General features: G+C 38.2%; 3 protein-coding genes and 1 pseudogene across 5 annotated transcripts; 3 read left to right on the top strand and 1 right to left on the bottom strand.

Moving 5' to 3' along the window:
- The first annotated feature begins 8431 nt into the window (after positions 1–8431).
- LOC142543047 (uncharacterized) lies at positions 8432–9314 on the top strand (annotated as a pseudogene).
- A 10718-nt stretch (positions 9315–20032) lies between these two features.
- Positions 20033–23971, top strand: LOC142543045 (la protein 1-like). Of its 3 annotated transcripts, XM_075650028.1 has the most exons (10): positions 20033–20213; positions 20359–20437; positions 20947–21096; positions 21188–21330; positions 21478–21626; positions 22414–22521; positions 22603–22999; positions 23076–23223; positions 23523–23604; positions 23699–23971. In XM_075650028.1, exons 1-10 carry the CDS (start codon positions 20160–20162, stop codon positions 23799–23801), a joined length of 1413 nt encoding a protein of 470 aa, XP_075506143.1. In that variant the 5' UTR covers positions 20033–20159; the 3' UTR covers positions 23802–23971. The 3 variants fall into 3 exon arrangements, with proteins under 3 accessions (XP_075506143.1, XP_075506145.1, XP_075506144.1); XM_075650030.1 differs by lacking the exons at positions 20033–20213; positions 20359–20437 and adding an exon at positions 20479–20855 and having other exon boundaries at positions 20943–21096; XM_075650029.1 differs by lacking the exons at positions 20033–20213; positions 20359–20437 and adding an exon at positions 20479–20855 and having other exon boundaries at positions 20940–21096.
- Positions 23972–49868: 25897 nt separating this feature from the next.
- LOC142543044 (V-type proton ATPase subunit E) lies at positions 49869–53411 on the bottom strand. Its single transcript, XM_075650027.1, has 6 exons — positions 53165–53411; positions 52960–53060; positions 52170–52326; positions 51216–51409; positions 50918–51017; positions 49869–50151 (listed from the first exon to the last, which is right to left on the bottom strand). The coding sequence occupies exons 1-6, from the start codon at positions 53264–53266 to the stop codon at positions 50116–50118; spliced, it is 690 nt and encodes a 229-aa protein (XP_075506142.1). The 5' UTR covers positions 53267–53411; the 3' UTR covers positions 49869–50115.
- A 1671-nt stretch (positions 53412–55082) lies between these two features.
- LOC142541807 (uncharacterized) lies at positions 55083–59203 on the top strand. Its single transcript, XM_075648267.1, has 4 exons — positions 55083–55253; positions 55958–57829; positions 58108–58626; positions 58790–59203. Exons 1-4 carry the CDS (start codon positions 55083–55085, stop codon positions 59201–59203), a joined length of 2976 nt encoding a protein of 991 aa, XP_075504382.1.
- The last annotated feature ends 12886 nt before the right edge of the window (positions 59204–72089 follow it).

Genomic DNA, 72089 nt, shown 5'->3' with positions numbered 1-72089 from the left:
ACGGGAAACTATGGTGAATTTTTGTTCTCAACAAAGTTTTATGCTCAATTTTTCAGCATTTCTGTGTGCAAAAACGGATTTTTTCGCAGGTTAGTACTTTTTTTTACCAAAACATAAAACCTACTCAAGTCGTTGTACTGGGGTTTATGTTCGTCTTTGAGCTTGAATTTACCCGGCAATTTGTTTCTGTCATTATGCAGTTCAGTTTTGCTTAGATTACTCTGAATATATGTACGTTTTAATTTTTTTTTTTTTATGGAGTAGCGCTATATTTTTGTTGATGGCTTGTACGGTGGAGTGATAATTTCGTGGAACGTAAAGGTACTTTTGATTTAGCAATTAAATTCATTTTTGAAGGATTTCTGCGTCAAATTCAATTGTGTTCAAAAGGGTTTTCTTCTAGAAAAGTTTTTAAGCATTAGAGACCTTGAGAGGGGCTCTTCCCTGAATGGATTTCCCATGTTCATTACTGTGTTCTTCCCTGTTTATAACAATAAATATGGTAATTTGAGAGTGCAGAATTAGTTAAACGAGCAGGTAAACTTGTTTAGGATGATATGACAACATTCGGAATTCGGGCCGTGGAGAGGCTCTAACTTTGTTTTGACTTGTTTTAGCATCGTCCTAAATATTGTTTGCTGTTGGCATTCTCCATTAGCATGACTAAAGGTTTGATCTTGCAACATTTTCCATAGCTTTTGTCTGTTTTGTCCCATTGGTGTGTTGATTTGGTGACAATCGCGTGGTTAAGTGTAGATTGGCTTGCATCTTATGGTGTAATGGGATACTGGTTATGTCTCGTATGTAAGAATCGGATTTTTTTTTAGCATGCAATTAATAACTATAAGGAAACTTGTAAAATTTGGTTTTTGTATTAAATAAGATATACACGTGGGAAAATGATTAATTGATGGAATCTTTGTTATCAAGTCAAAAAATATCTACAATAAGGCATGCATTTGTATTAAATAAGATATACACGTGGGAAAATGATTAATTGATGGAATCTTTGTTATCAAGTCAAAAAATATCTACAATAAGGCATGCATATTTTCGAAAATATGCAAGGGGATATACAAGATTTGGGAAGGACCATCCAAGGCTAGAATAATCAAGGCATGGACTTGGCAATTTTTTTTCGAAAATCCACTTATTATTGTGCATAAAGATTGTGGTGCCTAAAGATACAATCACATGCAAGAATTAACCAAAGGAAATTGGAAGAAAATCCCATAATTTAGCCATCATATTTTCGAGAATGACAAGGTGTATTAGAATCAAAATTGGTGAGATTGGGCATGATTTTTGGTAAGATTTGAATACCAAGTTTAGCTACATTCTCCTCCCCTATAAATAGTGCATCAACCCTAGTCATTCCCCCACACCTAATTCTCGAAAATCCTTGCTGAAACTCTCGAAAATCCAGCAGCCACCCTAGCCGAAATACTTCTCGAAAATCGTCCCAAGGTCGTCCAAGAATTAAGCCGAAGTGTCGCCCGATCGAAGGACAAGAACTGATCCAATTCTAGCATCGTGCACTCCACGTTTTTAGCAATTACAAATACTGTAAGTGGGCTTGTTTTTAAACTTTAAAATTTCGGATTTGTGTATGCATGTTTTCGGTTTTTACAAGAAAAATAAATAGTCGAGTACAATCTTCCTTCTACTCTTTTCTTGTATTGTCATACGATTTTAAAAGCACTGTGAGGAGTCGACTGTATACGGGTGGGAATCCCAACCACGACGTACTCTTACGCGGTGGGGGACATAACCGCTATACGGCCTCGCCCCCTTAGAGGAGTAAAAATTAGGGACTGACGTCAGTAAACCGTAGAAAGTAGATGAGTCGCAGTGCCGGGTCAATATTATGCATGTTTATGAAGTATGTATGCAAGTCATGAAAATCTCGAAATTTATGCATGTTGTTTATTGTGCTCGATATTTCCCCCACTTGCTGAGTATTCCCAAATACTCACCCCCCTTACAACCCTTCCCAGATAAGCCCGAAGAAGAACTCGAGGATGAGGAGTCCGAACAGTTCTGGGGATGGTGAACGCTAAAGGAATTTAGTTTAAGTTATTTTATTTCAGTTTTACGTTTCCGCATTGTAAACTCTGTCGTTTAGTGATTTGGAGTTGTAAAAACAATTTTATTTCATTGAGGTTATGATTTATAAACTGGATTCGGTTTATACTGTGCTGCAAAGGCTTGTTGTTTTCGGTCGTGTGATTGTTAAACAACGCCGGTGTCAACTCCGAGTTTCGGGGCGTGACATTTAAGTGGTATCAGAGCCGCCAGGTTCATAATCCAGTTGGAAAAAAAAATCGGTCAGATTATGGCAAAAGGCTGATGCAGTCCCATTCAGGAACATCCAAGAGTAATAATCACAACTTGTTGTGAGATATGGTCTGAAAACACGAAATTCCTTTATTTAGATATCCGAAATCCCGTTTTTGATGTTTTAGGAAAATCTCGTAAAACTCATAACTTTTAGTAGAAAACTCAGAATTTAATTCTGTCAACTGTTCTAGAATCCTCTCGACGTATTCTTTCTATCCATGGGTCAATGTCCAAACTTTCTACTTTTGGAAACTTTCTCAAAAAATCTCGTTCGACGTGTTTCTTGAACTACTTGTCGAAATTTTATGGAATAGTATTATGAGGACAATTAGTATTTGTCTATATTTTTGGGAATATACCTATAAGAGATAAGTTGACTTAAGTTTCTGATTTAAGATTAAATATTTGATTCGTGGATGATAATTTATTTATGAAAACTAATATGAGAAAAGTTGATATAAGAATTATATCATAAGTTTTGGGTATTCTACTATAGAAGTTGATTTTGTGTCAACAGTTGTGGGCATTAAGTTTGGGTTTTTAAGAATGTTAAGCGCTAACTATAAATATGTAGGACCTTGGAATATCTTGTGAGACAATATCCTCAGGTTAAGGAATTTATATTATTTTGGGATGACAAGTAGGCTACGACCTTACATAAATAAAATAAGTTACAAGATATTGATGTGTATCAAGGAAAGTATAGTACAATAAGTTTTGAATTTTATGGTACTAAGAATGATTCAAAGAGAATGACATCCAATGAACTCATTTGTGTTAGAGTATGATAGGCTCATGGTTTTGATGAAAGTAAAATTTAGTAAAAGAATAATTATTTGAGATAACGACTAGGTTATAATTTTTGGGATTTAAGGTATAGATCGATATTGAGCTAAGTTTCAATATTCTATATGAGTTTTAAATTTTTGAAATAATAATCAGGATAATTTCAAGATAGAATAAAATCAGTATCAGTTTGTATATATTTAGTGCTGACTTGATTCAATCATTTCGGTATATTTCGAAGCCACCCTATGGATGAATTGATTATCTAAGAGCCATTCAATTGGAGATTACTGAAATAAGAATATCAAACTCTGAACTCCGACCCAAGAAGAAATCATGAACCATGGCAATGCCAAGAAATAGAAATACATTCTTTTCGTTTCCCAGACTTGGAAAGCCAGAAAATTAGGCGAATAAATTTACCAAGCAATGGTAAACAAAGTGCATGATGGAGTTGAGCTGAAGTTGGAAGATATTCCAATAATACGAGAATTTTCGGAAATTTTTCATAAGGGCTTCTTTGAATAGTCCCAAACTGTGAAATAGAGTTCGGAATAAATTTGTAGCTGGTGATGCACCAATCTCCAATGCACCGTACCGAATGGATCCAGCTGAACTCAAGGAGCTAAAAGAACAACTCTAAAAGTTGTAAGATAAAAAGCATATTAGGACAAGTGCGTCCTCTTGGGGAGCTCCAGTCCTATTTGTAAGGAAGAAAGATAGAAGTATGAGATTGTGTATAGATTATAGAAAACTCAATAAGATCACAATCAAGAATAAGTATCTTCTTCCAATATTGACGGTCTTTTTGATCAACTTAAAGGAGCTACAGTCTTCTCCAAGCTTGACTTGAGGACATGCTATCATCAGTTAAAGGTCAGAGCAGAAGACGTCCCAATGTCAGCATACAGGATAAGGTCATGTAAGCTCGAAATCAAGAATGTCAGTGGATCCAAGGAAAATAGAGATAATTACAGAGTGGCCGAGACCTAAGAACGCCACCGACATCATAAGCTTTCTTGAATTGGCAGGTTACTACCGGAAGTTTGTCGAAGGATTCTCCTCGATAGCCGTACCACTGACAAAGCTTACACAGAAAAATTCTAAGTTCATCTGGGATGAAAATTGTGAAGAGTTTCCAGACATTGAAAGAGAAACTCGCATCTACACCAGTTTTGATCTTGCTCACATAGAATAAGGATTTCACCATCTACAGTGACACATCTAAGGAAGGTCTAGGATGCGTGCTCATGCAGGAAGGAAGAGTGATCGCTTACGCATCAAGGCAGTTGAAACCGCATGAGCAAAACTACCCTGCTCACGATCAGGAACTAGCAGCGGTTGTCTTCGCCTTAAAGATTTGGAGGCACTACCTCTATGGTGCTAAATGTGAAATCTTCACAGACCATCAGAGCCTCAAGTACTTGTTCCCCCAGAAGGAGCAAACAAAGTGGCTGGTGCGCTAAGTCGGAAGGGCCCAGGCAAAGTGACTCTAGCTTCCCTCTCGGCCCAGCCATGTCTGCAGGAAACCGTCAAGTTAAACCAAGATCGAGACCCGGTACTGATCAAGCTAAAGGATCAAGTCAGAGAAGGGAAGTCTCAAGATCATCAGATTGATGGCAAAGGGATCTTATGGATGAAAGGGAGACTGTGTGTGCACGACAGTGATAACCTTCGCCAAGAGATAATGTCGGAGGCGCACAGGTCAAAATTTTCAGCACATCCAGGCAGTACGAAAATGTACAGAGACCTCAAGAATAACTTCTGGTGGAATGGCATGAAAAGAGATGTAGCTGAATTCGTCTCCAGGTGTCAGGTATGTCAGCAGGTCAAAGCAGAACACCAGCGGCCTGGAGGATTATTGCAACCTCTGGAAATTCCCGAATTAAAGTGGGAGCATATTTCCATGGACTTTGTGGTAGGATTGCCAAAGTCTAGGCAAAGCCATGACGGTATATGGGTTATCGTGGACAGACTGACGAAGACGGCGCATTTCCTACCCGTCCGCATGAATTACAATCTCGATAAGTTGGCTTCACTGTACATGGATAATATTGTGAGACTGCATGGAGTGCCAGTGAGCATCTTATCTGATAGAGATCCGAGATTCGTCTCGCGCTTTTGGAAGAGCTTTCAGGAGGCCATGGGAACGAAAATGACCCTAAGTACGGCCTATCATCCTCAAACCGATGGGCAAACGGAGAGAACCGTACAAACTTTAGAAGATATGCTGCGAGTTTGCGCTATTGAATTCAGTAGCAATTGGAGCACTCATCTACCTTTAATTGAGTTTGCTTACAATAACAGCTATCACAGCAGCATCGGAATGGCTCCATACGAAGCTCTTTATGGCAGGAAATGTCGATCGCCACTTTATTGGGACGAAGTGGGAGAGAAAGCCTTGGTGGGACCCGAACTAGTACAGATGACAGTGGACAAGGTTAAGATCATTCGGGAAAAGCTCAAGGCAGCTCAAGACCGACAAAAGAGTTGGGCAGATCTGAAAAAAAGGCCGGTAGAGTTCAACGTGGGCGAGAAGGCGTTTGTGAAAGTCTCGCCTATGAGAGGCGTTGTCCGATTCAGTAAGGCAGGGAAACTGAACCCTCGATATGTTGGACCTTTTGAAATATTGGAAAGAGTCGGTACGTTAGCATACAGATTGGCGCTACCACCAAACGTGTCAAGAATCCACAACGTGTTCCACGTATCCCAATTGAGAAAGTACATTCCAGACCCAAGTCACGTGTTGGAAGTAGAACCACTCTTAATGGAAGGAAACTTGGGAGATGAACTCAAATACGAAGAAGTCCCTATTAGAATCGTGGACACCAAGGAACAAGTGCTTAGACGACGTATAATTCCCTACGTCAAGGTACAGTGGTCCAACCACACAGAGCGAGAAGCAACTTGGAAAGTTGGAGAAAAGATGCGAGAGGAATATCCCTACCTATTAGGAGACCGAGCCAACTCCAGTTTCGAGGACGAAACTTCTCATAAGGAGGGAGGGATGTAAGAACCGGATTTTTGTTTAGCATGCAATTAATAACTATAAGGAAACTTGTAAGATTTGGTTTTTGTATTAAATAAGATATACATGTGGGAAAATGATTAATTGATGGAATCTTTGTTATCAAGTCAAAAAATACCTACAATAAGGCATGCATATTTTCGAAAATATGCAAGGGGATATACAAGATTTGGGAAGGACCATCCAAGACTAGAATAATCAAGGCATGGACTTGGCAATTTTTTTCGAAAATCCACTTATTATTGTGCATAAAGATTGTGGTGCCTAAAGATACAATCACATGCAAGAATTAACCAAAGGAAATTGGAAGAAAATCCCATAATTTAGCCATCATATTTTCGAGAATGACAAGGTGTATTAGAATCAAAATTGGTGAGATTGGGCATGATTTTTGGTAAGATTTGAATACCAAGTTTAGCTCCCTTCTCCTCCCCTATAAATAGTGCATCAACCCTAGTCATTCCCCCACACCTAATTCTCGAAAATCCTTGCTGAAACTCTCGAAAATCTAGCAGCCACCCTAGCCGAAATACTTCTCGAAAATCGTCCCAAGGTCGTCCAAGAATTAAGCCGAAGTGCCGCCCGATCGAAGGACAAGAAGTGATCCAATTCTAACATCGTGCACTCCACGTTTTTAGCAATTACAAATACTGTAAGTGGGCTTGTTTTTAAACTTTAAAATTTCGGATTTGTGTATGCATGTTTTCGGTTTTTACAAGAAAAATAAATAGTCGAGTACAATCTTCCTTCTACTCTTTTCTTGTATTGTCATACGATTTTAAAAGCACTGTGAGGAGTCGACTGTATACGGGTGGGAATCCCAACCACGACGTACCCTTACGCGGTGGGGGACATAACCGCTATACGGCCTCGCCCCCTTAGAGGAGTAAAAATTAGGGACTGACGTCAGTAAACCGTAGAAAGTAGATGAGTCGCAGTGCCGGGTCAATATTATGCATGTTTATGAAGTATGTATGCAAGTCATGAAAATCTCGAAATTTATGCATGTTGTTTTATTGTGCTCGATATTTCACCCACTTGCTGAGTATTCCCAAATACTCACCCCCTTTACAACCCTTCCCAGATAAGCCCGAAGAAGAACTCGAGGATGAGGAGTCCGAACAGTTCTGGGGATGGTGAACGCTAAAGGAATTTAGTTTAAGTTATTTTATTTCAGTTTTACGTTTCCGCATTGTAAACTCTATCGTTTAGTGATTTGGAGTTGTAAAGACAATTTTATTTCATTGAGGTTATGATTTATAAACTGTATTCGGTTTATACTGTGCTGCAAAGGTTTGTTGTTTTCGGTCGTGTGATTGTTAAACAACGCCGGTGTTAACTCCGAGTTTCGGGGCGTGACATCGTAGTCAAGTTATTATGGATGGTGTTCAATTAATAGCACTTGTCAAGTTGCACTGACCTTTTTTACTCAGTTTCCATATGCTGGGATAATCTCGTTTGTGTTTTTGGATGCCAACCATTTGGAAACCGGGAGAACGTCCAAGATGGATAAAGTTTCTAAAACATAGCACTATTGGTACTACCATATATGGATGTAACCTCAGTATCTAATTTGGTTCCTTCATGCCTGAATCATATCATCAAGGTTGGTTTTAATCGATTTTTGTCTCTCTAGATAAGATTTGAACCTTGAAGTTTCACTCCATCCAGTGACCAGTCATACCTTAATAATCTCCACAGCTTAATCCTTGTATTTCAAATTGATCCGAATTTATATGGCATGGAAAAACCTCGAAGAGAAAGTCTACTATCTAAGTAAACACATTAAAGCTTGCAAGATTATACGGCAAGGTTCTTCGTGAAACTCAAGACATGCTGAGAGTAGGAGGCGGAGATAAGAAAATGTATAAAATCAATTAAAAACAATGGCAAACTAATTATCTGAGTGGTGGAGCCATTGGTTTCCTAGAATAAGGTTCAAGATTCGAGCCACATCTGTGCTTACCCTTTGGAGGACTTAACAAGTGTCATGAGAGTCTTGTACCTTCGGACCTTATTTTTAGAAATTTATTCATAGTTTTGCGATCAAGGAATTAAAAGAAATGCCAACTATTTCATCTTATCCATTCTTTCTTGTTGCCGTAAATCCTTCCCATTGCACCCGGGTAGCCGTAATTTGTACCAAATGCTTTGACTTGTTTGATCTGCTACTGAAATTTTCACTGGCTATATGTCTTATAGTCTCAAATCTTTCAGTATGAAAACTGAAAACTGAAAACTGATGTATCTATGATATTTGTGTTTTGAGGTTTATCAATGGGAAACAGACCTGCAAAGCAAGAGAAGGAAGAGCTACTTTTGAAGATCGTGCATACGCACGTTGGCTTAACCGGGATCTTGAGAGAATCCATGGCTTCACTCCACGAAATCCTCGGGCCATAAAGCCCCCGTTTCACTACATTGAACAAATGCATTTGTGTGGATGGCTAGACCTGGACCTAGACGGTCCCGATCTCGCGCATCTGTTCAAGTAAATAATATTCCCAATCTGTTGAATTTATGATAATGTATCAATAACTCTTGTTTCGAGTGACTTAAATACAATGCAAGCACCATGCATTTAATGGGTTTTGGAAAATCCCAAGAACGCAGAATCAATATTTGGATGCTGGGTTTTTAAAATAATCAAGAAGGGGGAGGAGGCTGACAGAAGGTGCAATGTCTGTCCTTGCAATTGAGGTGAGTCTTAACTCTTGGTCTGTTGCAATTGAGGTGAGTCTTTTAACTCTTGGTCTATTTGTATAAGATGATCGGCCAAAAGAAAAAAACCGAAAGATCTACTCCCGATACTCACCCCTGCGAAGCACGCACACGTGTGTGTGGGCCCACGCTGTCAGCCACTTTTAAATTTTAATTTAATTATTATTTTTTAGAATGAGACTTAAAAGTGTGTTTTTTGTTGTGTTTCTATTGAGAATCTAAACAAGTGACTTTTTTTTAATGCTTATTGATTAATGTCGTAACCCTTTTTTTTGAGTTAATGAATTCTCAATAATATTTTCATCAAATTATTTGTTACACAAAAGCATTAATTTTAAATAAATAAAAGTTATTCATGTTTAACTGTTATTTTTAAAAAATTTAAAAAAATCTCCACAATAAGTTACAAAATTCAGAAAGTTTTATAATTTATAAATGTCAATAGAAGTCTTACAAATTAAATCTATAAGATTATGTGAACATTTTTAGAAATTGAGATTCTACAAAGTCAGTAGAAATCTATCCATTCTGTTTAGCCCAAATATTGAAAATCCACCAACTATAAAGCTTGCAGAATATGAGAAGGTCCACTGAACAAGCCCATAAGTTATCGGTTGAAGGTCATAACGGAAGAGGTGATCCACGACGCATCATGGGTAGACGTGGGAAATGGCCAAACCGCTCAGGGAAGTTGGACAAAAAGGGAACGAAAGAATCAGAAAAGGCCCCCAACAAATCAATACAAAAAACTCTACAGCAACGCTCTTGCAAAATTTCTCTCATTTGCTCTGTTGTTTATTTCTATTTCCAGCAATCTTCTTCTATAGATTTTAGTATGTCCATTCAAATTTCACATCGAATTTATAACAGCATAATAAATGTTGATGTTGTTTATGAATTTCTCCTTTAATTCAATTATATTCCTCATTCCGTGTTCTTATTTTTGGATTCATTTCGAGGGAATTAGAACGAACGATCGAATCGAGAATCGCAACGCTTGATAAAGAAGTCAGATTATTTCACAAATTGGCACGAACACGTGCCTGGCACGCTCGTAATTTTCGTGATAAACAAGTTGGCACGCCCGGTGGGACCCAATGTCTCCAAACCAGAGAATGACAGACTTCAAGAAACTGATGTTAAATTGTTGAAAGATCAAGGCCAAGGATCAGGAGTTTCTCAAGCAGGTGAAAGTCGCCGCTTGGGGGAGGCACTGATTCATGAATCTGCCAAGGAAGGAAGATATACTCCTCCGCACAAAAGGGATGAGGAGTTGGGGTTGAAATTCCAGAATTGCAATAACAGTAAACAAATGGCTGCTAATATGTTCTCTGTGACATCTCCTAACTTACATCCAAGGATGTATGGTGATGGGGGAATGCGTGGATTTTCAGCGCCAGGTTCGGGGAATAACACTCGGGGGGCAATCTATCATCCTCACCAGTTACGACAAACTCCAGCGTTGGATTTTGAGATGGTACGTGATGTTGTTCAAGAGTTGTATGGCCCAGGAGTGAGGCCAATCGACCGACCAGAATTCCATAAACCCTATCCTGATATTGTGGATCGTGATAACCCTTATCCAAGAGGATACCGCATTCCAGACTTCACGTTATACTCCGGAAAAAAGATCAATCCAGCGTGAAACATGTAGCCAGGTTTATAATTCAGTGTGGGGAGTTGGCAAATTTGGAGAACTATTCTAATTACAAGTTACGTTTGTTCCCCAATTCTCTGATCAGTACTGCTTTCACATGGTATGCAACACTACCTCGAAACTCTATTATGACTTGGCATGATATGGAACGTCAATTCTAAAACCCAAAAATCAACATCGTCAAATTCCACCACGAAGCCAACATGCGTTAAAATAAAATAATTTTTTCATTTCATATCGTATCACGTATAAAAATTCTAAAGCATGTAAGTCATACATTATCATGAAGCTATTAAACATGTGACGTGAACATATAATTCATGTACTTATGCAGGTAACATCATAAAATCATATAAAGCATGTAAACTTACAAGTTTGAGGCTTGACGACTGATCTTTCCGGCGCTGATGGTGGCACAACCCTTTACAGGACCTTTGCTCTGATACCAACTGAAACGTCTGCTGTTCGTTTTCTTAAAAAGTACTAGAAATTTTTTTTTTAAACACTCAATTTTCGGCCATGTACCTTTCTCACATGAAAATATTTTTATAAAATATTTTACCCTTTAAAATTAAACATTAACCAACTAGCATTTTAAAAACCAAGTGCAATAGTGATAAAATGAAATCGTCGCATATTTTACCAAACCTAAAAAGCAATAATTTGAAAAGTATAGCCCATACTATAACCTCTCAAAAATATCTCATAACATAAATAAAAGTCATAAAAATATCTTTAATATAACTTAAAATCATAAATCATAACTAGTGCGAAAAACTAGCGTCGGTACTCGGGTTATGTGCACCTCCAGTCCAGTCAAATCAACCATCAAGACCTCCATTAACATATTATCATAATCACCTGCATCATACACACCTAGTGAGTCTAAAGACTCAACACGTCATATTCTTGATAACGAGTAATACGTAATACAGTTAACATATAACGGTGAAAAATATTTGTACTTAAAATATCGTTTTCATGAAGATGCATAAACCTAAACATTTTCGTAAACATTTTCATGATGCATAAAACTTTAAACATAAACATTTTCATAAAATACTTTTTCATGACATACAATCATAAACCTTAACTTTTTCTTTTTTCCTCAACATGACATGACATAAAACCTTTAACATGATCATGAACATTTTCCTTTTCTTTTTCTCTTTTCTTTTGTTGAATTTAGATCGTTAATTGTGACTTTCCTGATCATGCTCATGAGGGTCGATGGATCCATCTACATAAAATCACAGTACTGGGCGGCGGGGGACACCAGCAACACTCTCACCGGTCAACTGGGCCCTGGCCTATCATGATTCGAATAGAAATACGATCGTCGGGGCTCCCTCTGGGGCCTTTTCCCATAAATGGGCTCCCTCTGGGGCCTTTTCCCCTCACGATATTCCCATTCTTCCGTTACCACAAAACCGTTACCACATATCTGTTACCACATATCCGTTACCACATATTCGCAATGATGGAAACACGATTGTCGGGCTCCCACTGGGACCATAACCCTCACGACATCGCCAACATTAACGAATTAGTCACAATTATTTCATATCCTTCAACATTTTTCATTCACATCACTTTAGAAAAATCATGAATATCATTACGTTTTTCATTTTTGAAACCAAGCATGCAACATGTATTTTAAATGTCTTCTTAAATCATAAAAATCATTTAGACATTCAAAAATCATATTTTAATCATGAACAATTCATAAACATTTAAAAAATAATCGTAATTTCATAAAAACAGCATTTAGGGCACTGCCATGACGTTTACTAATTTCTAGGTGTAAAATGACCGTTTTACCCCTGGACGTATAATTTCCCGTTTTTGACTTTTTCTTAACTTTTTTGACTCTAACATGTCCCAAATAATTATTTAAGCCTACATGAATTTTTTCATATTTTTATTTAGCTTAAATCGAGGACTTTTAATTTAATCTTTAAATAAGACGTATTAACACGTTTTAATCTCGAATTAAACCAAACCTTAATATAAAATTTCGAAATTAAAAACTTAGACTTCTAATAATTATTCAAGCTTAAACCTAATTTTTCATAATTTTATAAAGCATAAAACGAGGCGTTTCAATTAATTCGTTAATTAACGTTTCGTGCGGCGATTAAATCCCGATTAAATCCAAAACTCGTTATTTTGATCCCAAATTTTTAACATAGCCTTTTTATTATTTATTCTACCCTTCCATGTCATGAGCCACCCCCGTGGACCCATGAAATCAATTTTGGCTTAATTAATCTCGTTTTTGACCCTTCGACGAACACACAGAGCCATCTTCTAATTTACCCGAGCCACGCCCGAGCCACCTTGAGCCAAAACCTAGCCAACCCATCTAGGGACCCTACTGTGCAAGCCCAGCCCAAAAACATGACCCTAACCCGCTCAAAAAGCCTGCTGAACTACATACCAGAATGCATGTGTGCGTGAGTTAGTACCCTTGTGTATTAGGCTCCCTTGTCAACTAGGACACCTCCAGGCCCTAACCCCTCGACCCCTCATGACTCTAACCTTCCCTAGACCACGCCTAGACCTAGCCCAGACCAACCCAAGCCCTGGATCCACCTGCAGCGAGCCACTGAACAAGACAGCAGCTGCGCACAATTTGCTGCCATTGCACCTTCCTCACGTTTTCTGATGCTAGGCCTCTACCCATCGAGCCACCCCTTGAACCAGCCCATCAAGCACCCTCCTAGGACCCTAAGGACCTAACCTAGCCTAGCCCAAATCCCCCAGGCCGAGCCCCTTATTCCCTAACCCAGCTGTCAACCTGCGCTACTTCCCTGCATCGCACGGGTTGGAGTCCTAGCTTGCTAGGACTCCTTCCCAACCTCTTGTCTCGAGTCCTAGCGTGGCTAGGACTCTTCCCTTGACCCATAACAGACCCTAGCCATGCCCTGGTCCAAGTCCCGTGACCCCATGCATTGAAACCGAACTCTTTGAATTTAGAACAAACGCACATGTCCCACGGCTTACCCTTGTCCCCCTCGGTTGTTCCAGCTTTAATTCTATCATGTTGTGCAGTTTGTGGGTTGTGTTTCTAGGACTCTAACTCATGTAAAAACACGCTTGTTCAATCCCTAACTCATGGCAGTCCCTTTTCAAACATACAAACATTATTTTGAAACAATACCCAAGCTTTAAAAATCCATGTTCTTGTAAAACAAAAATAAATAAGAAATCACTTGTTTTTCATGCAAAATTCAATTAAATAAAATACTATGGTGTGAATGATGAGTAAAAGGAGAATATGGAGTGTCTTTGCGTATTTAACGCACGAATATCCGTTGACGAAGCGAAGAACGGCGACAAGAAACCTAGGCTGAATCCTCCTTGAACTTTCGAACTTTTCTCTTCAAAATATTCTATGTGTGTATCGTGTATTATGATTGGGGAGAATTGGTGTGCTGAATTATGAAAGTGGCGTGTGACAATGAGGGTGGGGAAGGGTTTTTGTACTTTAAATACTCTTAATTAATCACTAATAAGGCTTAGGCCCATTAAATAGGTAATTAGGCCCATTAGTGCTTAATTAAGGTTTTAAAATAATTTTGTTTAGGAAAGTTTGTGAATTTATTAGCCGGGTTCCTGATATGTTCATATTTTTGTTGAAAATCCAACACCGATAAAATTTACATCCCGGCGTATAAAATCACCTCAAAACCCCCTTATTTTCAAAAATAAGAAAAAAACATCACCCATATTTAAAATAATTAAAAACAATTATTTAATAAAAACATTTTCTATTTTTCAGCCCTCGGTCTCCGTTCCTCGATCGCAACTCGAATAACCTTTAAAAATATATTTTAATGCAATCATGAAGAAAAATATATTTTAAACATGCAAATATGAACAACATAATTAATTCATGCAATTAAAATATTTAATTAAAATACATGAGAATTTAATAATTCAAATGCATGTGGTTCGCATGGGCCTTTAAATTTTCGGGGCGTTACACGAGCGCCTGAGGTAGAATAAGTGGAATTAGGCAAAATGGAAAGCTAGATGATGCGATCCGGGCGAAATGGACGAGCCGGGTCCGAGCTCTACCGGGTCAGCTATCGAGATGTTGAAGGAAATGAGAGCCGAACGTCTGGATGAAAAGCTTGTTTTCTTGACTAAGTGAAAGGATCTGCAAACAAGAAGATAACCACGTGAATGTGCGTCGGAGGGGTGTCCGGCGTGACCACTCCGTTGCTTAAGTTAGCAGAGAACTCGAGCTAAAAACCAATGTAACCAAGAGATGGCTGTGAGATTGGTGTGCAATAAATGTGTGCATTCAATGAGAAAATTATTAGAGAGTAAATGTGAGTAAAGAACCTGGTATTTATAGTAGAAGATGTAATCATGACCTCGTTCTTTGTGCTGATCATTAATTATAGTAGGGCGGCTGATTATACCCTATTATTCTAACACATCAAATCATACATTAGTCAAGTCCAGCCCACCTGATTTTGTCAACCATTTATGTTATTGTCAGAGATAGGTCGGTCATGCACATCCTACTACGGCACAATTAAATGCGGCACTTATATCGAGATGACCTGGGTGGAATGCTTCCCGGGAGGTAAAACAAGAACTCGGATATCCCATGGCCTATCGCACGGACGTCCCGGGCACTCGTCTACTCGGCTCCTGATGAATCCTCCCTGACGACCTGTCTGTCCAACATCCCGAGCATTTAATGGCCCGACCTTCACTGGATTCCTTCGTAGAACTAACAATCCATTTATCCCAAATCCCGAGTTGTCCGTATGACCTGAGAATAATCTACGCCCCTGATCCGGGCACCTTTCCATTCCCCTGTCCCGGGCACTTTCCATAGCTCGGGACATCATGGGACATCACCACTCCCTCCTTAAATAGTCGGGCTAGAGTCATACTCGCTATCCCGATTAGTCATGCGTGCCCGGTCAGGCAAAGTAATTTGTCGTTTACTCTTCCGAGACGATAAGAATGACGTCACAATCACCGATGCTAACGTAAGCCCTAAAATTCAAACTTACCTGAAACGTTTCGTATTCCGAGAATAATCATCATGATACCTCGATATCTTCCCACATCCTTTCATATGCCCGGTACAACTTCCGAGGTGCATGTGGGCCGTCCACGTGTCCTTCAATCGACGATCCAAATCATTTCCCACTGCTTATATATAGTAGCTTAAGGATTTTTAGAAAATCACTTTCATTTCACAACGTTGGCCAAACTCTGCCGAATTTTCCTCTCAAGCTTTTCCGACGCGTAACCTCCCTTCTCCGACGATTTCCACACTTACCAGTCATCCTCTTTCTCCGTAAGTTCCTTCTTCATCTCTTTTACTTTTGACCATGTCAAATTCTACTTCTTCTACCTCTGGGAAAAATGTTAGGGGCCGGTCGGAGGATGCATATCGGGTTCCTTCTGAACACTCTGTTCATATCCCAGAGGGTATTCCCCTTGTCCGCTCTCGTCCTCTCCCAAAACCCAAGGTCTCCTCTTCCCGACCTGCTGGTGCCCAGGATAAGGGGAAGGACAAGGTAGCGGGACCCTTGTGGTTTTCTACTATGACCTCCACCCTTCGCCCGGGTAGTGTAGATGAAATTAGGTCTTTAGGTTCAATCCCTTCCTCCTATAAAATCCAAATTTCCGGGTCATCTGACCACCCTGATACCCCACCTCCCGGTTTTCAAACCTTCTTTCTGGAACAACTCAAGAGTGTGCTGAGATTCCCAGTCCACCACTTCTTTGAAGGGGTTGCCCGGTTCTTTGGGCTCTCTATAAATCACATTCACCTCAATGCCTTTAGGATTATGGCAGCCACTTTCATTTTGTTTCGTATGAAAACCCTCCCTATCAACTCCTCCATTTTTCATTATTTTTACTCCTGTCGGTTCAATGATGGGGTCTTTTCTTTCATGGCTCGGATGCATTAACGGTTCCTATCTGAGAAGGGATGTAAAACAAAATTTTTCTTTCTGCAAATCCCGACCTCTCTCACCTGTTCTATGGGCTTTTTATCTTCCATGCCCCCACAACCTGAACTTAGAGTAGATGTCCTGTAAGCCAACTGTTGGGTAGGGAATTTATTGACTCAAGTGAAATAAACAATCTTTATTTTAATATAATTTAACTTTTAATGGTTTCGTTATACTTTATCTGTATACCCATGCAAGCAGCATAGATAAAGTTCTTGATTATGCTTTAATACAAATGAATCGTAATTCGATGTTGAAACTCATTTGTAAACACTGCATATTCTAAATTCGTTCCTAGTCGATTCAGCCGCCTAAAACATGGATAAAGGTCGCTTGAGCTCGAGACTAGCATCTGTGATGTTGTGTACTGTGTTTCTTGGTAAGGGCATAGAGATGTCCAAACATACAGATGGATAGTCATATGATGATTATACCGAACAACCATCCCTCGGACTTTCCAAGTGGTTATCACTCATCGAGAGGATAAGTCCGTGGTTATGAATGTACACCATTAGTCCTTACGACCCGGGACAACTCTGAGGCTCTATATGCTAGGGCTGTGCTTTGACTCGTTTACCGGCTCCAGGAGAGTCATCAGGTGGCGAGGTTGGGTACAGTCGCGACACATATAGGAGCCAGTGCATTGTAGTCAGGGATTCACCGCTCACCTACGTGTGTGGATATTCTATGTGATCTGATGTAATAATAGTGCATGGAATCTCTGGCCAGAGTATGAGATGTACGTTGGAGAAGGAGTTCTCTAATAGTACACGCGATGCCACTATTATATGTAACACATAGTTATCGAATTAATAATATGCAACCCTCGATGAACCAATGGTTGCAGATTCGATCGAGATATTTGAGATGAAGGGACCGTACTGTACGTTAATCATAATCGACTGGTTCTTGCAGGCACTATCAGTGATACCTAGGGGATCATGGGGCGATGCTGCTAGACGCTCTTACCATGATCCGATGGGTACAATCAGAAATGAGTTCTGACATTCTTGATCAAAGTGTTGATGAAAAGAATGGGGCTAACTAGGGTAAGCCCGAATAAGAATAAATGTTATTTGAATCACAAAGAGTTGTGAACCCACGGCTAGCTGTATCCCTGAACCATTGAGGGTCACACAAGTACTGGATTGTTTGTTCCCGTTGAGAGAATAAATTCAAGAAGTTGAATTTATATTATATAGTAAATTCAAGGAGTTGAATTTATGATAATTAAATTTTGAGAGAATAAATTCAAGGAGTTGAATTTATAAAATTTGAGAATTTAATTTATTAAACTCAAATGTTGGGTTTATTAAATATTAAATTTTGGAGGTGGTAAAAATTCAAGGAGTTGAATTTATAATTTAAATAATAAATTCAAATGTTGAATTTACAATGTATTTAATTTATTAAGCTCAAAAGTTGAGTTGATTAATTAATAAATTAAATATGGTGGATAATATGTTTAATGGGCTTGTAGGGGTACAAGTCCAACATATTAAATAATTAAAGTATAATGGACTTTGATTAAATTAATTAAACTAGTTGGACTAGCTCAATTAGTTAAATCAAGCTCATTAATGTTAATTGTGTAATTAGGCTTTGACTTAATTATAAATAATGTTAATAAGTCAAAAACCTAGCCTAATATAACCACCACAAAACTCACGAGAATTCTCTTCCAAAAGAAAAAGAAAAAATCGGCAACTTTGAGCTTCTCTCAATTATTTTCTCTCCTACGCAAAATATCTTCCACATTTTCTAGTGCAAATTGGAAGAGGAACATACTATCTAGTCGTGGACTTAATAGGATGATTTCGTCGAAGAAAGTTCGTAGGGAATCAACAAGAGCTAATCCGTTTATACCGGATTAGTTGGAGTTCAGTGATTTAATTCACAAAAGTATAATTTTCTAAACATCCTATGCATATTTAATTAAAAACCATACGAGCGTCCAAATCAAATATATTTTGATTGTCAAAATAAAATAAAAACAAATCAATTTTGAATTATTGGATTTAACTTCTAAGATTAAAACATTATACTAGTGAATTGTGATTTAGGCATGGACGCCAGTCGGATTTTGTCGGGTTCAAGTGTTATAATTGTGTTTCCGGCATATAGGGTGGGAAAAAAAAATACCTGAATAATATCGGGTACCCGATTAATGTAAGATACCTAACATACGGTACCTGTTAAACTCATTATTTTAAAAAAATATTTTAACGTCATAATTTATAAAAGAAAATTATAAATAGATATATATTCAAAATCACAAAAACTTTTGTGAGATGATCTTGCGAGTCAATTTTATGAGATATATCTCCTATTTGGGTTAACCATAATAAAAATATTATTTTTATGCCAAAAATATTATTTATTATTATAAATATTTATAGTGTTGACATGTCTCACATATAATCGTCTCACAAGAGAACTATTAATTAAAAATATATTATATATATTATCTATTACTTACATTTGTTTAAATAATTAGTAGAAAAATAACGTAATATTAAAAAGCACGATTATATTTAAATTTGAGACCCAAATTTGAAGTCGTGGAAAAATTAAAATTGTTGGTAAAACTTGACAAATGATATATTAAAAAGGTATGGTCTATGTGTTGTTTAAATGTTAGAATTTGGAAATTTAGATAATTTAATTGTCTATAATTTATTATATTGTTACAATACTAGTTTGATTATTTTTAATATAGTATTATGATTGAAAGGAGAGTTTATTAAATTAATCATAAAAACTCTTGCAAAGCAGTTTCACAAGTCAATTTTATGAGACAAATATTCTATTTGATTCATCTATGAAAAATATTATTTTTTATGAATTTTTTTTTAACTTTTTATTGTAAATATAGACATGATGACCCATATCACGAATAAAGATCTGTGATACCGTCTCACAAGAAACGTACATACTCTTAATTAATTTATAATTATCATACAATAATATATTTAAAAGTAATTTTGAAAAATAAATTTAATGTGAGTATCCAATCGGGTATCGAACACGAAAAATCCTACACGACCTCAACCGATATTAACTGAATTTGTTTATATATATACTAGTGCACCGACACGTGTACAATATTTTTTTATAATTCATTTGGTTTATATTTAAATGAAGATTAAAATATAATTATAAGATATAGTGAGAGATTATACTGTAATTTTGATATATAAATTAAAAATAAATAGAAAAAAAAGTAAAATAGAAATTAAACATACAACTTGAAGTTTAGGAAACAAAGGTCCTATCCTCTAAGCTACATATGATTTGCATTAAAATTTTAACATTTTATTAATATATATAATTATTAAAACAGACCATGATACCAAAAATTAATTACTCTAAATGTCTCATATTTAATAATACAATGTCTATATATATATATATTAACTCGATACGGTCGGGTCAAATATCGAGGACCGTACCCGAATGCCCGCCCCCTAATGGTTATAGCATACCGAGATCAGCCTATTGGTCAGTGTGCGCTTGTGGCCCATTCCATCAACAAACAAGAAAATAATTGTAATAAATCCCAAGCCGCAATAGCTCTAAATTCTTCGAAATTTCTACAACCCTAATTTCCAGTCTCTCCGCGATTACTTCGGCATCAATGGAGCCGACGACGTCGTTGGACGAAGAAACAGCAAAGAAAGTAATTCGCCAGGTTGAAATCATCGCTGTACCTTTGTTTTCTTGCTTGATGTAGCTATTGATTTAGTTTTTGGGTTTTGGATTATAAAAGGAAGCTTTTTTTTTTGTTTTTTTACGTGCTATCAGTAAATTTTATATTTATTTCTGTTGCCTTGCAGGTAGAGTTCTATTTCAGTGACAGTAATCTTCCGAGAGATGCTTTTATGAAGAAAACCATCTCTGAAAGTGAAGATGGGAGTATCCTTTTCCTTGTTAATGAAGTTAGTTCTTGTGTTACTATGGTGCATGTGGTTGCTCACAGCTTGATATGCTATGATATTTTTGTTTTCTGTACAGTAGTTAGAATAAAACTATAAATTTGATAGTTTATTAGTTCGTATGCTTATGAATAGTATAGTAAATTTATAACATATTTAGATATATGGATAGATTGCGCTAACCGTCTGGGTGGCAACATGACTGCTCAATAAAATAAAGGAGATAGGAGAATATTTTTAGTGGTTTACTAAATAAGCTTTTCATGTTCGTTTCCTCGTGATAAGCTGCTTAAATTATCAATAAACCAGAAATTTCTCACACGGTTGTAATGTAGATATTTTTTGGCCAAAATGATTACGGGCTTTGCTGAAACTTAGTTTGGGCTGGAGAGGACAAGGTACATGATTTTTAGTTTAGTAAAATATATACAATGGTGCTGTTATTGATTTGATGGTATCCACAAATTCGTTTTCTTAACTAGAAGCCAGTGGTAAGTTTGTCATTGATTATCTCATTTTCACGAATGAGAGGTCATTTGGGCCTGGGTGAGGTGAAACCAGAAGATGTAGCTGATGACACCATTATGGCTGTTGTGGAAACTTTGAGGACCTCTACATTCCTCAAAGTTTCAGAAGATGGTTAGTTTTTTCAAGCTTGTCAGGATGTTATATGCTTGGATGAAATGCTTTCATGTCTTACGTTTTTTTTCTCTCCTCCTTCTTCTTAAAGGGAAGAAGGTTGGTAGAATTACCGAGCTTGCAAAGGCGGAGGAGGTCATGAAGCAAGCAGATGTTAGAACAATTGCTGCCTCACCACTGGAGTATGATGTGAAGCTTGAGGATGTTGAGTCTTTCTTTGGCCAATATGCTAAGGTATTTCTCACCACAGCTAAATTTCCAGTGTTAACTTTGAAGATTGCAATCATTTACTTCAAGCCTCTATTGTGCGGTTTCTGAAGTGTGATTCGAACCTATAAGATCGGGTAAAACCTGTAACTTCTGGTGACTGATCTATGCCAGGTTAATAGTGTGAGGTTACCTCGTCATGTTGCTGACAATAGGTTGTTTTGCGGAACAGCACTGATTGAGTTTTCAAATGATGAAGATGCTGCAAATATTTTGAACCAAACCTTGAATTATTCAGGGGCGGAGTTAGAGTTGAAACCGAAGTAAGTACGAAACAGTTAAGGGCATACGTTTCTTATTTGATCTTAGTTGTATTTTGAAGTCTCGCTGTGTTGAGTACAAAAATTGTTATATTCATGTTCCAATTCTGTTAAGGTTAGAAGATATGTTCTCTCCAACTAGGAGTTTTCCCACTTGTAGACAGTGGTCGGGGGTTGGTGGTGTATAGCACATGCTTGTTTTCTCTACTGTACTCCAACTTCATTATTCTTCTTGTAGAATGTGGTTTGTCACTTTCTCAAACAACATTCTTTGACAGCCTTGAAAGCATGGCATACCATTGTATTTTTCATGGTTGATTGCATTTGGTAGTATCCAAATTTTATACTGGCACTGACATGAATATAATGAAAGGTATATTTTTTGTGTATTGGATTGGTTTAACCTTACTTTTGTACATCTGCATGCGAACCAATTGCAATCTTATGGACTCTTTGATGTAAAATGTGCATCACATCTCAGGTATGAATGGCATGAATCAAGTCGTTGGATAGATGCTTGCGTTATCTTATTTCACTTCTTTTTTACCCTTTTCCATTTGCTATGGTTGTTGACCTCATTGCTCAGCCATAGAGAAGGCTTCCTTGTGTTTGATTCCAAATGTGAGCCATATCTTCCTGATTCCCACTTCCCCTTAAAAATAGTTATTTTCTTTGTATTTTCTAAATTTTAACCTCATTTATCTTGAAGCTCGAAAGGATGGTTTTACATTGCTCCATCCCCATTTAATTAGACTCATTTTGTTGTTGTTCTCCTTACCTGATGACACAGGAAGGACTTCGATGAAATGCGAGCTAAGCAAGGGATAGAAGTGGCAAAGACTCGGCCCCAAAAAGATGCAAATAATAAGGACAATGCCAATGCTGATTCTGAACCGGAGTGAGTATTCTGCGAAAAAAATTGTGGCAGAGGTCCTTATGTTTCTTCTACTGTTCTTATCTGAAGCTATCATTGTGACAGTTATCCCCAAGGGTTAATTGTTGCATTTAGATTGAAAAGAATCATCGCTGGAGATGACTTGGAACAAAATGGTAATCAAAAGTCCATGAGTGATAATGTTGATGCACCTGAAAAAGATGGTGAACAAGCTTTGCCACTAAATACGTCTGGAGATACCTCATTAGATATCGTGGTAGATGTTAAAGATATGGAGAATGATGAAGAAAATGCAGAGGGTGAAGAGGAGGTGGATAAGACTGGTTTCCAAAAATCTGAAAAATCTTCAGACATAACAGATAATAAGAAAGACCAAGGATCCCGTGAAGAAAGAATAAACATTGAAGCTTACAAGGATGACCAAGATGATGTTTTAAGAGAGGACCTAAAACATATTTTTAATAAGTTTGGTAATGTTAAGGTATTGTTTTCTAAATATTTTTATTTTCTTTTCGTATTCATTGGCATGCATATAACTTCCCCTTTCTCCTATACAGTTTGTTGATTTCAAGTTTAAAAGTGATTCGGGATATATAAGGTTTGAAGATGCTGAAGCTGTTCAGAAAGCACGTACTGCTGCTGCCATTTCTGAGAAGGGTGGTCTAGTTGTGAAAAATTTCATTACCATTCTTGACCCTTTAACTGGTTTGTGTCGACCCCTTTCATTATTATTCTAATTTTTTCATTTAGTTGCCCGAAGAAGATAATGTCTTGTGAGTTACCATGTGACAGTTAATCTTGTACTTGTTTCTGTCATCATCACTCACCACTAATCAATAGCTTAATCTTCATCTTCCATCCCACGATGCAAGAATTTTTTAACTTTTTCTTTAAAAAAAAAACACAGCCTTATGTAACAAACTACCACCGGGTTGCGAACTTGGATCTCTGGTAGCATTATTTTTGCAATTTTCAATCTCTTTGTGATTATTCTGTCACGATAGGTGATGCCGAGAAAGAATACTGGAGTTTGCTTCGGGAGAAGCAGGGGAGGCACCATGACAATCACCAGAGCAACCACAGGAGGTATGCTTGTCATTCATAAATTGGTTGCACGTATAAATTTTAGTCCACCAGGTCGATACTGTATCCAGCTCGTTATCTTCTTGATGTTTAACAGGGGAGGAAAGCACAAGAGAGGCGGCAGGAATTTTGGTGGAAAGCATTCTCGTTCGAGAGAGAACGACTCGACGAATCGTCCCAATAAGTTTCAAAAAGTTTGACGAACCATTTAATCGTGGTTCATGATCGACAATTTTGTGACACCGGTTTTTATTGCCGCTGTTCTTAACCTGTGAATGTATGATCTACGAACTCGTCCGTTGATGCTATTTTGTAATAAATAAATGAACCTATAATCTATTTATTATGACGCACCGTTGGTATTCGTTTTCGTCAAATTCCACAATATTTATCAATGATTATCATCCCATTCTAACATTTTATTATATTCTAGTCATAAAGTATCATATTTTTTTTAAAAAAATTATAATATCTCAAATGCTACCAAGTACTAAAAATCAGTATATATGGATGCAATGCTATCAAAATATTGTTTAATGTTACACCAATACTAGAGGTATTTTATTTCAGAAAGTAAAACCAACAACGCTGCACGATTTATTTATCATGTATACACACTTTCTTAAAATAGTACATAAATGTAGCCATACATGATAACATGACAAAAATCCTGTAAGGGAATTCCCATCAATAAATTAATTCCAATATAACAATATCACATTCAATCCAAAATCCCTTCACATTCAATCCAACATCCCTTCACCAAGTAATCTTAGATTCACAAGAAGTTTATGGAAAATAAAACTTTTATGTAGCACTCTGTAATTATTTTGTGTTCAATCCCAACATCTCGTTCGAAATGATTATGATTTCATGTACGTTTTCGCTACAACTTATCGTTTAATTCTTGATTATATAACATAATGGATTCTAGAAATTACATTAGTCTCCGTGCATTAAAGACTCACAGCCTATCAGATGCATTAAAGCGAGAAGCATCGTGAAATAGTGAGTATAAGATCTATGAGTAGTTGGTTATAGGACAAATGAGAGATTGTTAGAGTAAGTGTTCAGCGATCCAAATTGTGGTTTGAGCTTTATGACAATAAACAATATTTATTTTAATAATATTTTACGGTTTTATCAAATTATGACATTTACTTTATCTGTATACTCATGCAAGCTGCATATATAAATTTTTTGAATATATAATAAGTACTAAGAGGTCCGTCTCTTAAAGTAAAATCATGAAACTCATTAAGAAATGTACCATATATTCTAAAACTGACAACTATTAAAAATGGATCAGTGAAAATTTTTATCTTAAAAATTTTTCAATTTTCATTATATAAACAAGATTTGTATCATTGATACATCGAAACTGTCAGATCGTCGATCAGAGTTATAACGAGTTCACAATTATTTGTTTAGTGAATTTGAAATTTACTAATTAAATAATAGTAATAGTAATAGTGATATGTACAATATTCTCATAAAATATTATATAGGAGTCTATAATTAACTAACTAATAAGTTAGTCAAGGAAATTAAATAATGACTAAGAATCCTAGTAACATAAGATAATGACTAGGAATCCTAGTAACATAAGACTTGTGTATTTTTTATAAATATGTTATTACAAGTTGATAAAACAATACACACAACACAAAACATAAAAATACACAACAAAATTCTTCCTCTCCTCCATCTCAATATCTCGGCCATCACGAAAATTTTGAAGAAAATTTTTTGGCCGAGACAACCTCTATCATCGTTGCCCATCGTTGTTGCACCAACTCTGGATTTCTGAAATTCGGGCATCCTCGTCTCAACGCATAAATTGTTTAAGATCTCTAGTATGATCTAAACAAGGAACAAAGTCTCTGACCAGTGAACTTAATTTGATGGTCAGGAGAGAGATCCGTTCGAAGGAATATATAAGAAGGATTATCTCAGCTTAAAATCCGAAATAGTTTGGAGCAAGCATTATATACGCAAATATAACAATTCTAAACATCATATGAATGTTTAAATTCATACGACACTCAAGGAACGTTTTGAATGTCGAAACAAAATTTTTAAACTTATTCTGTTTATTGGGTGCGAAAAAACGGTACTCCAACATTTTTAACTATGCAAGCCTTGTTAAGAAATATGTAGACATTCAAAATAAAGCTCAGCAAGTATTTGATCCAGTTTTAGTTGAATTTGAAGTTTCATGCGTAACTATTCCAAAAGTTCAAGTTTCGCTCTTAGATTTCATTGTGTACCCCGTCAAAAAAAATTCCCAAATCCAATTGGCGACAAACACAAAAGAAGGAACAAAAGGATAAATTTCATCAATCTGAATTCAGATGTGGAGCATGGATTCAACATTACCTGGACCTGGCTCCGTCCCGTACTGTATTTAACAAAATAAATAATTAACTAAAAAATTTAAAATAAAAAATATGTAAACATTGACTTATGAAAACATAGAACAAGAGTATTTAATATTTAATACCTTCAAAAACATGGAGCTAAAATACTATTGAAGTTGTGCTCTTCGATTCTTCTTAGAATAAACTAATTAATTATTAAATCGTTATCAATTTTTTCAACCAAATCTCGTTAGATGTAGATTATCATAGAATCTCCGAAAACTATGCTTCCATCTTGTTACGAAGAGCAGTTTTAACAAGTTTCATTACTGAAAATGCTCGTTCCGTTGTTGCTGTAGAAACGAGGAGAATTAAAGCAGACGAATCAACCTGTCAATTAAATAAACATATCAGATTCAATAAATAAGTAAACAACTGTAGATAAAAAATGTATAAATCACCTGTCAATCAAATCGTAGGTTCCTGAATTATTTGTCTCAATTAATCTTTGACATAATTCAGAAATAGGTGATAAATTCTGAAATCTTTCATGGCCAGCAACATCAAGTTTATAGTGATCCTATTGCATTCTCAAGTGATGCAAATCTTGTGAATCGAAATCAAGATAATAGAATTTCTCAGTAAGTCGATAGATAAGATCAACATTAAGAAGCTTACATTTTTCTTTAGGTTTCAAAGCACAACTAAGTTTAAGAAGTTTAACTGCATCATCATTGAATCTATTATTAAGCTCTTCAACTTGAAATCCTATTGCAGCTGTAAATACATCAAATCAATAGTGGTGCTCAACTGTGATTGAATCATTTTGTTGACAAGAACGACCTTGTACCAGATTTATAAAGAGCTTCCATGTGAGGTATCTCAATGTCATACTCGACACAAACTTCTTTCACATGACTAAGTAAGAGATCAAATCCTTCTTCTCTTAAAGTAAGAAACAAATGTTTAGTCGTTGAAACATAATCCTATTGCACTTAAAATATCTAGAGATTTCTCTTGCAATGCTCGACAAAGCAGATTTGTTAACCCCATTATCTTATGCATCAAGTTTAATATGAATATGAAATCAAAAGACTTCATCGTAATCAATGCAACACTAGCTTTACCACGAATGGAATTAGCAGCTCCATACCACGAATGGAATTAGAAGCTCCATCATTCAACATATTTTCTAACACGGTAATCACAGAGCTATAAATATCAATCATGCTACAAAGTGAGTCGGAATTAGAACTCCAATGAGTCTTTCCAGGTCGTAATAAATTTCCAATTTGATTACATCCTCTACCTGTATCACGTTGCACCATTATCTACCATATGCGCAACTTCAATTCTTTGAGCAGAATGTAACTCACCGTGTCGTTTAGGAGATACATTGATGATATTACAAATGAAATTCAATTTTGAAAAGAATAACCAAATGGATATCTCTTTTTCAGAAGCTGCAGTTAATGCTAGTTGAAGTCGTTGAGCAAAACCGTGTACATAATATGCAACGAGCAATATTTCAAAAAAAAAAAAAATCCTGCAATCCATTCCAAGAAACGCGCATATTGCTAGCACCATCATATCCCTATCCACGCATGTTTTGGATATGCAAGTCATAACGACGAAGTGCATCCAATATTTCTTTCAAGTGTTGCAGCAGTTGTATCTGTCACGTGCACAATGGCAAAGAACCTCTCTCGTAAAAAGCCGTCAATATCCACAAATCTTAATACAATACCCATCTGCTCCTTGTTAGATGCATCTCTCGCTTCATCAACTAAAATGCAGAATTTTGCATCCCCAGTTTCTTTACGAATCTCGGCTCTCACTTAGTTGGAAATGATATTCAAGACATCTTTTAAAATATCAGGTGAAGTATACTTTGCATTCTTTGGAGCTTTCTCTAAGACTGATATTTCCAATACTCTTATTCATTTTTCCTATAAAATTTATCATCTCGATAAAATTTCCACGATTATTAGAAGATGGAGTTCATCATGCCCTTTAAATGCACATGCTTGCAAAGTGAGCCATCAAATGATTTCAATAGTTGATGTAAGCCACAATCTATTCTTCTGTTTTTCTTTTGAAGATTGTGCATTTATCACTTTGTGCAATATGACGAGATATATTCATCAAATTATCAAGATATCCCATATCATTGTTATGTGGTGAAGTATTGTATCCTATATGCATAAAAAATGTGCATCTATCGCCATCATTAACTCGCTTCCAATATTTAAATCTATCCATTGTAAATGCAGGATTACGAGGATTCTTATGTTCAAACAAGAAGAACGAAAAACAAAATGCAGCATCTTTCGAAGGAGAGTACTCAAACCAAGTAAATTTTTTTAAACCAGTGACTTTGGAATCGTCTATTTTGACTTCCAAATTTGGTCGGTGGATACTCATTCTTAATTGGTTGTTATGGTCCCATCTTGATATAAGCTCATCTAATTTCATCAATTTGATTAACATGATATTTCCATATCGAAGTACGTAATGCCAGATCAGGTTCAAGAGAACTCACATCAACATCAATTCTAGAAGATTTGTTAAGCTGTAGATCACTGGGATTTGAGACGTCAATATTAGATGGAGAATGCTTCTGACTTGCCGATGTCTGCTCTTTTTGTTTAAAAAATGAGTCGATGTTTTTTCTTTGTTTCATTCTTGAGTTCTTTTCTCCTTGGTGCCGTCTACCCCATAAAATGTCATTTTAGTTTAACTTATTATGGTTAATTGAATCAAATCAACATTACCGACACTATATAATTGTTACTTTAATCCAATAAACCTCGAAAACTTATAATTATTTCAAAACAATTCTCGATGTTAACATTTGCCAATCTTAAGACATCATACATTTTAATATAAAATTTTTACAGCCTTATAAGTTCGAAAATTCCATTTGAATAATTTAGAATTTTTCGAAAATTCCTATAAAATTTCATAAATTCGCACTTATATTTTCTATAACATCTAAACATCCTAATAATAAAAAATCAATACTAAAAATCGAAAATCCCCAATATAAAATCTGAAAATTTGAAATAATACCCAAATAAATTCTGAAAAATTATCCATACCTCATATCAGCTCAAATATAATACTTACAATCAACAATTTAACATATATCAATTATCGGAATTTAACAGAACCAAAATAACCAAATTTCGAAACACTAAAATCTGAAATTACCTTTAAAATTCGAAATCTAACTTAGAACAACAAGAATGAGCGTTAGTAAGTCTAACATTAAGATTTCCTCACGATTTTCGTTGAAAACGGCGACCAATGGGCAACGGCCGATTTCAAGACGACAAAGAAACTTCGAAAATTTGGTATTAAAAGAAAGCTTATGTCGTGGGCTTTCCGAATTTACAATCGATTTTAAAAATCGGCGACCGACGGTGAAGTTACGGCCATTTCAAGTAACAAAAATTATGATGGCTTGAGAGAGAAGGCTGGAGCTGGAGCTGGCGAGTGAACAGGAGAGAGAAAACTGATTGGGGCTAGTCAACAAAATTTTTAAAATAAAACATGCTTATTATTATTATTATTTTAAAATTAGATGGGGTTGGAGCTGAACCCAGTCCTAGTGTAGTTCCGCCCCTGTTTGAATCTCACACACTTGAGCTTTTGGCTGGGAGGAATATGAGACGAGCCGTTCTTGTGACATTGGTTTTATCGGACATTTTGAAATACCGGTTTCTGCAAGAGGCTACGATGACCTTAACCAAATCGGTTAATAAGGTTGTTTTACTATTTGGTTAGATGTACCACAATGAAGTCGAGAAGAACGAGAAAATGGCAAGCAACATCAGCAAGACGGGGACCGCAAAACCAACTCTCCATCCCATGTTGTCCTGAATGTAAACGACACGTGTAGGCAATGAGGATGGAGAAAATTGAGGAATCACACACTACAATAAAAGTTGATTTAGCGACGGTTTTCAAAACATCATCGCTAAATTTAGCGACGGTATAAAAAACCGTCTCTAAATTGAATTTGCCTACGGTTTTTTATTGAATTCTAGCGAAGGTTTTATTCGAATTTCTTCGCTAATTTAGCGGCAGTTTTTTTAAAACCGTCATTAAATTGAATTTGTCCACGATTTTAAGAAAAGAATGGGCGAATTACCATGGTTTTTAAAAACATAATAAAATTCGCGACAATTTTATTGAAACAGTCGCTAGATTAACGACAGTTTGAATTTTAGCGACGGTTTTGATATTCCGTCGCAATATTAGCGATAAAATATTAAAATTGTCGCATTAATTACATAGCGACGATTTTTTAAATAATTCTATCGCTAATTGCGATGAAGTTTTTTAAGTTCAATTCCGTAGCAATTTTTAATTTTGAAAATTAGATTCAGATTAGTGACGATTTTAAAAAAAAAAAAAATTAACAACGGTTTTGAGAAATTCGTCGCTAATCTTTCTAAAAACTGTCAGATAATCATCTATAAATACCCCCTCTTCCCCTTCATTTTTTAGCGATTTTCGTCTTTTCTCTCTAGTACAGACGAATTCTTACCCTTTCCCCCCCAAATTTCATGCTTTTTAATTACTAAAACTTGTGTTTTTGTTTAATTTTATTGATCTGGTTCTCAACTTGAACTTTCTAAGTCCACGCTTCAAACATATTTTTCACACACACACACACATATATATATATTTGTGTGTGTGTGTGTGTATGTTTTGGAAATATGTAGATAGATACATGTGTTAGATGTATATCTATATAAAATATTTTTTATTGTTAAGATGTATGTCAAATAATATTACTTTATGTTAGATTATTTAATTTATGTATTATTTAATTGTATGTTAGATCTAACTACAAGTATATATAGATAGATGCATGTGTTGTAGTGTATTTCTTTATATATATATGTTAATTTGATAATAAATATATAAATTTTACATTTACTGTATATGAAGCTATATATATAATTATTTGTATCATTTCAAATACATTATTCAGGAACTTGAATATTTGTTCAAATATAATTTAAAATATTATAATATTTTTATTAACATTACTATTTTTACAATTTTTAATTTAATTATACATATACTAAATCTGAATGTTGTTTATAAATATTTTTAATTTTTAATTTAATAAAAAAATTAATTTTAAATCAAATATTATTATATTTATTATTTAAACTACTAATAATATGAAATATTTAATTTAACATTTACTTTTAATTATTAATTCAATATTATGCTTAATTTTTAATATTTTATACAATTATACATATACTAAATCTGAATGTTGTTTATAAATAGATAGCAACGATAGAACTTGGATGTATCGTATGTTGAAGAATGAGTTTTTAACCCGGGAGTATTGTACTGGCATAGAGTCATATGTTGTGTTTGTCTTGAGTCATCCAGATTACTTATTAAATGGCAAAATACGTTGCCTGTACAAACGCAAAAAATGTCAGAACAAAACTTATTTAGATGATACAATTAAAGTAAAATTAGAACAATATATTTGTGCCTGATTATTATTGTTGGTATTATCATGGGAATTAGTAAGTTCTCCCATCATATCAAAATATTAAATTATTAATCTTGATGCTACGTCTTCTTCGTGTCGTGTTTTGAATGTAGTGGGGGAACCACAAATGATTGCACCTGATGATTTTGTTGTGCACGATAATAATTTTAAAGAAAATTTTAATTTCGAAGAAAATTTTGAAAATGAAAATGACAACTTCGATGAATAAAACCCACCATAAAACCTGTTTACTGAGGCTCTAGAAAGTCATAACATCTATGTAAATTCATTGTATGAGTTGATCAAATCAACAGAGAAAGAGATCTTGGATGGAATCCTACGCGATCACTCTTTGTTGTCTGTTTTGCGAGGTTATTAAAGATGAAGCATGATCATAATATGTCTGAAAGAAATTTCAATGACATGTGTCAATTACTGTCAGAGTTATGTCCCATTGATAGCAATGTTCCTGAGACTTTTTACGCTACAAAGAACTTATTAAAGAACTCGAACTGCCCGTCGAGAAGATTGATGCTTGTAACAATAAATGCATGATCTATTGGGGTGTAGACAATTCTTTGAATGAGTGTAAGATATGTAGATATCGACGATATAAACCTAGTAGACGTAGATCTCAGAATGCAAAGAAGCAAATTCCATACAAGAATATGTATTACTTTCCATTCACCCCTCGTCTATAAAGGTTATATGCTTCAACTGCTACAAACACACATATGCGGTGGCACCACGACCACCACTATGATGGTAAAACAATGACACACCCATCCGATTCACTATGGTGGCGTCATTTTGACGCCATACACCCATCTTTTTTATCCGATATTTGAAATGTTAGTTTAGGACTATCGGCTGATAGATTCCAATCTTTTGGTCAAAGTGGTCAACAATATTCATCGTGTGATTCTAACGCCATATAACCTTGCACCTTGGATGTGCATTAAAGAAAAGTATATGTTCCTTACTATGATTGCACCTGACCCGAGTAACCCAAAAGATAAACTTGATGTTTTCCTTCTCTCACTTATTGTAGAACTTCAATGACTTTGATCTAATGGTTATGCATTAGACATTCACAATGAAAATTTTATTTTAAATTTGATTATTTGACTATTGAAATATTAAAAATGGGAAACTGTATTCTTGATCATATATATTTTACCTCTTTCCAATTTCGGTTATCAATATTATCAAATTTAAGTGTTAACATTTTACTAGTATCAGAAAAAATATTATCTATTGTCATCTGGTTGTCTTCGTTTTCTAATCAATGAACCTTATTGTTCCTTCCTTTGTTCTGATCAGCTTTGATACTGCTGCTGAGAACTAGAGTACTATAGCCAGTCATCTTCAAAATTTCCACCTCCTCTACTGTCTCATCTGGGAAACTAGTACTTCCTGAAGATTGAAAAGATTTCTAAATTTTTCTAGTAGCCTATGGTTGAGGTTTAATTGATCTACTCTGCATTTGTTGCTGATGGTTGATGCTCGACATTTGCTGCTGCTAGTTCCTGGTTTCCCCCTTATTGGATTCATCATATAAATGGGTAACCAGTTCGCACATATGAGTATCCACTTTACATATAGTGTTGGATTGGATGTCTTTTCTCTCTAAAACCATTTCCATCTGCTGAGTGCAAGCTAAATCTCCATGCATTATATATGATCTAGTGGCGTCTGTCAGCACGAATATGTCAGAAAACCTCTACTGGTCCAATTTGTGAAATGCATCAATGTTGATCTGAAGAGTCTTACTTTGTCATTGAAGAGATGTCCTTTTAGTGCTGACAAGATCAGTAGAGTTTGGAACGCATCGTCTAACTGAGTCTTGGAGACAAGTTTGTCAAGAGAATCTTACAGCATAGGCTTAGTCGGTATGTAGTTCTGAACATTTTGTAGCATAAATCTATTTTCTTCAATGCCTTCGAGAATAGCTGTAAAAATTGGATCAAAAGGATTTGGGAAGCTGAATCTATTCTATCACTGGGAACGTGAAGCTAAGTTGTTTATCTATTTGCTCTGGTTCCGGCATCTATGTATCTATTTATTTGACTGCTTCATTTTGCAGTATGCAACAGTTATTTCTATGTGTTCTGTAAGTATATGTTGTAAATCAGTGTCTATGAGTGTTTGTACAATCTGTTGTGTAGATTTCTCTGTATGTACAGTGTGGGAATCACTTGTCACCTCGGATTTCTCCCGATCTTCAACAATTTCCTTGGAAATTCCTTGCAATTCGTCTAATTCTGGATGACTCTCTAAAAGTGATGTCTTCAACCAAAGTGATAAAGGACTATTATGTATAGAAATTCAACCACTTGAGAGCGCTCATATATGCTTTATGCACCAACATAAAAGAAACATTACTATTGTCAGACAAGACATGAGAAGTGTTGGACTCCAAAATGCTCCATCAAATCACTTCCCATTGAGCCATCTTCTATAATTTTCTTTTCATTGAATTGAGAGGTTGATTACGAAATCCACGAAGCTATATGATCCTTTTTCATCAAATTGAACATCTTTTCAGCTATATATCTCTCAATTTTAGTCTTTTGTTTTTAATCATAAGATGTGTTGGCTATCATGGTCTGATCAAATTGTTCTGCAGTTCTTGGTTTTGGAGCGTCAGCCATCTCGTGATCTTGATGAACTTGCTTCTATGGTTGAATGATTAGATCTGGTTGTACATGAATGTTTGAGTATTGTTCTGTTGTGGTATGCTCTACAAGTTTAGAGATTGGTTGGGCTTGTGTAAGTATAGGGTTTGTACTAGTTGATGAGGTTGTGTGAGCTGATATGTGTTACTCAGCTGTGAATGATGTTTGAATTGGGGTTGCTTGTTGTGAAGAGGTTGTAGGCTGGATTGGTTGATTATGAACAAGTTTTGAAGTTAGAAGAGTGTATTCCTCTTCCGCTGCTCCCACGGCTGAGTCCTTGGAGATTCCAAATTTAGAAACAGATTCCATATCTGATGAAGCTGTAAAATGGAGTTGATATGTTGACTTCTGCTGCTTTGAGCCACATTCTCTACTTTACTGACTTGAACCTCGGCTTGGTTGGACTAGCCTGAACTGAATCATTCTTTTTTTTACGTTTTCTTCTTTGGAGACGCTCTCCTACTGTGCTGCTCAATGCTTTCCACTTTTCGATTTGTGTAATCATCGGAGACTCTAGATCACTGGATGCACTTGTTGAGGCCTTCTTGGCCTTGTGCTTATCTTCTATCTTCATAGCAGATATATCAATCACTTTCATATAGCTCATATCCGAACCACTTCCCAAATTGTTAAGGCCATAGGCTTAAAATAGTCTGTTCAAGGCTAAACCAAAACCTATCGCTCTTTTTCTCATTTGAAAATATAAATCAACTTTTTGTTGGATTAAATGTATTGGGTTGTGAGATTTATGGGCTTTTCATGTGAGTAAATGTAAATTTGAAAAGGTTGGTTTCTCCCACATCGAAAAAATAAAGTGTCATAGATAAGTGTATATTGTGTTACACTTCATAAAAGTGTAACAATAATTGGTCAAGAGGCTCTATCTCGCGCACGCCGGCGCAGGAGGTGCAAATCATGGGCTCGATTTGAACTGAAAAAGGCTTGACTTGTATGCAAGTGTACGAGCGCGACCTGTGTGCGTCGAATGTCGAACCGATCAAGGCAAAAATCGCCTAGCTAGTCTATGCCATCTTTTTTTTCGGTTGAGACTTTCACATGCCTTTGAGACCTTTTGCATGGCCTGGCTGTTGGTGCTTCGTCTGCCATCTTTATGGCAACATTTGACCTTTTGTCTGGCCGGTATTGGCATGTATAAATAGGGGATGTGCTAAGGCAATAAAACCACACCGAAATCCACTTTCTCCTACGTCTCTGCATTCTGCTACTGCCTCTTTGCTGTGCTTCTTCTCCTACTTCGTCCACTGATAAATTTCAGGTACTATTTTGTTCGCTAGCATAGTGATTTGTGCGACATCACTGCTGGTCTGTCCGTTGTATCTTGGGAAACAGACGTCCGCTTAAACCTCGAAGCACATACCGGAGGGGGCGAATCTGTTTTAAGAAAACTGTACAAGCTACAGACCTCGGTTTGGTTTTGATTTCCTTTGCATGATAATCATACTGTAAACAACACACTTGTTTCGGTTTCTGATTTATCTTTACGAGTTCATTTCTACGCTACTGTTATTAGCATTTTATCTAACAAACTTAAAACAGACTTAATCATTATGTGGTTTGTTTCTGATATGGCTACTGAAACCAGCGTGCAAAGAGAAACTGATCAGGCCGCCTCAAGTTGTCTCTCATGTTACCCTACGTGCTTCTGCGGTTTCTGTCCCAGCCAGTCACGGTGAAAAACCTGAAAAGTGCAATGGTGTGGACTTCAAAAGGTGGCAGTAGAAGATGCTGTTCTACTTGATGATGCTGAACCTGGCCAGATTCATGTCTGAGGATGCTCCTAAACTCAAAGAGGGTGAGGGAGATGTTGAATCTGTTAGTGCGGTGGAGGCATGGAATCATTCTGATTTCTTATGCAGAAACTATGTACTAAACGGATTGGCCGATTTGCTCTACAACGTGTTTTGCGAAAAGAAAACGGCTAGAGAGCTATGGGAATCCCTTGACATAAAGTACAAAACCGAGGATGTCGGGGCCAAAAAGTTTCATGTTGGCCGCTTTCTAGACTTTAAAATGGTGGATTCAAAGTCGGTTATCAACCTAGTTCAAGAACTCCAAGTGATTCTTCACGGGATTCATGATGAGGGGATGAATTTGAGCGAACCATTCCAAGTGGCTGCTATTGTTGAGAAGCTACCACCAGCTTGGAAGAATTTGAAAAATTATTTGAAGCACAAGCACAAGGAGATGAATGTTGAAGAGCTCATTGTTCGACTTCGCATCGAGGAAGACAACGAGAGTTCGAAAAGACGACTGTTTTCTCCTATTGTTGCTAAGGCAAATGTTGTCGAGCATGGTCAAAGCTCCTCCTCCAACAAAAGGTTGAACCTGGGACCCAAAAGAGGCATTTCGAAGAAAAATTTATCTGAAAAATGCTACAAATGTGATGGTATGGGCCACAAGGCCTCTGAATGTAAGAAACCGAAGAGAAACTGAGAGGCGAATGTGGTAGAGAACATTTCTCATGAGGTTTCGAACATGAATCTCTGTGTTGTAATATCAGAAGTTAATCTGGTGGGTTCGAACCCAAGGGAGTGGTGGATCGACACTGGTGCCACTCGCCATGTTTGCTACTCTTGAGGAATATGAAAATGGGGAAAAGCTATTCATGAGAAATTCCGCTACTTCTGAAATCAAAGGTCAAGGAAAAGTTGTTCTAAAGATGACATCTGGAAAAGAAATAACTCTGAACAATGTGATGTATGTACCTGACATCCGCAAGAACTTGGTGTTCAGGTCGCTTCTTAAAAAGCATGGTTTCCACATTGTCTTTGAATCAGATAAGGTTGTTTTGTCAAAAAAGTGGAATGTTTGTTGGCAAAGGTTATGTTTGTAATGGTTTATTCAAACTCAATGTAATGACTACTAAGCCCATGATTAATAAAATTAATACTTTTACTTGCTTGCGTCTTCTTGTTTATGGCATGGTAGACTTGGACACGTTAATTATGATACAATTTGTAGACTAATTACTATAAAAAGCATTCCTGCATTCCAAATTGATAAACAATACAAATGCGAAACTTGTGTTAAGGCAAAACTAACAAGATCATCTTTTCGAACAATTGAAAGAAATAGTGAACCACTTGATCTAATTCACAGTGATATATGTGATCTAAAAAGTGTGCAAACTCGTGGTGAAAATAAATACTTCAATACTTTTGTTGACGATATCACAAAATTTTGTTATGTGTATCTCCTTAAAAGTAAGGATGAAGCAATTGAAAAATTTGTCCAATATAAGAATGAAGTTGAAAATCAACTTAGCAAGAAAATTAAGGTGCTAAGAAGTGATCGTGAAGGTGAATATGAATCACCATTTGCTGATTTTTGTGCTCAACACAGTATCAAACATGAAAGAACTGCACCTTATTGATAGAGGGGGATTTTACGTGTTTTTCATATCGTGTTATGTTGCATTGTGTTGCACTTATAATTTAACTTTCATGCATTTTGTGTCATTTTAGAATAATTTATATTTGTGTGTTGCTCATGTGTTTAGTGGTGAAAATGAAGGAGACTTGTGAAGAAAATGAAAAAATAAAGAGAAGAAATTCGAGAGACCTCCGCCCGGGCGCACATTTGCATCCGCCCGGGCGCGTTCAAGCCTTGATAGAGAAACTTTTATTCGAGAGTCATCCGCCCGGGTGGAAATTCATGTCCGCCCGGGCGTTTCAAGGAAGAAGAAAAAGATAAAACATGCGAAGACCATCCGCCCGGGCGGAAACTTATGTCCGCCCGGGCGCGATTCCTTGCCTTATTTTCTGGATATGAAGGATATGGAAGGGTTGAGGCACGATTTTTTTGGAGAGGATTTTGCGCTTGGATTGAAGATTCGACAAATTCCGGGCACCATTCTTCGCAGATTTCGTCTCGTCTCGTATTTCTAGTTTATTTTCCTTTGTTTAATTATTGTTTTGTTGCTTTCAATTATGAGTTCTAGTAGCTAAACTTAATTATTTGTTGGGATTTAAGGAGATCCTACCCCAAACTTTGATCTAATTAATTCAAATCTTGATTTTTGATTTATTCTTGATTATACTATTGTTTTAATTGTGTTGTTAGAGCGTAGCTAACTTTAACGACGTTTTTATATCACGAGTGAGTTCGAGAGAATAACTGATGATAGGATCGAGTAGTATAATCCGCGGATCTACAATTTTCATAGACATATGAAATTGGATACGTGCCGATAGTTATAGTCCTAAGGGTCGAAAACTAGGGGATTTCATAAATCGAAATGCGATTCGCTCTTGATAAATAATTAAAGAAATTTAATTACTTCACTGAGTAGAATTAGTTTGGCATAGCTCGAGAGAGTGTGTTCAATTGAATAGGAAATCTTGTCGGAAGCATAGATCACGATCGAACGAATTAATTAATTAACAAGGGGTAGGTGAACCAGAAATTCCCAACAAATTCATTTATCATTTAATTTTAATCAATCGGTCTAGCATTTATATTTTAGAATTTAATCCTTGAATCTGTTTATCGAGTTTTATTAGTTATAAAACAAACCAATCAAATTTCGTTGCTAAAGATTTCATAACTGAAAATAATAATTGTAAATACAGTCTTCAGTGGAACGATACTCGTATTCACATACACTATATTATTACTTGACATCGTGCACTTGCGATTAAATTTTGAGCATACAAAATCATATTTTTATTGAGGATTTCACAGTGCAAGTTTTGCTCGATCACTTATTCTCCTCAGCAAAATGGCATTGCAGAGACAAAGAATTGCACCTTGAAAGAAATGATGAATGCATTATTATTAAGTTTTGGTTTACCATAGAACATGTGGGGGGGAGCTGTTCTAACAGCAAATTACATTTTAATAAGGTGCCCCGAAAGAAGCAAGATAAAAGTCCATATGAGTTATGGAAAGGTAGAAGACCTTCCTACCAATACTTGTGACTGTGGGGGTGTCTTGCCAAGGTTGCAGTACCCACTCAGAAGAAAGTAAAGATAGGACCAAAAACTGTTAATTACATTTTCATTGGATATGCTCAAAACAGCAGCGCTTATCGTTTCTTGTACACGAATCTCAAATACCTGATATTCACAAGAATACAATAATGGAATCAAGAAATGCTTCGTTCTTTGAACATATGTTTCTATGCAAATATAAGAAAAAACCAAGTTCATCCAAAAGATTATATGAGACAATTGATAAAGAACAAGAGCTTGATCAAGATATTGAACCTAGACGTAGCAAGAGAGTTAGGACTGAGAAATCCTTTGATTCAGATTTCATCACTTTCATGATCGAAAGTGAACCTCAAAGCTTCAAGGAAGCAATGAGTTCATCTGAGGGACCTCTATAGAAAGAGACTATCAATTCTGAAATGGAATCCATTTTACAAAACCATACGTGTGAATTAGTAAATCTTCCTCCGGAAGCAAACCACTAGGCTAGTAAATGGGTTTTTAAAATGAAAATGAAATCAGATGGAAACATAGATAAGTATAAAGCTAGATTGGTAATCAAAGGTTACCTAACGTGAAGGGCTTGATTACTTTGACACATATTCTCCTGTATCGAGAATAACATCTATATGTGTGATACTCGTGATTGCCGCCTTGTGAAATCTTGAAGTACACCAAATGGACGTAAAAACAGCTTTTCTAAATGGAGATTTAGAAGAGGAAATTTACATGGAACAACCTAAAGGATTTTTTGCGACTGAGCAAGAAAACAAGGTTTACAAACTGGTGAAGTCTCTATATGGCTTAAAACAAGCACCAAAGAAATGACACGAAAAATTTGATAAAGCCATGATAGAAAGTGGATTTAAATTCAGTGAATGTGACAAATTTTTATACATAAAAAACACTGAAAATGGATATGTCATTTATGTCTTTACAGAGATGACATAATTATCATTGGTAATGATAAGATGATCAAATCCAACAAGTAGTTATTGAACTCAAGATTTGACATTAAAGATTTGGGCTTAGCCGATATAATCCTTGGAATTAGAATTCATATAACATCAGAAGGGATAGTTCTAAGTCAGTCACATTATGTAGACAAAATACTTGAGAAATTCAATAAGGATGACTCTGCATTGACTAGAACCCCGATAGATACCATTCAGCATCTATCAAAGAATCGAGGTGAGAGTATGTCTCAATTAGAATAATCTCAAATCATTAGAACTCTGATGTACTTAATGAGTTGTACAAGACCAGACATAGCCTATGCAGTAAGCAAATTGAGTAGATTCACGAGTAATCCAGGAGTTGACCACTGGAAAGAAATTATTAGATTGCTAAGATACTTAAGGTACACTCGTGATCATGGGCTGCAATATACCAGATATCATGTTGTTATTGAAGGATACAGTGATGCAAATTAGATATATGATATGAAAGACTCAAAATCTACAGGTGGATTTGTATTCACTTTAGGAGGTGCAACAATTGCGTGAAAATCTTCTAAACAAACTGTAATAGCCAGATCCACGATGGAATATGAGTTTATAGCTCTTGGCAAGTGTGATGAAGAGGCTGAATGACTGCTGTTACTTCTTAGAAGATGTTCCAGAATGTGAAAAACATGTGCCGGCTATATGCATACATTGTGATAGCCAATCTGCGATTGGAAGGGCACAAAATGATATGTATAATGGTAAGTCTAGGCATATACGTCGTAAACACAATACCATTAGACAACTACTCTCAACTGGAGTTATCTCTGTTGACTATGTAAAGTCAAAGGATAATATAGTGGATTCGCTAACCAAGGGATTAAATAGAGAGTTAGTTGCGAAATTGTTAAGGGGAATGTGGCTCAAACCTATAGAATAAATTGGTGCGAAGGAAAACCCAACCTACGCTGACTGGAGATCCCAAGAACTAGGTTCAATGGGACAACCTAATCGCACTAATTTGGAGAATCAGTGTGGGGGTTATCCCTAGTCCATTCCTATTATGAAACAGTGAATGTTGAGGATAAGCTTACGGCTTTTAATCATTCTGATGAGAAGCAATATAAAATCACCTACGTGAGAGAGAAGTAGGACTGCTTCGAAGGAATTGCAGGGCTCAATTCTAGACCCTCTTGCAGAACCAAGAATGTGTTCATGGTCAAAACGAACACAATCATGAGAACTTAATAGTATCAGGGAGAGTCTTGTGTGAAGTATATCACAATTTACACAAACGGCTGTACAGTTTAAAGAAATCACGTCTACTGTCAACCAGTGAATTAATATGCTTATACAAAGGAAGGTTCAAAGGGTAACACCTACCTATCCTATGCAAGACTCAAATGTTGAACTTTATCATAAAATCTTTCATATAACTTTCAATTTCCATTCATGTCGGAGATTGTTGGATTAAATGTATTGGGTTGTGAGTTTTATGGACTTTCCATGTGAGTGAATGGAAATTTGGGAAAGTGGGTTTGTCCCACATCGGAAAAATAAAGTGGTATAGATAAGTTTATATTGTGTTATACTTTATGGAAGTGTAACAATGATTGGTCAAGAGGCTCTCTCTCGCGCACTCCGTCACAGGGGGGTGCAAATCATGGGCTCGATTTGAACTGGAAAAGTCTTGACTTGTGTGCAAGCGTACGAGCGCGACCTAGGTGTGTCGAATGTCGGACCGATCAAGGCAAAAATCACCTAGCTAGTCTATGCCATCTTTTGTTATTTTTTTCGGTTGAGACCTTTTACATGCCCTTGAGACCTTTCGCATGGCCTGGCTGTTGGTGCTTCGTCTGTCCCAACCTTTGGTGCTTCGTCTGCCATCTTTATGGCAACCTTTGGCCTTTCGTATGGTTGGTATCGACATTTATAAATAAGGGATGTGCCTAAGGCCAGAAAACCACACCGAAATCCACTTTCTCATACGTCTCTGAATTCTTCTACTGCCTCTTTGCTGCGCTTCTGCTCCTACTTCGTCCACTTATAAAGTTCAGGTACTGTTTTGTTCACTAGCATAGTGATTTGTGCGATATCACTGCTGTTCTGCCCGTTGTATCTTGAGAAACAGACGTCCGCTTAAACCTCGAAGCACATACCGGAGGGGGCAAATATGTTTTAAGAAAACTGTATACGCTACATGCCTCGGTTTGATTTTGCTTTCCTTTGCACGATAATCATACTCTAAACAACACACTTTTTTTAATGAAATTCTTCTATTAAAAGGTAAATATAGTTTGTTACAAATACACTGGACATACCCAGGGAAAAGTAGTTAAACTAACCCACGATGTCAACTAAATGACCAAATTCGAAATTTACATTATAATGCATAAAATAAGAACGAAGCTGCAAATAACCATTACAACGTGTCATACTTCTTATGTGATTGAAGTTTCCGGAGTGCTTTCCAACATCCATGGCAAACCTCTTGGAGCATCCCATTCTCTAATTTGTATAACCTCGGTAGCCAACGCATAAATCGCACAAAAGATATCTTCAACAATGAAGATCCAAACCTACATCACCGCAATTTGTATGCCAAGCAATTTGAATTTTCCTAACAACCCTATCACAGGGCACCATATCATCATCAAACAATTTACGGTTTCGCATGTCCCAAATGAAGTAAATTGTAGCTGCGATGGCTGCAATTGGCATCTTTTCAACTCTAGATGAACCTCGGTAAGTACTTCTAAAAGCTGCAAGTAAGGCAGTAGCTGAACCCATTGTTTTCCTTAAGCCCAACCATTCCCTAACTCTATTCCACACATACTTTGTAAGTGGGCATTGAAAGAACAAATGGTCAAAATGATTCCACAAATTGATTGCAAAGGACACAGACCTTATCTAATACATATGGTTGACGGTCTTTATTGAGGAATTTTTGATGAGCGAATAACCACAAAGAAAATCTATGCTTTGAGATGGTATTACTTTTCCAAACCTAGCGGTTTCCACGGCCAGATTAGTGGATTAGGGGAGAACCAAAGATATGCTTTAAGAAGAGAATTTGTTCCCTCGTTCCAACCACTCAGCATAGCCTTCGCTTCATCAGTCGAGGCCATACTCGTAGTTAGCTTATCTCTGTTAACCAAAAGTTTCAACAGAGGTGAGTCATCTCGCTTAGGTTTCCAGCTCCAAAAGTCATTGAAGTAATAGTGATTAACCCATTTGATCCACAAGGTGTCTTTTTTCTCATGTATGTTCCAAAGCACCTTTGAGAGAAGTGCTTTGTTCCAAGCTCTAAGGTCACGAAGTCCCAACCCTCCACTCTCAATAGGTCTACAAATTTTTTTCCAGGAAATGGAAGGCTGTTTTGACAACCAAAAAAAAGAACGACATAAACCATATATTTTCTCAATCACTCCATCCGGCAATTGGCAAGATAGACATCCAGTAGCATTCTACTCCCTGGAGCACTGATCGGATAAGTTCCAATCTGCCTATATGCGAAAGAGATTTTCGAGGCCACGCATTAATTTTGCTCGAAAGCTTATCAAGTAATGGGGAGTAGTATGATATTCTCAATAACTCCTTGAGACTATCAACTATTATGCTCACGCTCCCAATATCACCTCTAGAAAATAACAAGAGGTCATCTGCATACGCTAAGTGTGTAATCCGCAGTGGCTCACATTTTGGATGATAATTAAAGTCAGGTGAACAAGCTGCAGTAGATAATGATCTCGAAAACATCTCAAGACAGATAGAAAACAAGTAGGGTGATAACGGATCACCTCGTCGAAGGCCTCTATTCCCAGCGAAAAAACCATGTAATTTTCCATTGATTGACACTTAAAACGAAGTGGTGGACACACATTCCATAATCCAAGACGAGAAAATTTCAGGGAATTCCAATATTCGCAAAGCTTCAGCCAAGAAGCCCCAATGAACGGTGTCATAAGCTTTCTGGAGATCGATTTTCATAATGGATCTCGGAGAAGTTGTCTTTCTGTTGTATTTTATAAATAGTTCTTGTGCCAGGTGTATGTTATCCACAATTGATTTGTCTTTAATGAATGCCGTTTGAGCATCATTTATAAGCATACCCAAGACTTTACAAAGTCGGTTGGCTAGTATTTTAGATATGATCTTGTAGAATACGTTGCAACATGAGATTGGTCTATAGTCACCTACCGAGTTGGCAAGTGTAGATTTTGGCACAAGAAGGAATGATTCCATTGCTTTAATAAACGTTCATTGGTGAAGAATTCAGTAACCGCATCAATAACATCACTACCAGTCACGTCCCATGATTTTTTGAAAAAAGCAGATCCAAAGCCATATGGACCCGGCGATTTATCATCATCTATGTCAAACAACACTTCTTTGATTTCTTGCTCGGAAGTAATGGAAACAAGCATATATATCCACTCCTGCAGAACCACTGCACCTTTCCCATATTGGCAATCCAAATTTTTTAACAAATTCAGTCGCTATCTCATTGATATCCGTAGATACACGCCCATCCATCTTTGTTAGAGCCAAAATCGTGTTTTTCTTTTTATTCCTTTCGATCAAATCGTGGAAGAATTTGGAGCATCTGTCCCCCAATCGAAGATAGTCGCCTTTAATTTTTAAGAGAAGAACAATCTTTCCGCCTCTGCCAGGTGTTCAGCCATTACCCTTAATCGTTTAATGTCTTTCACTGTGGTACCCCCAGTCAATACTCTTTTATGCTCATTCTGTAGTTTGTCCCTTGCCAACTTAGCCCTATTAGAAATGTAACTGAAGTGTCTATTGTTCAAGCCCTTCAACGGAGTTTTCAGCCTGCTAAGTTTATGTTTTAACAAGTATTGTGATGTCCCATACATATCTGTATCTCAATTGTTTCTCACCAGATCCAAGAAATTTACACGAAGAGTCCACATGTTGAGAAATTTAAAGCTGCTGTTTTTACTTTTATCTGCCACCTTCATTGCGACGATGTAACAAGAATGGTCTGAAATGCAACCTGGAGTCAGGTATTCAACAAACGCATTATTGTTATGACAGAGCCAAGCATTGTTAACCATCACTGTATCAAGTTTAGAGCAAATCATGGTATTCAACTAGGTGAAAAAACATCCAACACCATGCAAATCCGATAATTCAAGAGATGACACGCAATCTTCAAAGTCAGTAGTTTCATAAGGTTTGATAAGAACCCCGTCTTTTTTATCATCCGGTGATAGGTAGCAGTTAAAATCCCCCATCACAATCCATGGGTAAACAATTCCAGCCCCAACTCGCTTGATAGATTCTCATAGAGGTTTACGAGCTTTGACAGAGTGTAGCCCATAAACAAACGTTGCAAAGAATTGTTCAGACGTATTGATGCATTCAATCTTCACATGGATAAATTGATCATTCATGTCTAAGAGGGATATATTTGCAACACAAGAATTCCACAGTAACAAAGTTCTCATTTTAGGGGAAGTCGTTGAAATATTATTCAAAAATAACATACGTGGAAATCGTAGTCTAATGACTTTTTCAAGTGTCTCCATTTGTAACTTCGTTTCCAGAGGCAGAGAATGTCCAAATTATTCAATTTGATGAGACTTTGGACGCTTTTCTGCTTCAGAGGTTTGTTAAAACCTCTAATATTCCAGCAGGCTATCTTCATGGGCAACCGAAGGCTGTTTTGGGTAGCCGCACCTCAGATGATTTTTTTTTTTGAAAAATCTGCTCCCGCTCCCAATATTAGCCACTGGTGAATTAGAATTAGGATCTATGGGGATAAATTCTGTTTCCATAGAGCTAGACCCACATTCTGACTTTGAAACATTCACCGCTTTCTCAAAGTGTATCTTGTTCTTGAATCTTTTCTTCTTATTCGATACAGTCTTTCATTCTTCCTTATCCTGTATTTCCACAAGGGACAAGGTAACCTCAATGTCTTCACTGTCAAACATGTAGTTAACATCAAGGCCCTCTCTGATTTCATTCTCATCTTGTGAATAACCATCTTCATCAGCAAAGTTCGGTAGACCAATTTCTATTTTCGGGCTAAGTGGTAGAGTAGTCTCAATATCATTCTGACCCATCTGTGAATGAGTCTCTGTAGGATGTTCCGGGTCAGATTGAGAGGGGTAGCCAAATTTTTTGTGCCACTCGGTTCTGGTTCAACCATAAGTTTATTAGGAATGATATATATTTTTATGCCCTCCTTCATCTTTTCCCCTGCAGGAGCACGTTGTTTTTGATATCCATGCGATTTATTTCGTTGTGTGAGTTGATTTCCAGCATAATCTGCCCCACACATATCCGCAATATGTCCCAAGGAACGACATTTATCACAAAATTTTGGACCCAATTCATATTTGAACTTAACCAATGTCTTCTTACCGGTCGACAATTTGACGTTGTATTCCCATACTCTTGGTTTTTTTGCATCAATCTCAACTAAATATTTTTACACAACACCGGAGACAAGCACAAGCAACCAGACACGAAATACGTCTCAGCTAATCTCCAAGTAGCCCACTAAAACAGGCAAGAGAGCCCAAAGTCGATTGAATTCAAAAGGTCGAAAAACAAGAGCCCCCACAGTTTGCGAAGCTTCACTTTTCGTTTTTCAGGTTCATGTGGTCCTGCTTTATCTTTACGAGTTCATTTCTACACTACTGTTGTTAGCATTTTATCTAACACTTTTTGAACACCGCATGCCCCCGTCCGACTGGATTTTCTCCAGTACAACAACAATGAAGTTGAAACGACTTTTGTTGAAGTTGTCAAAAGTCCCAAACCAGTATCCAACATGCTTCACTATCATATCAATAAGAAAGACATACTCATCAGGAACTTCAATCTTCTTGAATGATGGCTTGTATGTCATCTCAGAAATCTTGTCCAAGCACTGACCAAATCTTCCGTATTAAGCTCTGGAACTTCCTCAACTCCTTCACGGGGCAGTTGGAACGTAAGAATGATATTATCAGAGGTGATTGAAAATTCTTGCCCCTTCACCTCAACCTTGATATCGTCCTTTTCTTCAGACGCTACAGCCGTCCGAAAGAACTCGTTCACTGCTCCCAGATGTGTGGTTTTATATGTCTCAAAACCATATATCGTTTCAGTCCTGTAGAGATCAGAAATCCCATTTCATTTTTCAAGCCATCATTAGCATCGGATTCGAGGCTCTCAAAATCGATGAACTAATTGTGAAGATATCCCTTGAGTGTCATTGAGTTGATTAGAAATGAACGAAGAAGAACGGATGCTTTGAGAGATATATGCTTTTTGAAAATACTCTTTTGAGTGCTTAAAGATTTGGCGAGATAAAAATCCTTGTTTATATGAGATACATGCAGAATAAATTATTAAGCAAAATTTCACATATAAACGCTCAAACGATTCAACATGATTTATGAGATCAAAACTGTACGAATAAAAGATTTAATAAATATTGTGCTACCGATTCAAATTCTTTTAAAACCTTTTTCAAGTAATAATATTCCCAATTTTATACAAAAAGGTGCGTTCACTTTTACCAACTGTTGAATTTTTTTCCCTTTCAAGTAGCTCTGCATGACTGAAACAAGTTAGAACTTAATATTACCAATAAAAACCCTCATGCTAGGAGATTTTGGTTATTTTGACTCCAAGGGTTTGTTGTTCTTACCTCATTAATGGTTTGACAAAAACTTGTGTGAGACGGTCTCACGGATCGTATTTTATGAGACGGATCTCTTATTTGGGTCATCCATGAAAAAGTATTACTTTTTATGCTAAAAGTATTACTTTTTATTGTGAATATCGGTAGGGTTGAGCCGTCTCAGAGATAAAGATTCGTGAGAGACCGTCTCACAAGAGACCTACTAATATTTTCATGAACATAAATCCAAAATATTTAGCGAAGGTTTTTAAAATTTTCAAGATCCCTGAAATCGCTTATAATTTTCTTGAGATCTTTAAACCCCTTTGAAGAATTTAAAATGAATCTGAGACACCTAGAAGGTTTTATCATTACCGCGGAATAATAGAGATGTATTCGAAGGATAGAATGGTGTGCGTAAAATTGTACGATATAAGCATATTATATAGGAAAAAAGAACTAACAACAATAAAAATATTCACAATCCAATCATTTGTTGATAGTTCGTGAATGTATTTTGAATATTTTAATGATAATTTCACGCAAAGACATTTCATTGATTTAACTTTAGACTTCATAGACTACAGATGTTCTGATCTTGAAGACCACTGAATTTATTGAAAATATGAGGTTACAAGATGTACACTTAGGTCATTTTCAACCACAAAATCTATTTTGATATAAATTTTAATTAAAATAGTGCAATTTCTGCAACAAATACAACATCTATCTCCAACCCAATTACTTCAAATCTTATATCAAAAAAAATATTCTCGAAATATTCTTTTTATTTTATTTCAAGTCTTTCAAGTTGCATTTGTATTTCAATAATATGTTTCAATTTAGTTATAAAAAGGCAGCAATTCAGATTAAACATTTTGCTCGCTGTTCACAATTTATAATGCTGGATTTTTTGTTGGTTTTGTCAAAATTTCGGCTCTATTTGATGGTCTTAATCGGCATTAGTCCCATATTTGTTATTATTTATCATTGATTAAACATTTGGACTTTTTCACATCATCGTTCCGAAGTTTGTCACTTCTTTCTACTTAAGCAGCGTTTGGTTGGGGTGATTGGGTGGGTTTATGATTGATAAACCCACCTAATCAAGCGTTTGGTACGATTTTTATTTAACCAAGTCAATCTCTCCTATGAATGATTAGGTTGTACAAGGTGTGATAAAATAATCACTCCTCACCTCCTAGGATTATTTATCCAACTCTTAATACATCTTATTTTTCCAATTTTACACTTCTCTTATATCCAAACTCACCACCATTTCCCGCCACGACCGCCCACCGGCCGACCGCCGCCGCCGACCGACCGCGGGCAGCCCCGACTGCCCGCCGTCGTCGGCCGACAATGCCGCCCGCCCGCCGGCATACCGGAGTCGTCGCCGGTCGACCACCTCTGGCCGGCCGACCACCGCCTCCGCCGGCCACCACACCGTCGCCGTCGTCAGGCCGTCGCCGGAGTAAAAAAGGAAAAAAAAAGAAAAGGACAATTTTGTCATTTCATCAAAAAATTCAAAATTATCCCACACTTAAAAATCATACCAAACATAATACTATTTTACATCATATATTACATTTCTATCACAATCATTTATTTTATCATTTAAATACTAATCATTAATTTATTTTATCCTCCAAACCAAACGCAGCCTTAGTGTATTGAAATTTAAATAGAATAGATCTCTTGTGAGACATTCTCATGAATCTTTATCTGCGAGATGGGTCAATCCTAACGATATTCACAATAAAAAATAATACTCTTAGCATAAAAATTAATACTTTTTCATGGATGACCCAAATAAGAAATTCGTCTTACGAAATTGATCCTTGAGACCGTCTCACAAGAATTTTTATGATTTAAATATTGCTTCAAGGTGCGAGTTAGGGTTATATCCATATAAATTGATAAGAATGACCGAATCACAGCATTTTAAGATTCGCAAAACGTACTATATTTTTTTTAAGATCACAACATAAAATTTTAATTTTTTAATTGTTTAAACAAGTTAAAAGTTGTAATTTGATTAAAATTTCACACAAAATATGAAAATGGTCTAAGATTTTCAAGATGGCAGAAATAAGCACGAAAATATATAATCGTTTGTGCCAGAATAAAACGTACAGATGCACACATGTAGAAGAATAAATAAAGAAAAAAGAGCACTCTTGCTGAAAGTAAACGTACAAATTTTCATCTGACTTGTTGACTCAAGGTGAACAAATTTATTGCACAAATTGAAAGCCAAAATCAGAATCAGCTTCAAGATAAAAACTTGAATAAATATGAGAATCCAGGCAGGACTTCAACAAGAAGATGAGAATATGAGTTCATGCAAAAGACGTACAATAGATAAATTTCCAATCTCTGGACAACGCAAGCTCAATTTTATCCCACTAGGCAGCAATCTGACCGAATAGGCTCTTCCGGATCTGTAATTTCCATACAAGTAATGATAAAGTAAAGATCATGCTTAAGCATTGGGCGTACTGATTAATAAACCGTAATCGAAAAGCATTATTACATGCAACAGCTAACAAAAAACAGCCAACGAGAAAACTAAGAGCAGCACCTTATCTTACAAGGGTTCTATATCAAAACAGAATCTGGAATAGTTTAAAGACGATGAGAACATGTTTTAGCATTTATATGTAAATATACAAGTTACAGAGGTGCTTTTGGGTATTTTGCTGTATTATGTGTTCCACTTCAATTCTTCAATTAATATCCTCCAAAACAAGATAGAAACCCATCAATCCCCATCAATATTTAGAGATACGTGAATTTTTGAATCCATCAATATTTTTTGAGAGCCAAACCCTAGTTCCTAATGAGAGTAAAGAGCCAACGAATTCATGACGTCAGGGAAAATGCCAAGGTAAAATCCCAGGGAAACAATAACAACAGAGAGATTGTGACACCACAACATCCCTTTTTCTCTATCCTTAAGAGTTCTTACTTGACTCCTACTAACTAAAAAATATATGTTTCAAAGAGATGCAATAAAATAAGAAATCATAAGGCAGGAATCTACACAAAGAGTAATTCTTTTATCCGTATGGGAAAGAACGAGATTGCTGGACAAGAGGTGCAACAGATGGCTCATTTTGTAACTTTCAATAAGAAGTATATTACACCAAGGATATATGAATACACGTAAATGCAGATGAAAGTCTAGATAGAGAGTTGAGAAATAACCTCTGGCAACTTTTTACGAAAAACAACTTCAAGTCTTGCATCAAGAGTATTCTCAAATACAATTTTTCCATCCCTAGAAGCCAATACTACACCTCCTGAGCTGAAAAGAAAGCAGGAGAAATAATTATAATTTAGACAATACATAAGTTATTTCTTGAGAAAAATATCCAAGTACCAAAGCAGAGACAGTTATCAGTATTTAGTTGATTGGCTGCGGTTCACTATAATATGGCACTGACAAATCATTGTTTTGCAAGTTCCTATTTGTGAAAGTAAGACCAGAATCTATCGTAAGTACCAGAAAGGCCCATGTGCATTATGATGGGAAGGAGCAGGAGGAAGGTTGACATCATCGACTACTATCTCAGGAGGATGAACTTTTGCCTTCTGTGCATACTCCTCCTTTGCTGAGTTCAAAACAGAGTTTACCAATTGCACGTCATCTTTACGGCAGCGCAACAACACAGATGGCTCTTTCAGCCTTAGCAAACTCTGAAATGCAAATACATATTTCAACAGATGTGGCAATGAGTCAGACCTCAAGCTGGTATATTCAAAATGAATGACAAAAATAATCTCAACAACAAAAATAAGGTGTATTCTGATATCATTCAAACTTCCAACATAAATAGTAACTCGCATCTGCTGCAAACTTGATCCATGAACTTCAACATTTGAAAAATAAATAGTTTAAGGGTGTAGGGTGTGCTTTTTTTTAGTCTCGTGCAACTAGAAAAGTTGAATGTCACAAATTGTTTTGAATAATGACAAAAATTAGGTAATATCATTATTCAAAATTGTGAGAGAGAGTGACACCGCTGAAAAGCCAACAGTCTGTTTTTTGTAAGAAGTCACATCAACCAACCGAAGAATTAAAAAATGGGTTAATTTTATGTCTAGCGAAAATTGAATACAAAATCAACGTCTACCAATAAAATGGAAAGTATATTTGACAACAGGCATGGATTATCTTCTCTCTTCCAACAAAGTTAATATCATAAATTAAAATGTTGTCAGCAGGTTATTGACAGCTTCAGTCCTACCACGTCCAAAAATAATGGAGATAGGAAAACTCAGACCTAGCAAGGTACCACTAGGCTGACTCTAGAGGATTAAAAAAAATATTTTAAATACAATTTGCTTTATTTTTGTAAATATCTACACTATCTGGATCCAAAATTTAGATTAACGATGTTAAATTTTCTAATAAATCAGAGCATAAACTACGTATCAAGATTCAACTTTAACAAACCTGAACAATAAGATCCTTCAGGAGATTTTTGTAGCTATCGTGGTCATGGCTCACATGCAACAACTCCTTCGACGCGTCCTCCTTCATTGAATTGACTAAATCATCCTGAGCTTGAAGAACCTTGATTCGAGAGGCATTAAGTTGCATAGAGTACTCACTGTAAAAAACAATAGTAAACGAACATTTGTTAATAGAAATTCAATTCAATATATCGTAAATAACTTGCACTATAAGAACATCGCAGTTTGTTAGGATTTTTCAAATGAACACTTGTCCATATCCCTATAGGGCCCCAACCGGAGATAAAGCAAAAACATATTGAGTTTAGAGTTTAGAGTAATACATTAATGCTCATCTAGAGAATAGGAAATTTTAGAAAACGAAATGAATCAGCACCATTATAGAAATAAACTTGAAATATATTGCAAATATGACGAAAGGAAATAGTGCCTGATACACATCATCATTACGGCCAGTAGCATATCCTACAGTGAGCAAGAGAGGTAACCAACTCTCATATAAACAATTATTTTTCAGAAATATGTTATCTCAAAAAAAAAAGTTTTGATGCTACAAGGGATTTGCCTAAACTTCATCCTTCTTGGTCAAAATGCATCGAGTGGCCCCAATTCTTAGGAAGCACAATACACTAACCACACACACACATACGCACACACAAATATATACAGCACAAAATTAAATATTTCTTCTTCGATTGACGCATACACAGCACAAAATTGAAAAACATCAAATAAAGAAGCGAATCACATTAAAAAAAAAAAAAGCTTACATTTTCTTCCGGACTTGAACTTGTTTCTCCTTGCGCTCATACTCTTGTTTGATCTTCTTCTTCTCAGCTTCCACTAGTTGCAATTTCTCAATATTGAATTCCTGCACAACAAACAAATCGATAAAATAACTTCCACTCCAAACCAAAAACGTACGAAAAACGCAAGAATCCAACGGCTAAATCGACTTGGAACAAAAACGCATACTTCTTCAGCGGAGACAGAGATCTCGTTGGCCTTCTCCTCCGCTTCCTGGCGAATGAATCGGACCATCTGCTGGATCTGCTTCGAGACATCTGCATCGTTCATCTTCGGATTTGGATCGGATAACGGGGAATGGGGTTGGGGTTTATCCTCTTCTCAGATGAGAAACAGTTCGAATATTTGATTGGTCGAGCAGGGACCTGAATAGATGCCTACTGAGCTTGGGATTTATAGCAGTTATTCGTTAATCGAACGAAAAGCTAATATTTTTTTCCCTTGAGGCCCACAAGTTATCTAATTTGCGCACATGTTTTATCTTGTTTATACATTATTTCCATTATTTTTTCCATTTTCCTTTTTCACCTCTAAAGTCCAAGCGGCCCTTACAAACGTGAATTGGTTAGATTTTTTTTTATAAAATCTCGGACCAAATTAACTTTATCAGTTTTACTGTAGCAAATCTAATAGATGATGCTCCAAAAAATTTCTCAAGCTGGGAGCCTTCATCTCTTTATGGAAATTCTCCGAGGTAAGGTGATCGAGCTCCCAAAGATAGATTCTGACAGGGATCATGCACACACTCAAAAAACAAACTCGTAAATTGTACCCCGAAAGAATTTTCAAGTATGACTACTCTGACGATCAAGTCTTATTGAGGCTAAAGAAAAGAGAAAACTCACAAGATATAAGTACACACAAGAAGCAATATGAACTCCAAAAACTTTATATTTATAAGAGAATAATAATGATGACTCCGATCGAATAATCCAGAAGCCTTTTACGACCAGACACCCGACCATGCTTGCATTAAATGCTCCATTAAATGCTTCATTAAATACCGCAGTCAAGGCTATATTTCATACCACGGCCGAGGAGATCTGTCATATCACTAGCCTTGTCAAATCAACTTTAAGCCACTCGTGCGTCGCCTGACATGCACATAATTGCAAACTAGGTCGACTACTATGATATCACTCAATAGTTTCCCCCATTGCCCGGATAAATATTTTATCATCGAGACAAGGAACTTCTACTCGGGTCTAGTTCCCACCTTTTTTCTCCCGACCACCAGACTTGTTAGCTCATGTCCGAGATAGCCAACTCTTTGAGCTCGGGGCCCAACCCTAGGAATTTGCCTTCAATTACCTTAGTTTACATCCACCACAGGATACTTTCACTTCAGCTACCCTTTGCCTTGATTCTTCTGTGGAACTCAGAGATACCTCGAGGTGTCACCAATCATATTAGTGTTTATTGAGTATGGTAGCCCATGTTGCGAGCCCAACTTCTACTACAATAGTTTTAACTTGAAATTCCTAAATCCTTGAACTCGTCAATAAATCCTCAAGTCCGTCCCTTCATCTTGACTGACAATCTACCCCACCTCCTCGTCCTCAGACATCAATTGCTTCGGTCACTTTCTTACTTAGTTCTAGGAACTCGGTCTAGGTCCTTGCGGAGACTGGAAACTACCCCCCAAGGCATCATTAGTCACCCTCTTATTAGTTGGGCTAGAATTTTAGTTTGTTGTCCTGACCTACCTTGCTCACACCCATGACCTAGACCTTATATGCTTTGCTTTCTGGATTAGGTGATGGACTGTTCTGGGGATGATGTCAAGCTTATGGACGCATCTTAATGGGCCGATCGATGTATATTTTTGGTTCGTCAATTCGTTTTCGAGACTATCTCATCCATTTGCTTCTGCCCACACCAACGGTCCAGATTGCTTTCCCATGTCTATGTATAAACCATCTCTCCCACCATTTCCTACTTTACATTATTTTGCCTTCTCTCGTCTCCAAATTTTCCTTGACTTCCAGTGTCTTCCCACCTTCCTTCAGCTTATTTCACAATTTGAAAGTAAGTCTAGTGATGCCCCATGATGTCCCGGGCTATGGAAAGTGCCCGAGACAGGGGAATGGAAAGGTGCCCGGATCAGGGGCGTAGATTATTCCCGGGTCATACGAACAACCCAGGATTTGGGATAAATGGATTGTTAGTTCTACAAAGGAATCCAGTGAAGACCGGGCCATTAAATGCTCGGGATGTTGGACAGACAGGTCGTCAGGGAGGATTCATCAGGAGCCGAGTAGACGAGTGCCCGAGACGTCCGTGCGATAGGCTATGGGATATCTGAGTTCTTGTTTTACCTCCCGCGAAACATTCCACCCGGGTCATCTCGATATAAGTGCCGTATTTAATTGCGCCATAGTAGGATGTGCATGGCCGACCTATCTCTGACAATAACATAAATGGTTGACAAAATCAGGTGGGCTGGACTTGACTAATGTATGATTTGATGTGTCAGAATAATATGGTATAATCAGCCGCCCTACTATAATTAATGATCAGCACAAAGAACGAGGTCATCATTACATCTTCTACTATAAATACCGGGTACTTTACTCACATTTACTCTCTAATAATTTTCTCATTGAATGCACACATTTATTGCACACCAATCTCACAGTCATCTCTTGGTTACATTGGTTTTTATCTTGAGTTCTCTGCTGACTTAAGCATCGGACTGGTCACGCCGGACACCCCTTCGGCGTCCATTCACGTGGTTATCTTCTTGTTTGCAGATCATTTCACTTAGTCAAGAAAACAAGCTTTTCATCCAGACGTTCGGCTCTCATTTCCTTCAACATCTTGATAGCTGACCCGGTAGACTCGGACCCGGCTCGTCCATTTCGCCCGGATCGCATCATTGGCGTCAGTCTGTGGGAAATAGAGTTATAAGACGTCGATATGCCTCCTAGAAGAGCCAATCAAGAGACCTCTCGGATCTAGGGAGAGAACAACACACATGTTTCTGGTGCGGGTGGTCCGCCGCCCAATGGACCTCCGCCCACCTTTAATTTGACAAGCGAGGAGTTGGCCAAAATTGTGACTAAGACAATAGAAGAGGCCTTGGCAAAGAAAGATCATCCCCATCATTCTGCTCAACCAGAGCAGGAACAAGAGCAAGGGCAAGGAAACCGAGAAGAGGAGAGAAGGGAAGAGGAAAGGGAGTCTAGTGCTGGTTCTAAATCTCATACAGTAGCGGAGGAGTTGGAAGAGTTGAGAAAGAAAGTGAAGGTGTTGGAAGGACAAGTTGGCTCCAAAAGTAGTTCTCGAGCTGTTAAAGGCTGCCCGTTTTCTGATGCCATTGTCCGAGAACAACTTCCCGGGCACTTCAAATCGGTCAAAGTCAAGGAGTATGATGGTAGTTCTGATCCTGAAGAGCATCTTGCTAGCTTTGAGAATATGGCCATGCTGCATTGCTATGGAGACCAAATCAAATGCAAAGTGTTCTTGACCACCCTGGTCGACTCGGCTCAAAGATGGTTTGATGGTTTAGCCCCTCAGAGTATTCACTCTTTCGAAGATTTTCAGAAAGTGTTCTTACACCAGTTCAGCAGTACCAAGAAGTATAAAAAGACTGCTTTCAATTTATTTGAAGTAAAGCAGCGCCAAGACGAAACTCTCAGGGCCTATATCAAAAGATTCAACCGGGTGGCCCTCGATGTACCTGCCTGTGCACCCAAGACGAAGACTGCTGCTTTTACACAAGGTTTGTTGGAGGGAGATTTCTTTCGTTCCCTTACCAAAAAATTGTCCGGGGACTTCGAAGATCTTTTGTCCCGGGCAGAAAAGTACATCAATATGGAAGAGGCCCAGCATCAGAAGAGAGAAGCTTTGAAGAGGTCCAGAGGAGACCGGGTTGTCCGGCCCGAGGAGAGAACTAGCAAGAGGAGTGGTTCCGGGCATTTTTCTCACGTCCCCTTAAGAAATGCCTGGGATCGGGAGATTCAAGAATGCAGCTCAGACATTGCCCCACCTCCTAATTCAACAACCCGGCCATCTAGACCAGAGAAGAAAGGGTTTTGTACCCTTCACAAAGAATGTTCTCACAATACAAATGAATGCCAAACTTTGAGGAAAGAATTCCAAAAGCGCTTTGAGCCGGAATCTCATCCCTCCCGAGACGAGCCCCGATCACCACCCTGGATATCTCGACGACCCGGACCCAACGCTCCCAGAAGATCGGTGGACATTCCGAGTGGAAGTAGAAGAGCAGAGGGGAGCTCCCGGGAAAAGAGGAATACACAACCGGAGAAGAGAGACCCTTCTCCGAGTAGAGGAGTAATAAAAATGATTTCGGGAGGGTCTACTGATGGTGACTCTAACCGGGCCAGGAAGACGAGAGGCAGAAGAGAATGTTTGGAGGTTGATAAGAGGGGGAGGAATGAACCAGTCATAAGTTTTGGCCCAGAAGACCTCAGGGGAGTCAGTCTGCCCCATAATGATGCTCTTGTTATTCAAGCCCGGGTGGCTAAATATGATGTACACAGAGTGTTCGTTGACAATGGCAGCTCTGTCAATGTCATCTTCAAAGAAGCCCTGGTTCAAATGGATTTACATGAATACCAACTGGAGGCGGTTGAGACTGCCCTGTTCGGCTTTGCAGGTCATGCGGTATACCCGGAACGAGAGATCACCCTGCCCCTGACACTTGGAAGTGGAGACTTGACGAAGACAGTTATGACAGTCTTTACCACAGTGGATGCCCCATCTTCGTACAATATAATCCTTGGGAGGCCAGCCATGAACGAAATGAGAGCTGTGGCCTCCACTTATCACCAGAAGATTAAATTTTCAGTACGAGGACAAGTTGGAGAGGTAAGGGGAGACCAACCCTCCTCTCGGAAATGCTATGGCGAGACAGTCCGAGTAGACCGAAGAGGGCAAGAAGGGAGGATAAGGGGAAGAAGGTGACTCAAGAAAAAAGAGTGGCGAAGGAGAAGGAAGTACATTTTGTTGCAGAAAATGAGCAGGAGGTGGTTGAAGTAGAGCCAGGGAAAAGCATCCGGGTGGCCCGAGACCTTGAAGCTTCCACCCGGGTAAATCTCCTGGCCTGTTTAAAAGCTAATATCTCTGTTTTTGCATGGTCTCTACAGGAACTTGCGGGGATATCACCCAAAGTAGCCGAGCACAAATTAAACATCATCCCTGGATCCCGACCTGTGAAGCAGAAGAAAAGACATTTTGGCCCAGAAAAAGATAAAATAATTGATGAACAGGTGAAAGAAATGCTGAAACCCGGCCACATCAGGGAAGTACAATTTCCCACGTGGCTCTCAAATGTGGTCCTTGTTCCAAAAGCCACGGGGAAGTGGAGGATGTGTGTGGACTTTCGGTATTTGAATAAAGCTTGCCCAAAAGATTGCTACCCACTTCCCCGGATAGATCAATTGGTGGATTCAACCTCTGGCTTCGAGTTATTAAGTTTCATGGATGCATATCAGGGATATCACCAAATCCCTATGGCCCGAGAAGACCAAGATAAGGCAAGCTTCATCACTTCTGGAGGCACCTTTTGCTATGTGGTCATGCCCTTCGGATTGAAAAACGCTGGGGCCACATATCAACGCTTAATGAATCAAGTTTTCCAGAAGCAGATAGGAAGAAATATTGAAGTATATGTGGATGATATCTTGATCAAAACTTGGAAGATCTCTTGCTTTATTGATGATTTGGCAGAAACCTTTGCCACTCTGAAGAGATATGAAATAAAGCTCAACCCAGCCAAGTGTGTGTTCGGGATAAAAAGTGAAAAGTTCTTGGGTTTCATGGTCACAGGACCGGGGGATTGAAGTCAACCCGGAGAAAATCAAAGCAGTGCTTGACATGCCTTCCCCACAATCTGTCCGAGAAGTACAGAAACTGACCGGGAGAATTGTTGTCCTGTCACGATTCATCTCCCGGTCTGCTCATAGAAGCTATCCATTCTTTCAAGTTCTTCGGAAGGCCCAGAAATTTGGTTGGGATGAAAGATGTGAGCAAGCCTTTCAAGACTTGAAGAAGCACTTGGCCGAGTTGCCCGTTTTGGTAAAGCCCGAGCCCGGGGAGAAGTTATGGGTCTATTTGTCTGCTACTGAGGATGTCATTAGCTCTATACTCATCCGAGAAGAAGGAACATATCAGAAACCAGTGTACTATGTTAGTCATGCCCTCCGAGGAGCAGAGTTAAGTATAATGAAGTGGAAAAAATAGCTCTGGCCCTGGTGGTGACTGCTCGGAAATTGAGGCCGTATTTTCTTTCCCATCCAATAGTGGTCCTCACCAACTCTCCACTCGGGAGGATAATGAAACATGCAGAGGTCTCAGGGAGAATGGTTAAGTGGACGATAGAGCTTGGGGAGTACGACATTGAATACAAACTCCGGGCCGCTATCAAAGCCCAGGCCTTAACTGATTTTTTGACAGAGATGATCCAGCCAGGAGAAGAAGAGGTGTGGAGAGTTTTTGTTGATGGCGCTTCAAATTTATCAAGATGTGGAGTTGGAGTGGTCTTGATTGTCCCATCAGGAGAGAAGATCAAATTGGCCCTAAGAATTGATTCCCGGGTCACCAATAACGAGGCCGAGTATGAAGCTGTTTTGAATGGGTTGCAGGCTGCCCGGGAAGTTTGAGCTTCCCGGGTGATTATTTATTCTAATTCTCAGTTGGTGGCACAACAGATTAAAGGTACATATGAAGCCAAAGATGAGAGAATGCTCAAGTATTTGAAACTTATCACAGCCCGAGCTGCCACTCTGACCGACTGGAGCATTGAACAAATTCTCCGGGAAGAGAATGGGGAGGCTGATACTCTAGCCAAATTAGCCGCTTCCATGTCAGACATAAGCACCCGGGAAGTCATGTGTTTCACCCGGCTGGTTCTTGCTATTGACGAAGAGAGGTCGGACCTTCAAAAGAATTCATGGATGGCACCTTTGATCGAATATATGGCCCAAGCCAAGCTTCCAGATGACCGGGCTCAAGCTTTAAAGATAAAAAAATCAAGCACCCAGGTTCGTTCTCTTGAATGATATTTTATACAGGCGGTCATATCAGAGTCCTCTACTCAAATGTATATCAGAAAATGAAGTAGAGTATATCCTCCGAGAAATTCACGAAGGATGTTGTGGTGAACATCTCGGTGGGATGGCCTTGTCCCAGAAAGCTATATTAGCCGGATTTTGGTGGCCCTGGATGAATCAAGATGCTGCTCAACTTGTTCAGAAATTTAAGGGTTGCCAATACCACTCTAATTTCCATTATCTCCCGGCTGCTTGCATGCAACCTATCTCAGCCTCTTGTCCTTTTGATCAATGGGACATGGATATTGTCGGATCCTTTCCAACGGCTCGGGCACAAAAGAAGTTTCTCCTTGTAGCTGTGGAGTATTTCTCCAAATGGGTAGAAGCTGAACCTCTGGCAAAAATTACTGAGGAGGAAGTCATGAAATTTCTATGGAAAAATATTGTCTGCAGGTTTGGCATCCCTAGAAGATTAATTTCCTGTAATGGGAGGCAGTTCCAAGGGAAGAAAATCACATCTTGGTGTACAGAAATGAAAATTACTCAATCCTTCACATCAGTGGCCTATCCACAAGCTAATGGTCAGACGGAAGTGACCAACAGAATAATTGTGCAAGCATTAAAGGCCCGACTTCATGAGAAAGGTAAAGATTGGGTAGAAGAATTACCAAGTGTATTGTGGGAATATCGGACTACGCCACGAACAGCTACCCAGGAGACTCCTTACAGTCTAGTTTATGGATCGGAAGCAGTCCTACCTGTGGAAATTGGACATCCATCTGCTCGGGTGGAATCTTACCCGAGCAATACTGATCAAGCCCGGGCTATTGAGCTTGACTTAGTGGAAGAAAGAAGAGATCGGGCAACCATCCGAATGGAAGCTTACAGAAGCCGGGTGTTGAAATCATATAACAGAAACGTTAGAGCCCGGGATTTCCAGGTTGGTGATGACAAAGGTAAAGATTGGGTAGAAGAATTACCAAGTGTATTGTGGGAATATCGGACTACGCCACGAACAGCTACCCAGGAGACTCCTTACAGTCTAGTTTATGGATCGGAAGCAGTCCTACCTGTGGAAATTGGACATCCATCTGCTCGGGTGGAATCTTACCCGAGCAATAATGATCAAGCCCGGGCTATTGAGTTTGACTTAGTGGAAGAAAGAAGAGATCGGGCAACCATCCGAATGGAAGCTTACAGAAGCCGGGTGATGAAATCATATAACAGAAACGTTAGAGCCCGGGATTTCCAGGTTGGTGATTTGGTCATGAAGAAGGTAAAACCGGTTGGTGACGTGGGAAAATTAGAAGCACGATGGGAAGGACCTTTCAAAGTTCTTCAAAGAGTCAGTTCATGTGCAGCTTATTATCTGGAAGATCCTCAGGGACATTCCCTTAAAAGACCCTGGAATGCATTTCATCTGAAGAAATATTATGTATAAAGAATTGTATTTGTTACTGGTTCTTTCAATAAAGAAATCATTCAGCAATTAATCTACAAAGTCCAAGGACCCATACCCCGGTCATCTACAAAGTCCAAGGACCCGTACCTTCGTCCGGGGACCCGTACCTCGGTCATCTATAAAGTCCAAAGACCCGTACCTTGGCCCGGGGACCCGTACTCCGGTCATCTACAAAATCCAAGGACCCATACCCCGGTCATCTACAAAGTCCAAGGACCTGTACCTTTGCCCGGGGATCCGTACCCCGGTCATCTACAAAGTCCAAGGACCCGTACCTTGGCCCGGAGACCCGTACCCTGTTCATTTACAAAGTCCAAGGACCCGTACCTTGGCCCGGGAACCAGTACCTCGGTCATCTCTTACGTCCAAGGAACCGTACCTTGGCCCGGGGACCCACTCCTCGCTTATCTATTAATTATGTGGACTGGCACCTTAGCCCGGGCATCTTACCTTGGCCATTTGTTAACTTCATGGGCCTGCGCCCTGATTAATCATCCCGAGTAATTGATTATTAAGGGCTTATGCCCCGATTATTAAATGATGGTTCATATTCATTTATTTTGAAGAAAGTCAAATCATTTACAATACTCAGAAATATTTGAAGAGATTATCAAGATAAGACAAAATATTTCATTAATACGAAAAATTAATTACTGGGTGCCCGGAAGCCCGGGAATGAAAACAGGAAAGAAAATAAAATCCTAATCTACTGGAGGATCTCTCTCCTCATCCTCATCCTTATCCTCCGGAAGGGATGCAGCAACCTTCTCTAAATCCAGGAAATCTTCCCGATCAGATGGGACCAGACCTGCCTCTTCAAACTGCTTCCAGGCACTTGTTGAAATCCTGTTCAAAGTAAGGGAAGGCTTTGTCAGCCACCATCTTCTTGAACTCAGGGGACTTCAAGAATCGAGCCATTTGGTCTTCCTGGGCATTCCTTATAAGGTTTACGGCAGCCTGGAAGTCTTCAGCCCGGACCCGGGAAAGACTCTGTCTCTGCCCTGGCCACCTGCACCTCCAGTCGGGCAGCTTCTAATTGGGTCTTGACCTCAGCCTTTTCTGACCGGGCCAGATCCACTTGTTGTCTCCAGGCAGCCTCCTCTCGGGCTAAGACATGCTCATGTATCTCCTTCATCCGGCCTACTTCCTCTTGAAGTTTGTCGTAGGCTTCCCGGGCAGAAGTGGCCTGGGTATTGACCCTTTTCGCAGCCTGGGCCGCTCGTTCAAACGAGACCATGAGCATCTGCAAGCCCTGAAAATATAATAAAAGTCAGGAAAATTGATGATTAAATGACAAAAATAATAAATAAAAATGCAAGGACTTACAGAGAAGGACCGGAATACTCCTTCGAACAGGAGAGCGTTTGTCTGGAGTCCTTGGAGGTGGGTCACCTCGTCAGGACGCAAGAGGCCCTGGATCATCTTCACAAGATCCGAGCTGACATCATCCCCAAAAATATTAGGGAGGACTCAGGGCCTCTCGCCTTGGGGACCAGCAGACGAACCGGTCAGAGGAGGGGATCAGATGGCTGGCTCGGGCTCATCCTCCACAACCACCATTTCAATGGTCGGCTCAGTCACCGCCTTTCTTTTGCGATGATTTAGAGGGGCCGGGTCCTCCTCGTTGGTCCGAGAAGTAGTTTCCTCCCGGAGGGTGCCCTCTCCTCCCGAGCCTTAGCCTCCGCCTCAGCTTCCCGGGTCTCCACTTCCAAGGCCTCCGCCTCCGCTCGAGCGCGGCGCTCCTCCTCTTCTTGAGCTTCCCGGGCTCTCTTCTCCGCCCGGGCTTTCTTCTGTTCGGCCTTCTTCCGGACCGCTGCTTCAAGGAGACTTGCCTTGATCATTTCTTCTTCGGCTGCAACAAAGATTAAAGTTAGAAAAAATCAAATATAACATAAAGGAATGAAAAGGGAAGTATTTTACCAGCCTGTGACCCGGCCTGATCAAATTCGTCTATTATTCGATCAACATGGTCCTTAAGCAGGGACCCGATCTCATAATAGTTGAATCAGCATGCTTTTCAGTTCCTGACCGAACTGCTTCAGTTTGTGCCTCTACTTCAGTTGTTGGGGGAACTGTATACTTCTGCCACTGCAACAACAACAACTTCATCATCAGCTTGATCATCTTTGTATGCCTGATGAATATCCTCAGCAACTGATAATAGCAACTCATCAACACTGGCTAAAGATAGATCTTCTTCACTGTAGGTAGAAAGATGAACTGTTGGTTCAGAAACTGGCAAAAAAGTTAACGTTGTAGAGGAGGAGGGTTGAGCTTCTGAGGAGGATGGTTGAGAGATCTCTGGGAACTGTTCGGCAGTTGGAATCAATGCTGACTCTATCTCAGCTGGAACAGTTATCAGCTCCGTAGCAGCTTCAATTTATGTCAACTCCTCAAGTGGTGTAGAGCTGCTGGTCTCCACTGGAACATGTAACATCTGTCTCATCTCCCCATTTTTCACTTTCATCTGGAGAGTGATGAGATTAGGGTCTAGTTTTTGAAAACCAGTCTATCATCATGAGCAGTTGGACCAGCTGGATCATAGTTGGTCTTCAGTTCCGTTGTTACCTCAATCAACCTCTTGATTCTCATCAAATCAAAGAAGTAAGCCCTTCTTTCCATTGCTTGGGCGACTAAAGTAGCCTTGACAGCCTTCATCATTAATGAGTCAAGTTAGATGAAGCACTTCAGAACTGGCTTCTTTTTGAACTGCTTGTCAAGGGTGACAGTTCTGAACTGCACCCACTCATTGTAATGCTCCATTTTCAGCTCAGCATAATCATTGATCTCGTCCATGATAAGATCGATTTGAGTTTGAATAGCATTGTTAGGCCTTGGTTCTTCAATCATCTTGGCCTTGCCCTTCGGATCAGTTAGGACATGAGGAAGATCCAGTCCTGAACCTGTGGTGTCCACCACGTCTCTAATTAACACACCTTTAGGTTGTGTCTGAGGCAGAATTGTTGGACGGAAAACGGTCGTGAGAGGAGATGGAATCCTATTTAGCTTCAACTTCTCTCCAGATTCAGTCACTATCGTTGGAGGATAGTCAGTTTTTGTTCTTGTCTATAGCTTTGCTGCTAGTTGGATTGATTGAATCGGAACTGTAGGTAGTGGTACCTCAGCTCCGGATGGCAGTAATCTAAGATCAGGTAGAGCTCCTAGTGTGGCAGTAGGCTTGGTCTTCTAAGACCTCGACTTCTTGATCAGTTGAGGAGATGGAGTTTTTTCTATATCACTGGTTGTCAGAAACATTTTTCTCTTGGACTTCAGGGCAACATCTTTAGGTTTTACAGCCTTATTCAATTTAACAGCCCCTTCCTCGACCCCACTCTTTTTGGATTGAATCTTCTGAGCAGTGTAGATTTTGAACTTGGTGGTTGAAGAAGATGATTCCAGAGGAATCCTTGAATCCTCAATCAGTTTGCTCAGTTGATGAGAAAACACCTTTGACTGCTTGGCAGTCTGAAACATATTCTTCAAAATGGTAAATAAGATTGATGACTAGTTCACCTTGATTCCTTTCATAGTGGCAGTCATCACTTGAAACCTTTCCAGTGTTAAGGCAGCGTAGGAGCTGGCCTTGGCTAAGCAACTGATATTCTGATTTTAGTTCTCATTTGGCATCAGACACTTTTATTGGTTGCCCACTGGTAGAAAGGAATAGTTTCATCTCTTCAATATCAGCAGTATCCACTTCAGAGAAACTTGAAATTCCGTCAGTTGGCAGTTGAAACAGGTTGCTGAAAAAGCTTCATCAATAATCATCGAGTGATTATTGACTGCCATCTGAATCTTTCCCTTAATGGTGACTGAGCTGGACTCGTAGATAGATAAGAGCTCAGACTCCGATCAGTTTGGTTCTTCAGTTCTTTTATGGATTTAATTTTAAAACTTTGAAATTTATAATATTCTAACAATTTTCCCTTTTTCGGGGTTTGACAAAATTTAGATATCTGAACGGATTATTCTGATAAACTGAAATAATGGAGACTTATTGTAGATAAAATAATGTACAGATTCGTACATAATCAGGAAAAAACTTTCATTGAATTTGAAAGAAGTAAGTACAGATTCGCATATACATTTCAAAATGAAAAATGTACAAACGTCCAATCAAACTATCAACTGATTTAGGACACTTGATCTCATTTCTTACATTTCTTCTCAGCTATTCCTTTATCAGTTGGTTTGTCTGGTTCACTCCTCTTCTTGTTGTTTGTGCCTGTTATAGCTATCTGCTGTTCTTCCCCCTTTTTGTCAACACTCGCACCTCCGGAGAAAAGGAAGAGTGCTAAATTGACTAGTTTGATGTCAATATTTTTGGATAAGCTTGTATAAACAAAATCGATCCGGTTACTGAGTAGTTCCTGGCAGGAAAGAAGTGTAAGGATGGTAATTTTTTCTCTTTTCATCTTCTTACTGTTTCAAAGAGAGCAGCTACATCCTTCATCAGTTTCTTTAAGTCCTTCATCGTGTGATCATTTAAGGTGTCCAGACTCAAAGAATGTAGCAGCTCAGTAGATTTGAAACGTCTACTAATTTTTTTTAAAAAGCTACATTTCGAAAATAAACATTTACAAACATGCATGCAATGGCTGCTGTAAAACACACATTTTAAAATAAGGAAATTACAATGATAGTAAAAATACTGTAGTTAAAACTATTCCAAAATGTCAAACGTGCAAAAATCCTGACATACATCAACATAAAAAAATGACAGAGTATGAAAATATCCATAATCTCTCCTAACTCATAAACATGATGTGCGGAAAAATAAGGTCATCGGGTTAACATGCACATATTCAGCCCCGCCTACTCAGTCTTTGATGCCTCCAGTTTCCTCATCGATATGCTCACCTGCATCATTCACACCTAGTGAGTCTAAAGACTAAACACATCATAAACGTTATCACGAGTACATATACATAACATGCAACAGTGAAAAGTACTGTAATCAACATACATTTCATGACCTTAAAAGCGTGAACTTAAACATATAGTAACAAAGCATAACGTGTCAAAACATGTCTCAACATATCATCATATACGTGTTCGTTTTCTTTAATTGAATTCCGTTCGTTAGTTATGACTTTCGTATCAGCTCAATCGTATTAGCTCTATTCGATTGATTCATCTACGTATAATCGTGGTACCCGACGACGGGGACATCAGCTGATAGTATTATCCATCCACTGAGCCTTGGCCTTACATGTCATCATATTATCGTATTCGTATTAGTCACAACCAACTTCCATCCTTCAAAACATGTCATCATATTCATAACCTATAAAAATCATGCATATACGTGAATTTCCTTAAAATTAAGCATGCAACGTCTTTTCATATTTACATAAAAAGTCATGTTCATGATAACGTAAACATTTAAAACATGTTCATTTGTGATCAGGGCACTGCCAGAACTGCTAACTCGACCCGGGTGAAAAATGACCATTTTGCCCCTTGAAACCCTAAATGAGCGTATTACCACTGGACCTCCAAATTTCGACCACGCTTAATTCATAAAGTAAATATTCCTAATCAAGTCTCGTATGACCAAATCTAACCTTCACAAAACTCGATCATAACGACGTATCAATATCCAAACAAGAAAATAGCGCTTAAACTAAAAGTTCATCATACCCTGGACTAGCGCCTAGGCACTGACACTGTGGCGCTTGGTTAGCACCTAGGCGCCCAGAATCAGCGCTACCTAATTTGAAGACCAGGTGCCGCGGCGCCTAAAGGGCAGCTCTGCGGCGCTAACCCTGCAACAGAAAGGTGTCCCAAACACTTCGAAGCCAACTTCTACCCTACTCTCAACCAACTCGAACCAGCCTCGAACCACCACTCCTAGCTCACCACTGGACTCTCTTGGATAAACATAGCCAAGGACCCTACCCCATGCACGCTGTTGAGATCTTTTTACATGAATGACACTAAACAAGCCCTAACCGAGACACCCCTCAACTTAAATTCCTCGACCGGCCCCATGACCACGACCAAAAGTGTTCAAGCCATCCTAGAACACGACACAAACCCACCAGGGTCTGGTCCAAGGCTTGGAACGGCCCTTGCACCGTCAGGTTACCTCCCATCTCTCCCATCTTCCGATCTAGACACAACCGAATCATCCACATAAGGAAAAAATGATCGGCCTACGCAAAACCATGACTACCTCGTGAGTCCAACCCCTTGACACCTTAAAACTTGACATATAAAATCCCCTAGCAACACAAAATCGGAAGCATTTTCACAAGAACAAGAAAAACGTGAGTTCATGTCAAACAAATGCATATTTTGTGACAAACTAAGAAAGAAATTATACAACACGTTAAATATATGCATTCCTCATGCAAAAACACCCACAACAACATAATAGTAGCGTGAATGACGAGAAAAAGAGATTCATGGCGTGCCTTTGCGTTAAAACTGCTCAAAAACTTGGATAACTACGCGTAGGACGAGCACCAGAGAGACGAGGAATGATTTCTTTTGAAAACTTTGAAGGATTCGATGGCTGCTGCTGGAGAAAATTCGAAAGTGCAGCTGCTGAAGTGAGGGAGGGGGCGGCCGTGTGTCAGGAGAGTAGGGTTAGGGTTTAATTTTGTGTTTAGGTTGATAAGATGGTACACTAATGGGCCAATAATCATAATTAAAGGAGTTTAAAATGGTTTTAGGCCCATTAAGCAATAAAATAAACCCGTTGCGTCCCAACAACACTCCCGAAAAATATTTCAGTTTAGGTACGCTTTTGAAAATATTGTTCGAACCCTCAAAAAGTCCTTCAACTAGTTAAAATTTGCGTACCGGTTTAAAATACGGCCCAATGAGTAAAAATACCCAACCAATGTTCATTTTCAAAATTCTCCCTTAAGTACACCGTATATTAAATAATAATTATTTAATAAAAACATTTTTCCTGATTATCCTCGGTCTCCGTTCCTCATTTGAGCGCGAAATGCAACTTAAAGCCCTAATGCATGAAACTTTAAATAAACATGAAATGACATACATAACCATACAATAATCATGTCTTTAAAGATTTAAAAATAAATAAACATATATTTTAGTAAAACTCTAGATTTCATGCAGTCAGGGTACGTAGTTCGAATTTCTCATACCTTATAATTTTCTCTCTCTCTCTCTCTCTCTCTCTCTCTCTCCCCCCCTCCCGAAACAGAATTTCATTCTCGAAATTTAAGACGTACCAAATAACTTCGGGTAGCGACTTCTCATCTCGGTCTCAGTCTCTCAAGTAGCCTTCTCCTCGGAATGATTCAGCTACTTGACTTTGACCATGTGGACCACCTTGTTCCGGAGCCTCCTCTCCTGCCTATCCAGTATTTGAGCGGGTCTCTCCTTGAGAGCTAGGTTCGACGTCAACTGCAGTGGCTCATAATTCAATACATGCTAAGGGTTCGACATGTACTTTCGCAGCATCGAGACGGGGAAGACATTATGAACTCCCGCCAGATTCGTGGTAATACAACTCTGTATACAAGTGTCCTAACTCTCTCCAGGATCATAAACGGTTCTATGAATCTAGGGATGAGCTTGCCCTTTTTTCCAAATCTCATCACACCCTTCATCGGTGCGACTTTCACAAATACATGATCCCCTACTGCGAATTCAAGATCCCGACGCCTTTGATCTGCATAACTCTTCTGTCCACTCTGAGCGGTCTTCATCCTATCTCGGATCTTGACCACTAACTCCGCAGTCTGACTGACAATATCTGGCCCCAACTCTGCCATCTCTCCTACCTCATTTCAATACACTGGTGACCTACATTTCCTCCCGTACAGTGCCTTATATGGAGCCATACCGATAAAAGCCTGATAAATGTTGTACGTGAACTCCATGAGAGGTAATTTCGGCTCTCAGCTTCCCTGGAAGTCGATCATGCAAGATCTGAGTAGGTCCTCCAATATCTGGATCACCCTCTCTGGCTGTCCGTCGGTTTGAGGGTGGAAGGCAGTACTGAATAACAACTTAGTGCCCAATGCCTGATGCAGACTCTTCCAGATGAATACGTGAACCTCAGATCCATGTCTGACACGTTGGACACTGGAATCCCGTCCAGTCTAACTATCTCTCTGATATACAGCTCTGCGTACTGAGTCATGGTAAAAGTCTTCCTGATTGATAAAAAGTGTGCTAATTTAATGAGCCGATCAACTATCACCCAAATGAAATTATATCCTCCAGTCGTCCTCAGAAGCCATGTCACGAAATCCATGGTAATGTTATCCTATTTTCACTAGAGAATAGGGAGTGGTCTCAGCTTCCCTGCATGTCTCTGATGCTCTTCCTTTACCTGCTGACACGTTAAACACTCGGAGACGAAACGCAGAATATCTCGCTTCATTCCCAGCCACCAATAAAGAGTCTGTAGATCCTTATACATCTTCGTACTCCTTGGATGGATGGAGTACGGGGTGCTGTGGGCCTCACTCATGATATCTGCTCTCAGGGAATCTGTAAGGTCCAAAATTAATACGACGTAATTCAACTGCATGCAAATCTAGGAAAAATGAATAATAGTTAATTAAATTATTTTAATTGCTAAATTAATTATGTGTGATATTTTTATATGATTTTATAGTAATTGTCTACTTAAATGCATTAAAATGTATTTTAAAGGTTATTCGAGTTGCGATCGAAAAACGGAGACCGATGGCTGAAAAATGAAAAATGTTTTTATTTAATAATTGTTTTTAATTATTTAAAAGAAGGTTGATGCTTTTTATTATTTTTGAAAATAAAAAATTTTGAGGTGATTTTATACGCTGAGTCGTAATTTTTATCGGTATATGATTTTCAACAAAAATACGAACGTTTTGACAACTTGGCTAATAAATTCACGAACTTTCCTAAATAAATATTTTATTAATGCACTAATGGGCTTAATGGGCCTAACTTATAACCATGTTAATGGGTCTAAGCTATTATTAGTGTTTTGATTAAATATAAAATACTAAACCCACACCATAATTGAATCATATTACACGCCCGTCACCCCAACAATTAACAAGTACTCTTGTTCTCCCAAATCACACGGCACACACACAAATTCAACAAAGAAGCTTCGAAATTTCAAGGAAAATTCACCCACGGTTTTCTCGTCGTCGTTCTTCGCTTTATCAACGGATATTCATGCGTAAAATACGCAAAGACACCCCATAATTTTTTTTTACTCATCTATCACACCCTAATAAGTATTTGAATATTTTTTGCGTAAAAAACAAGTTACCCTTCTTATTATTTTCGTTTCATGTTTCAATATGTCAAAAACTCGTGAATTATTGCATCAAAACATGATTTATATTTGCATAAAGGGGCTGCCATGATTAGGAATTGTTATGGGTGGTATTTACACGAGTTAAGGAGTCCTAAGATGCACGAGATAGGCTGCACTCGAAGCTAGAGTAAGCTGGAACAAGATGGAACCGAAATATTCAAGTTTTGTGTCAAGGGTTCGATTTTGAGGAACCACCATATGGCTCGGATTTGGCTCGACCAGGGCTGGGTTGGGGTGTGGTTGGGTCAGGAGGGGAGTCCTAGCCACACTAGGACTCGAGCACAGGGGCTGGGAAGGAGTCCTAGCAAGCTAGGACTCCACCCAAGGGCTGCGCACGGTGCAGCAATAGCGCAGGGGCTTCGCGAGTGGGGCCAGGGGCTAGGCTAGGTCGGTAGTGTCCTGAGAGGGTTCACAAAGGGCTGGGTCAGGGGCTGGCTTGGTGGTTGGGGTCCTAGCGAGTAAAACGTAGAGTCCTGATGCATGTTGGTTACTCGACTGTAGCACTTGTTCATGTGGGTTGCTTTGTCGTGGGCTAGGGCTAGGTTCTAAGGGTCCAGGAGGGTACCTAGAGGGTCTGGTCAAGGGTTGGCTCAAGGTGGCTCGCGCTTGGCTCAAGGAAACTGCGAGTTGGTTCAAGGGTGTGCCAGGATGGTTCGAAACTAGGGTTTTATTGGCTAGGGTTTGAAATGTTGTTCAACGGGGGGCGAATCATGGTTCACGAGCATTGGCCTTACATATCATCGTATCATCGTATTAGTCACAATTACTTCAATTCCTTCAACATTTCGTGTTTTCATCACTTTATAAAAATTAAACATGCATATATCGTTTTCTTTTAAACAAAGCATGCAACATGTCTTTTAACGTTAACGTTTCATCATAAAATTCCATAAACATTTAAAATAATCATATTAACATATTTTACATCAGTTGGAGCACTTCCATGACGTTTACTAATTTTCGGGTGACATTATCGTTTTACCCCTAGACGTAAAATTTCACGATTTTGAATTTTTCCTATTTACGTTGACTCTAGACCATCCCAAATAATTATTTAAGATTAGATAAATTTTCTCATATATTTATTTAGCTTAAATCGATGGTTTTTTATTTATTATTTAATTATTATTTATTAATGCGTTTTAAGCCCGAATTAAATTCGAACTTTAATATAAAATTCCCTAATTTAAAACATAGAATTTTATATTTACAAGGGAAACAATCAAGACCATCAGAGTTTTCCCAGCTGATGTTACAGTGGGGAGCATATCTTAGATTTGTGCATTTTTCGTGGTAAACTCGTTTACCAAC

The sequence above is a fragment of the Primulina tabacum genome, chromosome 4, assembly GCF_025594145.1.
Source record: "Primulina tabacum isolate GXHZ01 chromosome 4, ASM2559414v2, whole genome shotgun sequence".
Classification (NCBI taxonomy): domain Eukaryota; kingdom Viridiplantae; phylum Streptophyta; class Magnoliopsida; order Lamiales; family Gesneriaceae; genus Primulina; species Primulina tabacum.
This window is presented reverse-complemented; position numbering and strand designations above follow the sequence as displayed.

What these genes read in the sequence shown, in the direction of transcription:
- LOC142543045 (XM_075650028.1), top strand. Translation starts at nt 20,160, where the DNA reads ATGGAGCCGACGACGTCGTTGGACGAAGAAACAGCAAAGAAAGTAATT. An exon ending in CAAAGAAAGTAATTCGCCAG is followed by an intron (nt 20,214 to 20,358) that starts GTTGAAATCATC and finishes GTTGCCTTGCAG; the next exon opens with GTAGAGTTCTATTTCAGTGA. An exon ending in CCTCAAAGTTTCAGAAGATG is followed by an intron (nt 21,097 to 21,187) that starts GTTAGTTTTTTC and finishes TTCTTCTTAAAG; the next exon opens with GGAAGAAGGTTGGTAGAATT.
- LOC142543044 (XM_075650027.1), bottom strand. Translation starts at nt 53,266, where the DNA reads ATGAACGATGCAGATGTCTCGAAGCAGATCCAGCAGATGGTCCGATTC. An exon ending in TCTCTGTCTCCGCTGAAGAA is followed by an intron (nt 53,061 to 53,164) that starts GTATGCGTTTTT and finishes TTTGTTGTGCAG; the next exon opens with GAATTCAATATTGAGAAATT. An exon ending in TTCGTAAAAAGTTGCCAGAG is followed by an intron (nt 50,152 to 50,917) that starts GTTATTTCTCAA and finishes TGGAAATTACAG; the next exon opens with ATCCGGAAGAGCCTATTCGG.
- LOC142541807 (XM_075648267.1), top strand. Translation starts at nt 55,083, where the DNA reads ATGGAAAGGTGCCCGGATCAGGGGCGTAGATTATTCCCGGGTCATACG. An exon ending in GAGGATTCATCAGGAGCCGA is followed by an intron (nt 55,254 to 55,957) that starts GTAGACGAGTGC and finishes TCTCGGATCTAG; the next exon opens with GGAGAGAACAACACACATGT. An exon ending in AGATAGGAAGAAATATTGAA is followed by an intron (nt 58,627 to 58,789) that starts GTATATGTGGAT and finishes TCATGGTCACAG; the next exon opens with GACCGGGGGATTGAAGTCAA.